We start from the raw sequence: 72,089 nt of genomic DNA, 5'->3' as shown, positions 1-72,089 counted from the left end.
TACTGTTCTCCACATACACCTTTGTAGGATCAAATATTTTACTATTATGTAAGTGCAAATTATTTATAATTAACTAATGTAATTAAAAATTAAAAGAGATGGTCTCTAAAGTGCAAGTTGGATATGGCAGTGAGACATATAAATTTCATTGTAAGCTCTTATATAACACTTAATTCTTTTAATCAGGTGTAAATGTTTTTATATACCAAATAAATTAACCTTAAGGAGACAGAGTTTATTGACCTTGAGATCACTAATCTCCAGAACTTCAGAGGTCAGTTAAACTCTCCCACTGTGTTCCAACTGAAACATGGAGGGTGGTTATCTAAGTTAAATCACTGGCAAAAGTTTCTTCCTTTGTCCACCATCATTAATTTATTCTTTTTTTCCCCTTATCTTTTTCCTTCAGTGACCTCAAACTGTGGATTTTATGGGCATGCTTTGATTTTGCTGTAAACAGTATAAATTCCTTAAGTGCTGGAATGCTATCAATTCTTGCTAGTGCCTGTCAAAGGTTGTAGTGGTTTACATATAATAGGAACACACATTATGTGAGAAAATGAGGGAAAAAAATCAGGAGAGGAAAAAAGACAATGCTAACTATGGTTTTGCCAAGGATATAATAAAATCTTCCAATTTCCTTCCCATATTCCAAACCAAGTACATATATGAAACACAATGTATTTCATGGTTAGGAAACCAAATCTATGATGTAAGTACAGGAGCATATGTTTTTAGGATTCTCTGGAGAGATAAATAAAACTGTAGAGTTGAATCCAAACACAGTCACTTAACAATAAAACTGATACAAATAAATTAACACGGAAGCATTAAAGTGGAGACTCCCGGATCAATGCTGGTAAAATGAAAAATATCATCAAAGGTAAACCCTGGGGTCTAGTTAGACCCTTAAACAAATCTGATGTATATTTGGCTCCTGCACAGATAATTCTAGGAGAGGAGGGAAGAGTCTATGAGTCCTGAGGAGGGGCATAGAGAGATCAAAGGTCCAAACCTCTCAGGCCTCTGGGAATTGCTGTGTTACATTTGAGGCCTTATTCATGTAGAAAATGTCAATTCCAGGTTGTTAGGCAAAGCTAAATGTGTATTTATTATATTCACATTCAAGGAATACTGAGACTATGGTTTTGGTTGGTGTGGGTATCAATTTCATTTTAATTCTAAATTTAGAGGAGTAAAAAAATGAATGAACCCTTTATAAAGTAAAGGCTTTATTTCAAATTTAAATATTTATAGTATTTGTCCTTTGAGTGGACATCTGAGACATTGATCTAACTTCAAAAGTATAGCACAGAAACTGAACTGACTGCTAAGACTATATCCATCTTTAATGCAACACAAAGAGTCATTTTATGCTGTTATTGTTTGGTCTGTGGCTACAAACTGCATTATATTATATGAGTTCATGTCAAAATAATTATGAGAGTTTCACATATCAAAGGTCATTTGTTTTATTTTATCAATTAATAGATTTTTATTTTGATCCATTCTAGGAGCTTTAATGAAAGAACTCCATGCCCTCAAAAAGCTCACCATCCACAGAAGCATACCTCACAAACATTTTTTAAATAAGTAACAATATCCAGACCACTGCAAGGTAATTTAGGATTATGTGCCAACCAACTGGTTATCTTGCCTCTCTCACCTTGCTCAGCTTTATTATCATTTAAGAAGAGTTCAGGAAAAATATACCAGAACTGATGTTTCAAAAAGGAAATTTTAATTTTTCCCTTCTAATATATATTCCAATGTTACTGTTCTAGATCAAGCTTAAAGTTGGTTCAAAACATGTTTTTTTCATAGTTCCAGAAGAAAATTATTTGTAGTTTCTCTTTCTTTCTGTGTATATGTGTGTATTCACATATGTTGCTAATTATCCACAAACTCAACTCAGTAAAAAAGAGAAAATGTGGTCAAACGAAGCTAACTAAAACAGCAGCAAAATCCCTTCGTGTCCTGAGTCCCACATGCTAAATACCAGTATTCTAAAACAGAATTTTTATCCTAAGAATTCATATCTCCCAATTTTCTAAAGCCCTCAGTGCTTATCTTTGTTTTCTAAGATTGCTGTAAAAAAGTACCATATCTACTTGGCTTAAACAATAGAAATTTATTATCTCATATTTGTGGAAGCTAGAAGTCCAAAATCAAGGTGTCAGCAGGGCCATGCTTCCATTCAGGTCTGTTTGATTCTGGTGGTCACTTGCTGGCAGAATGCGTTCCTTGCCTTGTAACACAACTCAATCTCTGCCTCCATCACATAATCATTTCTCTCTGTCTCCTATTGACTGTGTCAAAATTTCGTCCCCTTATAAAGTCACCATCATATTGAATTAAGACTCCCCCAAATCCAGTTTGATGTCATCTTAACTAATAATATCTTGACAGATCCTGATTCCAAATAGGATCACATTCATGGGATCAGGAGTTAAGACTTGAACATATCTGTATTAGTCAGCCAAAGGTGTGCTGATGCAACATACCAGAAATCAGTTGGATTTTATAAAAGGTACTTATTTGGGGTAGAAGCTTCATTCTCTGCAAGGTACTTTCTCTGTGAATCCCTGCCCACCAAGGGGGAGCAGGCTCAACGTCCTACTGATGTGGCCCAATCAAAGCCCTAATTATTATTTAATCAAGTTAAAGTTAAAGCTTTGAATCCAATATAATATAAGATGTCCAGAAGAACAGAGCAGTTTGCAAACATATTCCAGTATCTATTTTTGAAATTCATAAATAATACCAAACTGCTACTATAACTTTTGGCAAATGTAATTCAGTCCATAACAGTCTTCTCTCTAGCCCTCCAAAATTCATATTTTTCCTACACGTAAAACACATTCACCCTGTGCCAGCATCCTAAAAGCCTTAAGCCATCCAAAAACTCACTTAAATAAATTATGAGTATGGTCCATCCACACCCATTGAGAAAACTTCCTTTACATCTGTTAACCTCAGAAACCTAGAAATCAAGTTATCTGCTCCCAAATTATAATGATGACACAGGCATAGGACAGATATTTCCATTTCAACAAGAAAGGTTTGAAAGGGGGAAAAAGGGGGCCCCAGGTCCCAAGCAAGTTTGACGCCAACAGGGTAAACTTAGATTTCAATACTTCAGAGTAGTCCATGAATCAAAGCTTTGTCCTCCAGACCTACTAGAATCACAGTCTTAATCTCTCCAAACACTGGGGTGGCAGTCCCAACCTCTTGGTACAAGGAGATTCTTTTCACCCAGAGTTTTGCATCATAGCTCCATCCTTGCAGACCTTCTTCCTTCATTTGTCCTGTTCTGTTTCTTTCAAGTCTATGCTGGTAGTGTTCCTGCTAATACAAAATTCTCAAAAACCTTGTCAATCTTCCATTCAATTCACAGGGGTCCAAGCAATCAGACAAAAGGGTTTTCCACAAATCTTTCCTGGATAATTGCATCTCCTGACTTATTCTGAAAAGGTTGATCAGCTACATGGGTCACATACCTAATGTCTTTAGCAAACGGTTGCCCAACGAAACCCTTGGAACTGTTTCCAGAGTAAACTATTTGAATAGGCTGAGAATTTTCCATCAAATTCTGGTTTCTTTTCCCTATCAATTAATTACTCAATTTTTTGCTTTCATCTTCATTTTACTATAAACAGCAAGGAGAAACAAGCCTGCACCTTCCATACTTTGCTTGGAAATCTTCTCAGCCTTCAATCTGAGCCTTCCATCTGATGCAAGGACTTAATTCAGCCAAGTTTTCTGCCACTTTATACTTAGGATTTTTTTTCCTCCTGTGGTGTTTTGAAGCTGTATGTACTCCAAAAAAAAAACCATGTTCTTCAATTTGATCCATTCCTGTGGGTGTGAATCCATTGTACAGAGAACCCTTTGATGAAGTTACTTCAGTTAAAGTGTGACCCACCTCAATCAGAATGGGTCTTAGTCTTTTCTGGAGTCCTTTATAAGAAAATGAAATACAAATAAAGGGATAAAAAGCCACAGAAGAAAGAAATGGAAACCAATGAAATTCTGAAGAGGAGGGAGAGACAAGCAGATGTTGCCATTGCCTTTCCATGTGACAGAGAAAACAAGGATTGCCAGCAGGCAGCCCCAGAATGCCCAGTCTTTGGGGAGAAAGCATTGCCTTAATGATATGGTGATTTGGACATTTTCCCTGCCTCAAAAATCATGAGCAAATAAATTCCCACTGTTTAAGCTGAACCATTTTTATGGTATTTGCTTAAGCAGTCTAAGAAACTAAAACACCTCCAGTTTCCATTAATACATTCATCAGTTCCTTCTGAGACCTCATAAAATGCACGTTTAATACCCATATTTCTACCAACAGTCTGTTCAGGACAATTTAAACTTCTTATAAAGCATCTCAAAATTCTTTCAACCTCTACCCATTACCCGATTCCAAAGCCATTCCTCCATTTTTAGATATTTGTTACAGCACACCCCACTTCCCAGTACCAAAAACTTTTTAGTTTCCCAGGGCTTCTGTAACAAAAAGACCACAGACCTACTGGCTTATACAACAGATATGCATTATTTATGGTTCTTGAGGCTGGAAGTATGAAATCAAGGTTTCAGTAGGGTCATACTTCCTCTCAAAAGGGAGGATCCACTCTAAACCTCTTGCTTGGCTTCTGGTGGGTGGCTGGCAATCCATGGGTTTTCCTTGGCTTGTGGTAGCACAACTCCAATGTCTGTCTCATTCATCACATGGAATTCTACCCTGAGTGCTACTGACTATTTCTAAATTTCCTCTCATTTTAAGGACACCAGTCACATTGGATTAAGACTCTCCCTAATCTGATGGACTTCATTTTAACTAATAACATCTTCCAAGATCTTGTTTCCAAATAAGATCACATTAATGAGACTGGGGATTAAGATTTAAACATATCTTTTAGATGAACACAATTCAATCCATAACAGGAGTTAAGTAGTTCAAAATGTACAGGATCTTTACCTCCAAGCAGGCAGGTCCCTGAAATTCCTAAGAATTTACTACTGCAATTGCTTTCCGGCACCAGGAATTTGGGATGCTGAGGTTTCACTGTCCTGTAGATGATATTGACTAACCCAGAAGGCCCAGGCCAGGTCCCTCTGCAATGGAACCCCACTTGTTCTTGCATGGTTCAGGGTCTTTTAAAGCAGAACCTCATACTTCCTCATGGATATTAGGATTAGTTTATCAATTTATATGTTCATAGTCATGCGTTCAACCCTTCCATCCCACCAACACTATTCTCATTAATGTCACAATGTTAGAATCAGGACTAACTACTCAATCTTTTACTTAAGTGTCCTATCAGTAGAGTAACTTGGTTGTGTCTTGAAGACTACTGGTTTGTAATATTTTCCCCTGGTATAAGTCTAAGTTCATTATTGGAGCATCTTGATTTGGATGTTATATAATTATATAATCATCCCATCTGTTAACCACATTATACAACTAATGTATTCATCTTCCAAACACTTTCCTCATTTTGTAACCAAGGGTTAAGAACTAACAAATAATTATGATTATAAAATCATTTGTATTTATATTACCAAAAGCAAAGTTAATACCTGAAATTACTGAAGTTAGCTAGTTTGGTCTCATCCCTGTTTATATTTACTCTAGATTTAGTCTCAAGGTTGGGTATGCTTTCTTTTATGATAGTGATTCTAGATTGACCTTACCTTTGTTTATAGATTAGGCTCATCCTTTGTATGCTTACACTCCACCTCTTGTTTAATATTCATATGGAAAACCTTGTGACTGACCTCTACTCTGTACTCTCCCATCCCAGAATCTTGATCTCTGATAATTTTTTTTTTCAGTTTATCTTCAAAGAAGTTTTAGGTTACAGAAAAGTCACACAGAAAATATAAGAGATTCTCATATACCCAAGGCCCTCCCCTTTGTCCACTCTCCCCTATTAATAACATTTTACATATGGATGGTACATTTGTTACAATTGTTGTACAAATATTGAGGCATTGCTACTAACCACAATAAATGGTTTACATTTTGGTTTACATTTTGCACTGTACACTTTTATAGGTCTATTTCCACCCCCCCTCCCCACTCTAATCCATATTCTCCTGCTTGCAGTTGTAGACTCTATATGAGTTACAAGTTACAATTATTATCAGTCTGATCATTGTAACTATGTTACTCATCTTGGTTTGGTACCCACCCTTACCTTATTCATCCCCTTAATGTTATAAAATATCAAAATTAATGCAGTTCCAGGGGGCAGTTTTTGAACCATCTAAGGTGACTGACCTTTGCACAAACAAAGTCTTTCTCCCTTTGAAACCCCAGTGTCTTAGAAATTGGTCTTTAAGGTACATCCAGAAGGAAGAACCCACTTTGGCTCAGTATCAATTTGACTTCCATTCTTCTCCCTGCTTTCTAGAGGCCAGTATTTCTCAGTCTCATTTACTGGTCTTTCTTTTTCTTTCCAACCTCCTAGTTTTAGAGGACCCCTGTGCTTAGTACTTTCTATTTTTTCTTTATAAATAAGTATCCACAGTTGTAATATCAATTTATATGTAATATCAATTTATATTTCATTGCCTCTAGACAATGAAATCACATAAAGGAGTGATTTCTCTGATGATGCTTATAGTTATGTTTTTTCTTTATAAATGAAATAAAGCAAAGGCAGATTTTCAAAAAAAGTTTTACAAGTAGCAAGAATTTTTCTTTCTTTCTTTCCTATTTTCTCTCTTGATCCATCTTCCCATTACCACTCATAAAATAAAATAATTCCAGCAATTATTTTTGTAAAAAAGTAGACATTCAAAGTTGAATCAAGTGAAGATGTAAGATCACAACCCATATTTAACCAATCCCCAAGGGCAGAATTATTAATACTAAATTTTACTGCATATTTCTTCAGTGTAATAGTGGATAGGCAAAAAGCCTAAAAAAAAAAAAAGAAAAGAGATTATATAAGAAAAGAGATTATATATGTATATTTTAAAAGCAGATTGGTGCTTTGACTATTATATATAATCTGCAACATCATTCCCTCTACCCATTGCCTTTCATGTAATGAAAAGAAAACAGAGAGTTGATTGCTACAATTCTAAAGCAAGCATTTTCTTTTGTTTATTTTGCTAGTGAAAGGATAAGGAAGCCTTAAGAGAGAGGTTTGTTGGAAAGCAACCCTGGAATATAAATGTAAATTACAACATTCCCACAAATTGTAACATGTCATTATCTAGCCCTTTCTTTAACGAAAGAGAAACAAGGCTAATAATCATCCAGTTACATATTGCAATAGAATAGTCTCGGGTCCTTTATTAGACTATTTATGTTCACTTATTTATAAATCAAGATGTTTAGAGCCAGGGCGCCCATTTCTGACCTTTTGGATGCCCCAATGTGAAATTTGCTTATATTTTTGGACAACTCTATTGTCAGTAGGCTTATCATGTCTACATCTTTTGTATTACTCTTTCTCTGTTTTGGGGTAGTGAAAGTCTTGCTTCATTTCTTCAGTCTTGAGAAAGTCTTTTCTATTCCATTACCAAGAAAATTCATCTATTTCTAATTGAATGGCAAGTTGGAAGACAGACGTACAATAGTCATTCCTTCCATAAATGTCTCCAACACAGATCAGAACAACATATGGAGTAGGTGCTTCTTAATTCACAATTGTGATCCATTAGCATCAGGACTGAAATCTCCTTATATACATTAAATCTTTCTCCTTCAGTAGTACGTGATGTTTAGCTGATCTGTCAAAGTATTTCTTTTATCACATTCTCACTGTCTTTTTTTTTTTTTACAAATCTCAGTGTTGAGCTGCTTTTTATTGATGCAAGGAAATCTTATATGCAATTTCCATCCCATTAACTGTTCCAAAGTGATAATCCACATTCTAATGGTGCTGAACAGTAAACCGCAGCCAGTTCTGAGTCGCTGTCTGATCTTTTGTTCAGCTGTCTTTGACCCTCTCTGACATTTCAGCTGTCTTTCTCTTTAGAGCTTTAATAATTGCCTAAGGAGATATTGGACTAGTTGTAACTTATTTGAAAGGAAGGTAGCTGCTGTTTTTTGAAATTATTTGTTATAAAATGATGTACTTTCAAATCAGTGGATAATTCAAATGATGTGAATGTGAAATGCCTGTTCTTATTATCAAACTTGTTGGTAAGGCTATAGAAATCATTAAAAACATGGAAACTATGGTCTAATATTTAATATTTCATCTTTGAAATCAGGGAGATCTAAATATACAACTTAGCCCCTCTAAGTTATATGTGCATATGTGCATTGGGCAAACTATTTAACCACTCAGTATCTCAGATTCTTCCTATCAGCTTATACCAGAATATAAAGTTGTCATAAGGGAAAAATTAGTTAAAAATGTAAAACTTTAAGCCTGGCACACAGTAGGACCATGCAGTGACATTGAATTTATAATCAGTGACTAAAAATCTGGATCACAGCACTCTAATACAGCCTTTCACAAGTGCAGTATGAATAGCATTATAATTTATTATTCTTTGTCATCATCCTTCCTATACAACCAGATTTTGTAATGGTATTGATTTATCCTAGGATGAATAATATTGTTATCCTGAGAATCTGGGTCACCAGGCTGTGACTTTGCAATCAACTTTGCTCAAATGGAGACTTGTTGATTTAATCCACAATACTCTCCACATATATTTCTATTCATATTTCTGATGTAAGAACCCCTTGCATACATCTGCAGTCAATATTTCATATGGGTCAAAGTAAAGTTCCAATTATATTATTTTATACTTCTTAAATATATAATAATGCTTGATCACCCAAGTAATTTTTTCCTCTTAAAAGCAGAACTAAGAACCACAAATTGCATATATGGTAGATCTCATCCAGGCAGTGCAAAAATTCTGCTGAATTGAACTGCCATCATGAAATATCTAAAATCATATAAGCATAGCCTTTATTATTTTTAACAGAAAGTAAATTACAGGTTAAATGAGTCTATTCCTAAGTAAATACATTTTAAGGTTTTTAGATCTCAAATCACCTACCAAATATTAGTTTAGCAATTGCAAATACATTCAAGGTATATTTGAGAATTACTTCTTTCTTTGTACTGCTGCCAAATTTTCAGTTTGTAGTTCATGACATCACTAACGCCTAAAACTATGTGGAACATTTGGAGTCAGGATGTGGCTAGAAAGAACAGAAGCAAAATAAACCAATTACAAAGGCAGACCTGAACTCCATTTACATTTGAAAAATTAAATCCTTTGCAAGCAGACTTCTGAAATCAGGGAGTGACCTTGTAGAGTCAAAGCTTTCAAAAGAGAAAATGAATAAGAATAAGACAAGGAAACATAAAAGGAAAAGAATGAGAGACTTTCCAGAGAAGCAAGAGACACAGTAAAAGCTGGGAACAAAATATGCTTTTAAAAGCCATCTAGAGATTATGATTAAGAAGTTTTCTATAAACAGAAATGAGTTTTCAAAAGGTTGAATAATATTAAACATCTGATTTATTTCTTCATATTTCAAATACGCCTGGTGTTATAAAGATAACCAAAGCTTGTAATCAAAAGCAGAAATTTCAAAACTGAATAGGACCTGAATGACTAAGTAGATTATTTTGACAAAAGTTAAATTTAGTTATTAAAAATTGAAATTACATCCACACTCTTCAGAAGCTGTTTGTCAGTTCCACAGTATTCTCTTTCCATGGTTTCCCTTTTCCTAACTGCCAAACCTGTCCCCCATTCACAGCAATTCCACATTTCTTTGGACATACTAATTGTAACAAAGGGACTAATAGGGAGGCAGATTCCCGTTTTAGGGCTTAACTCTGAACACTGAGGGAAAGAAACTCTTTCCTTTTGGGCTGCAAACTGAAAAAAAAACATTACTTAGAGCTGTTGGCACCTCTAATTCCTTAATCACAGTAGGAAACCCACCTGCAATAGAAGAAACAAGACTAACTCATACTTTTTATGTATTTTGTGTATGTACTTTTTAAAAAAGATTTATTTATTATTTCTCTCCCCTTCCCCCGCCCCACCCCGGTTGTCTGTTCTCTGTGTCTATTTGCTGTGTGTTCTTTGTCTGCTTCTGTTGTTGTCAGCAGCACGTGAATCTGTGTTTCTTTTTGTTGCGTCATCTTGTGTCAGTTCTCCGTGTGTGCAGCCATTCCTGGGCAGGCTGCACTTTCTTTCACACTGGGCGGCTCTCCTTACAGGGCGCACTCCTTGTACATGAGGCTCCCCTACATGGGGGACATCCCTGCCTGGCAGGGCACTCCTTGCGTGCATCAGCACTGTGCATGGGCCAGCTACACACGGGTCAAGGAGGCCCGGGGTTTGAACCGCGGACCTCCCATGTGGTAGACGGATGCCCTAACCACTGGGCCAAGTCCGTCGCTTTGTGTATGTATTTTTGTCTTGTTTTGAGCCTTTGGCTCCTACTATGCTTGAGGTCAGATCAAACTCTGAACTTGCCATTGTGAAAGTAATTCTTTTCCTTCTTGGTTTGTGCTACTTTGGTTTGAGTTTCTGTCACTTACAATCAAAAGTGTCCTATGTAGTCTACATGTTATTGTTATGCCTGTCCTCCAGAAGTATAGACATTTTCAGAGCTTCAAATATTTCCTTGTTATCTATTTCTATGTGGCAATTTTTATGATAGTATGGAGCTAACCTGGAATGACCATGTGTTCCCCATATAAATGTGTCAAGAGCCAATCTGAACCTAAGTCTCCTAAGGCCACTACCCTTTCCTAGGCTGAGCACTTTTCATGCCTTACATTCAGGATATTGTTGAAAATTCCTTGCTACTAACTTCAAAGATGCATGAACAAAGAACCAAAGCCCTAGCTCTGTACTACATTTTTGGAGGTAGATGATTTATGTAGGTTTTCTTAGTTACCCAGCCAAGGGATTGTTGCCTGATGTGCACAGATATCAAAGCTGTGACACTAGAATTTTGAGGGAAAAAAAAAAAAAGTTTATTGCAGAATTGACTGGCAAGGAGTCAGGAGCCAGGGACTAGACTCAGATCTTTCTTCATGAGTTAAAAGGGTTTAGGGTTTTTATAGGATTTAGACAAAGAGAGGTGGGGATAGTGATTTCATTGGTGGTATATATACTTATATTCAGGGTTCAAATTAGCTTATACTGATAGGTTGTGTCTTTTAGTTATTGTCATTTGGGAACAAACATGGCCCTGGGAAGTCCTTGAGCTAACTGGCTTTAAAGGAAGGGCATGGGAGTAAGGTTATAAATCATTCATCTAATAGAAATAACAACTAGACATGAAGGAAATAATAATTAAAGGAATAAGGTAAAATTACAATTACAAATACAAGTAAAACCCCTGTAGTCAGTGGTTATAGCTATGTACAATATTTTTGGAAGTAGACAATAGATGTGGGTTTTCTTGGTTAATCATCCTAACAACTAACCTATATGGTAGGTAGATAATCTCAATTTTAAAATTAAGAAATGAGGTCTAAACAAGTGAAATTGTTAAAATTTAAACCCAGACCTGACTGATTTCCAAAAATCTTTTCCTTCCACTATAACATGTATAAGCCCATCATTTCTATTTTTTCAGTAACATCATATATAAATATGAATGTGATATTGTAAATGAATCTGGTTATAGGTGTTTATCATCTGGTTCATTGATTTTTATTTATTTATTTTTAAAGATGTTTTATATATTACTCTCCCCTTCCCTGTGCACTCCCCCCCCCCCCAACATCAGTTATCTGCTCTCTGTGTCCATTCACTGTGTGTTCTCCTGTGTCCACTTTTATTCTTGTCAGTGGCACTGGGAATCTGTGTCTCTTTTTCTTGTGTCATCATGCTGCGTCAGCTCTCTGTATGTACGGCCCCATTCCTGGGCAGGCTGTACTTTTGTCACACGGGCAGCTCTTCTTATGTGGCACACTCCTTGCATGTGGGGGCTCCCCTACATAGGGGACACCTCTGTATGGCAGGGCACTCCTTGCATGTATCAGCACTATGTGTGGGCCAGCTTTACCCAGGGGTCAGGAGGCCCTGGGTTTGAACCTTGGACCTCCCATGTGGGGGGCGAATGCTCTATCCATTGAGCCAAATCCACTTCCCTCACTGATTTTAATTACATCTGTATTTCCCTACCCTCCTTCCCATCCTCAAATGCCTTAAAAGATCTCCCACATTAGGTCTCTTTATTAAGTGAGATGTAACAATGTTATGTGTTTTAGAGTTCAACTGTAGCGCCTAAGAGTCTAAATTAAAACCTTGTTTCTTTCTGGAATTTGATTCTATTCTCTCAATAGCATGCACATAGGCTTAAACAGTATGTTAGTCCAGGAACCATTTTTAGACATCTGCTTTAATTCAAATTCATCCTTGTTAGGGAAGTCATGAACACACTCAGTGGTCACTCACCCCTCACCTGCTTCTTTCCTTTTCCCTTCTTACTTGTTTGCATGCAAGTGTTAGTATGTTTCCATTCTTCAATAGACTGCTGGCGATTCAGGGAGTCATTAGATCTCAGTCAACCCCAGCCACTTGCTGGGGCATAGAGATTGTTGATGAATTCTTTTTTTCTCATTGACAGTGCGCTTGAGCTTGGGCAGCACAAGTGTCCTTCATCTCTGACGTGAAGTGGGGCCCGTGGAGCTGCCACCCCTGACATGAGCAGCGGGCTTCCCTGGGAGACCTGCCATGATGGGATGTCATCCTCTACTCTTTTGGACACTTTTTGATGTGTCAGAATAAAACAGTCATTTGCTGAAAGTCTCTGTTGTGCCTGACCCTCTGTTTCATAATGCTCTGTGTAGCAACTCGCTTCAAAGTCTTCCAGAGAGATCAGCAAATTATTTTATTCTATTAAATTTGTATCCATCAAATAGTCAATATACACAAATATATATATACATATATATAACCTATTTTATAAAAGATATGGACATTAGAAAAACTTTAAAATGCAGATTTTTTTTTACATAAACAATAAGGTATGAAGAATTTTCTATAAGCATATATCACTTTTCAGTGGTTCAGCATCTAAAAATCAATTAAATAAATATTACTTAGCCAGAGGCTGTTGCCATTTTTTAACAACTTTTAGTTTTTAATAGCGAACAATTAATTATTGTATAACCAATAAGAATTATGGAATTTTACTAATTTGAGGAGAGTTTCTAAAATCAGTGTTTGGTCTGTGTTCAGACAATAATTCAGGTCTTATCACTGAATTAAATGATTCTAATTTCTAAATGAGAAAGCAAGTATAATTATTTTGAAATAATCTTGGTGTTAACTTTTTCCCTTAGACTAATACCACTGTTGCTATTTTACCAGAACAGACCTAAACTAAATCCTCTTTGAAAAACCAACATATTTCTGTCTATATGTTTGGCTTAAATGTTCATTCAGTTTGATTATTCTATTCAAATTCTAATGAAAGTTTGCTTCAATTTTTTCTTTTGTTTTTAATTTAACTCTTGCAATAACAGCAGATGGTTAAGTACAAAACTGTCCTAGATTTTTTAACTAGCAGTATTATTTAATCAGAATTAAGGAAAGTTAAGTGACAAGGATATTCTTCCAGTTTCAATAATATTGCAAATAAGATTCATATAAACACCTAGAAATGCTAAATAAAATGTTATAATTATCATTTCAAATAAAAAGTGATGCTTCCAAGAAAATTATTAGAATATCCCAGTGCTATAAATGAGGGAAATGTTAACAATCATGGAGTTCAATCTGGAGGGGTCGACTGAGGGTTAGTGTCAGTTTAGGTGATCTCAGCCCTATGCAAGGTAGAAATTTGGAACTAAGAGGATGCAAAGAACACAGGGAAGGAAAGAGGATATGAGGGAGAGAGGCAAGGGGGGAGGAAAGAAAATAGATGAACACATATGCAATGAAAATGACAGTCTTACCTAGGCTAATGGACAAAAAGATGCCTCAACTGGAGATGTCAAAAACAGAGACGTGTGTCATACAAAATTTAGGGTTAGATTTTTACAAAATCTAGATATTCCCCAAGACATGAAGCTAAAAAAAAAAAAAAATGTCTCCAGTCTGATAATATTCCAAGGTCACTTAGCAGGAAAAAAAAGAGAAAGAAAAGAAAGAGAGAAAAGAAAAGAAAAGAAGGGAAGGGAAGGGGAAGGGGAAGGGGAAGGGGAAGGGGAAGGGGAAGGGGAAGGGGAAGGGCTCTTTAAAGGAATATGCCTTCAACCAAAACTTCCAGAATTGGAATAGATGAAGCTGCACTTACAAAGGGTAAACATGCATTTAGTCCCAGACACTGTGCTTGGTATTTAGGACATGCAGTGAAAAAACAAACCAAAACAAAACAAAACAAAAAAGCAAACAGACCACAAATTAAGCATCATAGAATAAACAAATCTTTTACTTGAAAATAGTTACTCTGTTTTGTGTGAAAAAATAGATTGGAGAGGAAGCAAGGTAAAAGAAGAGAGATTAATTAGGGGTTGTTTTAGTTTCCTAAAGGCTGCCAATGCAAAAATACCAGAAATGGGTTGGCTTTTATAATAGGAATTTATTAGGGTAAAATCTTACATTTCTGAGGCTGTGAAAACATCCAAATCAAAGTTTCATTAGCAATGCTGTCTCACCAAAGGTTGGTGACTGGTGATCCTGGATTCCTGCTATGTGGCAAGATAAAAATGATGGTTGGTTCCTGCCTTCTCCTCCAGGCTTACTTTCTTTCCAAGGTGAGCAGTGGCCCATCAGGCATATAGCTTGTCTCTCCCCTAGCCTTTTCTCTTCAGCTGCCTATCTTGCTGCCTCACAGGGTTTTTCTGTCTTTCTGAAGTCTTCTCTCACATGGCAGGTTAAAGTTTACAATTCTCTTACAACACAGAAATTGGTTAACTTAAGAATATGATTTTCTGGGGTACACAAAAGACTCAAACCAGGACAGGGGTTATTGCCATATCACAAAAGAGAGAAGAGGGTGACCTGGACAGGTTGGTAACAGTGGAACTTTAGAAAATACTTTCAAGGTACAGTTAATAGGATATGGGACATGGGTTAGAGAAAATACCTAAAGATGAGATCAGAGTTTTGACCGGAACAAAGTCATAAAGAATTGTGTTCTCATTAATTTAAGGTAAGGAAACGAAAAGTAGAGGTAAATTTAGGGACCAGAACTCAATTTTGGAAATATTATATTTGAGATGCTGAATGTCATTCTAGTAGATATGTTGAATAAGTATTTTGATATACAAATTTAGAATTAAGGATAAAGGTCTTGGCTGGAGACACAAATTTGGGAGTCATCATTGTATACTTAGTGCTTAAAGGCATGAATCTAAATGAGACCATTTAGGGAGAAAATAAAGGCAGACAGATTAAAAAAAAAAACACAACTAAGCCCTGAGGAGTACCCAGAGAAGTAAGAAAAAAAAGCAGGAGAGTATGGAGACTTGGAAAAAAGAAGTGGTATACTATAGCTGACAGAGCAGGTAAAAATAGGTACTGAACAGTTCATTGGGTTTAGCATGGTAAAAATAATTGATGACCTTGATAAAATCTATTTCACTGGATTGATGGGGAAGAATTGATAAAGTAAATGTAGACAAATCTTTCATGAAGTTATACTCAAAAGAGAAACAAACATTGGACAGTTGGAAATAATTGCATCCGAAAGGCACTTTCATATGATAGAAATTATACAATGCTTCTTTGTTGATAAATACAATCCCAGACATAGAGAAAAATATGATTAATTAGGAAGAAGGGGTCATAGCCCTAAGTAGGCAAGAGGGGATGGGCTTTACTGACCAAATAGAAATGTTCTTCTTAGCTAGGAACATGCACAGTTCAACCATAAGATGTGGCAAGAGTGCAAAAGCATATGAGCACAAACACAGATAAGTTAGTATATGTGGTAATAGAACTTTGTGAGAAAACTTCTGGTTAATTGCATTTTCACAATGAAATAGGATGCAAGGTCAGTAGTTGGAGTGAGAATGGAGTTGGGATATGTTGAAGGCTTGAGAAAGAAAGAGAATAGATGAAATATTTTTCTAGGAGGGAAAATGAGTGGATCAGGGACATCTGTTAGGAATGTCTAAGGGCCAATTTGAGATGAATAGGTTAATTTTGTGTTTTTCATCAGCCATGTTTTGCTGTGTAATGTAGGTGTGGAGTATGTAGAGTAAGACCTAATCTAAGCAAGGATTTTTCTGAGCAAGTATATTAAACAGGAGTGATTGAAATAGTTGAGAGTATGCACAAAGGGGTAAGGAGTGATTATAAGAATATACCATAAATTAAAGCTGAGTAAACAGAGAAGTGAGGTTTTGAGGGTGATTTTTTTATAAAAGGTTATAGAGTATAATTATTTCTGTCCTGGTGATGTGGAATTAATTATAGAAGTCAGTGTAATAAGGCAATGATTGGAAATTCAGGAGGCAAAAGCTTTAGAATAATGTGATTGAATTGAGATTATGGAGTTCTTTCAGCTGTGTACAGGAACAGAAATAGGGGGAATAACTGAGGGACAAAAGTTAAATTATTTGATGAAAGAGGAATGACTCAGGTGTGGCAAATAACAGCAAAAATGAAAACATTTAGCGTAAGATTGCCAGATAAAATACAGGACACCAGTTAAATTTGAAATTCAAATAAGCATACATTTGTATGGGACACACACTAAATCGTTATTCATTTATCTAAAATTCAAATTTTAATGTACATTCACTGTATTCATCTGACAATTCTAATTGGGTAGTATAATCTAATGACTGATATAAAATTCTAAGATTGAGGTGTTTAGGGAAGAGAAACAATGAATGATGTGCAAGAATCTAAGACAACCAAAGAGGAAAATTTTCTTCCAGTTCTTGCCCAGTAACACAAGGGTTGTGGGAGAGAAAAAATATTAATCAGTTCTCAATTTGAGAAAGATGGTAAAGAGAAACAAAAGAAAGATTGATAATGTAGGGCACTTGGGGAATGACATACCATGAGTTCTAGAGATTAGAGTGGAGGAGTTTAAAGGGTTGAAAAGAAATATAAGATGAGTTTAGTAAAAAAGAGGATGTTCTGAGCAAAATTGAGATTATATGCAGGGAATGGATTTGTAGCCCTGTATTTCTTGCAGTGATGGATATAAGTTAAGTTACAGAGGACAAATTTATTGGTCCTGAGGATGCCAAAATGCTAGTGGTGGTAAGACTCCTAGTATTGCAGAAGGACAGAGATCATCTTTTCAAGATTATGCAGTGTACTAGAACTAACTCGTCATTTCTGTCAGTGAGGATGTGGAGAGTGGGGGAGAAGGGAGAGTTCTTAAGCTTTGACTATTGCCAGAAACGATATGGACTTAGAGGAAGGAAGAATACAAATGAACTCATGAAATGGAAAAGTGAGATGAACATTCTGGCCCCAGGAAACAGCCCACCAAGTAAAGACTTAGAATTAGTTCCTCAGTAATTTTGGATAATTCCATAGTGTGAATTGGCAATAGAGATATGCAAAATATCACCTGTGGTCACCCCTCGGGCTGAAGAGTGGTTTGCTGGCCTGGCGGGGGAGCAGCCGCGGCAGGCCAAGCCGCTGCCCCCATAATAGGGTGGTTGGTCGGGCCCACCGCCACCCCTGAAGGGAGCTCAGCATGGGCGCAGAGTGCCCTCGGGTCTCCCCTTCTCGGCAGCCATGCTTCCACGGCCGCCCCTTCTCCCGGATGGTGCCACACGATGCCTGTGGGGCGGCACCCTTCGTCTTCTTTCTCCCTGCGCAGGCGCAGGGTGGAAAATTCCAGTCTGCCCTTTTCCCCTCCCCCGACAGCAGCAACAGCCAGGCATGGGCGGAAAAATCCAGTCTGCCCTTTTCCCTCCCCCCGACAGCAGCAACAGCCAGGCGTGGGCGGGAAACTCAAGTCTGCCCTCTACCCCAGCAACAGCATCCACCAATCACTAAACCCTGCCACTTCCCCCAGCAACAGCAACAGCCAATCCCTAATCACCACCCCTCTCCCGTCCAGTACCGCCCACTGACCTTTCTCCGGCAACCAATCAGAACAGGGCATGGCTTCGACCAATCAGCCTTCCCCAGCCCCTATAAAACTGTTGCCTCTCCCTCAATAAAGAGGACTTGCATGTTTACCTTGTCTCCGCGGTAGTTTTTCTGCCGTGCGCCCTCCAGTCCTGAGAGCCCCCAACAAGAGCCTGGCCTCCCTTGTCCCCAGTTCGTTGCCTGCTTCTCCGCACGACCCCTTCGTCACTGGCTTTGCCGGGTGACCCCGTCAGCCGAACCGCACAACCCCTGTGAGACCGACCCCTCGTCTGCTGCCGGACCGACCCCTCGTCCCAAGTGGGACCGACCCCTCGTCCCAAGCGGGACCGACCCCTCGTCCCAAGCGGGACCGACCCCTCGTCCAAAGCGGGACCGACCCCTCATCCAAAGCTGGACCGACCCCTCGTCCGCAGCCAGACCCCACCTCTACCGACCGAGCAAGCCGCCGCAATCACCACTAGATATAGCTACTCAAATGCTTATAAGAAGCAAGGCCCTGGATGAGCATTACACCTTAACTGAGTTTTGAAGTGTTAAAAGGTAAAATGATGTTGACTCTTTGTTCCAAAGTAAGCTGTAAGATACAGTTGTAAAAGAAAGTGATGAGATGAAGCTTCAAATTTGCAACTTAAGAGCCAAATGAAAGATGTGGAAGTGTCTTTTGTGTGCCCTGAAAGAAACTCTTATTTCATGTAGGCACTGACTAGAGATTTTTGAAAACCAGACCTAGAGTCTCATTATGCAAGTGGCTGAATTATAAAGTAACAAATTCCCCTTGATAAGTATGCTCACTTTACTGCCAACGTTACCTTGAATTCATCTCAAGATATAAATGCTTTGAGTAAAGAAAAATTAACTTTTAAAATTTTAATGTTTTCTTACTATAAAATTAATATATGCCCATTCTAGAAAATTTGAAAAGAAGGAAATACTAAAGAAGCAGAAAACACAATTGACATGATTTCACAGCTCAATAGCAACTGTTCACATTTTGGCATATTTCCTTTTAGTCATATATTTTGTCTTTTCTTTTTCTGTATTCCTATGAAAGTTATTTGCCTTTATCTACCTGAAATGAACCTAATCTTAAACTCATGGTTAGGCATTTTGAAAATTGTAGACTATAAATATTATTTATCATAGAATTAGTTGAAACAAATATCAAAGAAGAACTGTGAGGAGGAATAAAAGAACAACAGGCAAGAGAGAGAAATTGGCTACCAGAGTAAATTCAACATATTCAGATGCCTAGACATCAGCAAAAAATTACAAGCTATACTAGGAAACAGGAAGGGATGATCCAGCCAAAGGAACAAACCAAATATCCTGAAGAGATACAGGGTTTAGAACAAGTAATCAAATGATAATCACACAACTCTATTAAATCAATTCAAAGAATTAAAAGAAATAAAGGCTATTAAGAAGACACTGAGGAAAACAAAAAAACAAAACAAAACAAAAAAACAAAAAAGAAGACACTGGATTAGCATAAAGAAAAATTTGAAAGCTGTAAAGAAAAGTAACAGACCTTATGGGAATGAAAGATACAAAGGGTGAGATTACAAATACATTAGGGGCATATAAGAGCAGATTTGAGTTGCTCAGAGACAGAATTAGGGATTTCAAAGGTAGAATATCTGAACCGGAGAAGACAGGAGAACAGCAAGAGAAGAGAATGGAAAAAATGGAACCCTGTCTTAGGGTTGAAGGGCAACACGAAATGCACAAAACATACGTATTATCAGGGTCCCAGAGGGACAATGGAATGGAAAAGGGGCAGAAAGAATATTTGAGGAAATAATGACCAAAAACTTCCCAGCCCTTATGAAAGACATAAATATCAATATTCAAGAAGGACAATGCACCCCAAACAAAACAAATTCCAATAGACCTATCCCAAGATACCTACAATTCAGAATGACAAATTTCAGAGATACAGAGAAGATTTTGAAAGCAGCAAGAGAAAAGCCATGTGACCCAGCAATACCATTACTAGGTGTATAACCAAAAGAATTGAGGGCAGTGACACAAATAGACGAATAATGCATACTGGCATTGTTCACGATTGCCAAAAGTTGGAAACAACTCAGGTGTCCATCAACTGATGAATGGATAAATAAATTGTGGTAATGGAATATTATTCAGCATTAAGAAATGAAGTTGTGAAGCATATGATAATATGGATGAACCTGGAGGACATTATATTGAGTGAAGCAAGCCAGACACAAAAGGACAAATTCTGTATAAATGCACTATTATGATCTAAATATATTTTGTAAATTCATGGAATTAATAATTAGAAATAGGCCACCAGAAAATAGAATGAGGATAGAGAATGGAGAGCTGAAGATTAGTCTGTGCAGAATTGGTAAAAAGGTTGTAATTATTTGGAAATGAATGGAAATGGTGACAGCACATCATGGTGTTTGCGACTAGCAGAGCTATTATAAGGGTATGACAGTGGTTGAAACCGAAAGCCAAAGGCCATATACATTACTAGAAAGAAAGTTAAAAATGTAACATGGGACAGTATAACATAGTGAAATCTTATGTAAAATATGAATATGGATGATAGTGCATATATAAGTCTGTTTTTACAAAACATAAATACAAATACACTAGAGAGAAGGAAACAGAAGAGTAGCTATGTACAGCAGGGGAAGCATATAGAGACTGAGAGTTAGTGAATTTTGTTTGTTTGGTTTTTGTTTATTATTATTATTATTGCTGGAATAAAGAAAATGCTCTAAAAATGATTGATGTGATGAATGCACATCCATGTGATTATACCAAATACCATTGATTGTACACTTTGGATGGATTTATGCTTTTCTAATATGTATCAATAAAATTGATTTGTTAAAAAAAGTACTCTGACATGCAGAGACCTACGGCATTGGCTAGTAGATCATGGGGTACCTTGAAGAAAAACCTAATAAATTCTAACTTGATCCATATAATCAGAAGAGTTCTTAGTCAAGCAAATGCAAGTTTAAATTGAATTACAAAAACAGAGAGTCATGGTTCCTTAATCAATTCCCAGACATAAGAGAGTTTATAGACCCAGAGGTCCTTGAATGAGGGGAAGGTTGGGTACCTTTGTGGAAGGACCCTGGACAATGCCTTACCAATAAGTCTAGAGTATTTGCTGCTCCTTGCTCACTAGGTCCAATAAACGTATCTTCAGTATAATGGATCAGTGTTATGCTTTATGGGAAGCAGATACAATCAAGGTGCCTGCAGTTGCAAACAGTATTATGACATTGGGCTGGAGAGTTGATGTACTCCTCAGGTAGGACAATACCAAAAATGCCAAAATTTATACTGTTACTTTTCATCCCAGCCTTCCTCAAAGTGACCTACAGCATTTTACTGGGATAAATGTGCATTGGCAAAAGGGGAATGATCAGATACTTTAGGGATTATTAGACACTGGCTCAGAAGTGACATTAATTTTAGGAGACCCAAAATGTCACTGTGGTCCACCAGGCAGAGTTGGGGCTTATGGAGGTAGAGTGATTGAAGGAGTTTTAGAGCTGGTCTGTCTCACAGTGAGTCCAGTGGTCCCCAGCTCCATTCTATTATTTCCCCAGTTCCAAAATCCAACAGTTCCCCAGTTGGAATAGACATACTCAGCAAGTGGCAGAATCACTACTTTGGTTCCCTGACTAGTGAAGTGAGGGTTATTATGGTAGGAAAGTCCAAGTCAAAGCCACAGAACCACCCATACCTAGAAAAATAGTAAATCAAAAGCAATACAGGATTTCTGGAGGGATTGCAGAGATCATTGTCACCATCAAGGAGTTGAAGGATGCAGGGATGGTGATTCCTACAACATCCCCATTCAACTCTCCTATTTGGCCTGTAGGAGGATGATAGTGGGTTACCATAAACCTATCCAGGTGAACTATAATTGCAGCTGCTGTTTTAGATGTGGTAACATTGCTTCAGCAAAGTCAACACATCCAATGATACCTGATTTACAGCTATTGATCCATCTGGAAAATGCTTTCTTCTCAATTGCTGTTAGTAAGGACTACCAGAAACAGCTTGCTTTCAGCTGGCAAAGGCCAGCAATATACCTTCATTGTCCTACCTCAGGAGTACATCAACTCTCCAGCCCAATGTCATAATACTGTTTGCAACTGCAGGCACCTTGATTGTGTCTGCTTCCCATAAAGCGTAACACTAGTCCATTATACTGAAGATACGTTTATTGGACCTAGTGAGCAAGGAGCAGCAAATACTCTAGACTTATTGGTAAGGCATTGTCCTGTCAGAAATGTGAGATGAATTCCACAAAAATACAGGGGACTTCCACCTCAGAGAAATTTCTAGGTGTCCAGTGGTGTGGGGCATATCAAGCTATCACTTCTAAAGTAAAGGATAAACTATTGCATCTGGCTCCTTCTATGACCGAAAAAGAGATGCAACATCTAGTTGGCCTCTTTGTATTTTGGAGCCATTTGGGGGTACTACTATGGCCCATTTACTGAGTGAACAGAAAAGCTGCTAGTTTAGAGTGGGGACCAGAACAATAAGACTCTCTGCAACAAGTCAAGCCTGCAGTGCAAGTTTCGCTGCCTCTTGGGTCATGTGATCCAGCTGATCCAATGGTAGTAAAGTGTCAATGGCAAATAAAGATGCTGTCTGGAGCCTTTGGTAGGCCCCTATGGGAAAATCAGCTCTTAAGAGTTTAGAGCAAAGCCTTGCCATTCTCTGCAAATAACTACTATCCTTTTGAGAAACAGCTTTTAGCCTACTCGTGGTCCTTAGTAGAGACCAAACACTTAACCATGGAATACATAGTTACTATGAGACCTGAGTTGCCTATCATGAGTTGGGTGTTGTCTGACCTGCCAAATCATAATGTTGGGCATGCACAGAACCACTCCATTATAAAATGGAAGCAGTATATACCAGATAGGGCTTAATAGGTAGAGAAGGCACTGGTAAGCTATATGAGGAAGAGGCCCAAATGTCCATGGCCCCCAGTCCTGCCACATTGTATTCTCTTTCCCAGTGCATACCTATGGCCCCTTGAGGAGTTCCATGCAATCAGTTCATGGAGGAAGAGAAAACTCAGAGCTGTTTTACAATTAATTCTAGCGCAATATTCAGGTAATACCCAAAAGTGGACAACAGTAGAGCTGCAGCCCATTCTGGGAAGTCCCAGAAGGGCAGTGGTCAGAGAAAGTCCTCCCAGTGGGTGGAAATTCAAGCGGTATACCTGGTTTTACATTTTGAATGGAAAGAGAAACAGCCAGAGGTGCCTTTTTATATTGATTCATGGGCTATCCCCAGTGATTTGACTTGATGGTCCAGGACTTGAAGGGAACATGATTGGAAAATTAGTGACAAAGAGGTCTGGGGAAGAGATATGAGGTTAAACATTTCTGAGTGAGCAAAAAACATGAAGATATTGGCACTCCATGTGACTGCTCACCAGTGTCTTCAGCAAAGGAAAATTTTAATAAGCAAGTAGATAAGATGACCTAATATGTGAATACCGGTCAGCCTCTTTCCCCTGTCACTCCTGTCATTCTTCAATGGGTTCATGATCAAAGTGGCCATGGAGGTAGGGATAGAGGTTTTCCAAGGGCTCAACAACATGGACTTCCATTCATCAAGGCAGATCTGGCTACAGACACTGCTGAGTGCCAAATCGTCCAGCAGCAGTGACCAACACTCAGTCTCTAATGCAGCACACTTCAGCAAGGTGATCAGCTTGCTACATGGTAACAAGTTTTTTACACTGGTTCACTTCTATCATAGATTACATTCCATCATGGAACGGCCATGATTTATTCTAATTAGAATAGACACATACTCCAAATATGGGTTTTCTTTCCTGTAAGCAATATTTCTACCAAAACTTACACTCATGGGCTTACAGAATGCCTTATCCACTGTCATGGTATTTCACACAGTTTCAATTTTGATCCTGGAATCCACATCAAATGAAGTGCATGTGTGGGCACATGCTCATGGAGTATGGAGTTCACTAATCTTATCATTGTCCACATCATCTTGAAGCAGTCAAATTGATAGAATGGTGGAATGCCTTCTGAAGATATAATTATGGTATCAACATGGTGACAATATCTTGAAAACCTGGGGCTATATTCTCTAGGAGACTATATATATTCTAAATCAGCACCCACTCTATGATCTGTTTCTCCCATTGCCAGAATTCATGGATCCAGAAATCAAGGGAATGGCACCACTCACTATCACCCCTAGTGATCTCCTAGAAACTTGTTTTCTTCCTGTCTCTGCATTCTATATTCTAATGGTCTACAAGTCTTAGTTACAAAAGTATGAGTGCTTCCATTAGGAGACACGATAGTGATCCCATTGAACTGAATATATTAAAACTGACACCTGGCTTCTTTGATCTCCTTATGCCTCTGAATCAATAGGCAAAGAAGAGAATTACTATACTGGTTGAGGGGATTGATTATGACTAGCAAGGGGAAATAGGACTACAACTATACAATGCAGGTAAAGAACAGTTTGCCTGGAATACAGGAGATCCCTTTGGGCATCTCTTTATCCTACCATGCCTTGTGATTGAAGTCGATAGAAAATTGCAACAACCCAACACAGGCAGAATTACCAATGGCCCAGAAACCTCAGGAATGGTGGTTTGGGTTACCCTGCAGGAAAAGGACCATGGCCAGCTGAGGTGTTTGCTGAGGCTAAAGGGAACATGGAATAGGCAGTGGAAGAAGGTAGTGATAAATATGAACTATATACCACATGACCAGTTACAGATATGAGGACTATAAGAGTTATGAATATTTCTTCCCTGTTTTGTTATGACTATGTCTATATATGTACATAAAGCAAATACCTTTGTTTTATTCCCTATCTTATCCCCTTATCATATGACATAAATTGTGTTAGTTTAATGTGATTTAAGTTATGGGATATCAGGCTTTTGGTGCAGTTTTTTGGTTTTTAAAGTTTTTATATTAATAGATTTTTTGTTAGAGAAGTAGGTTTACAGAAATATCAGGAACAAAATGTACAAAATACGAAGTTTCCATATACCACCTCGTTATTAACACTTTGCATTAGTGTGATGCATTAGCTGTAATTCACAAAAGAATGTTTTTATAATTGTACCATTATCCATAGGCCATCATTTGACATAGGATTCATTGTGTTGTACAATTCTATATATTTTCTTTTATTTTTATTCCAGTAACACATACAAACTCAAAATTACCCCTTTTAACCACATTAACATATATAATTCAGTGCTGCTAATTACATTCACAATGTTGTGCTACCATCCATTTCCAAAATTTTACAATGTACTCCAATAGAAATTCTGTGTATTTAAGCATTAACTTTCCATTCCCTACCTCCAACCCAGCCCCTGATAACCTATATTCTAAATTCTGACTCTATGAGTTTGCTTATTCAAATTATTTCCTATCAGTGAGATCATAAAATATTTGCCTTTTTGTGTCCGGCTTACTTCACTCAACATGAAGTCTTCAAGGTCCATTCACATTGTTGAATGAATCAGAACTTCATGCTTTTTTAATCCTGAATAATATTCCACTGTATATTTTGTTTATCCATTCATCAGCTGATGAACACTTGGGTTGCTTCCATTTTTGACAATTGTGAATAAGGCTGCTTTTAAGATCAGTGGGCAAATATCTGTTTAAGTTCCTGTTTTCAGTTAGTTTGTGTATATACTTAGTAGTCAGAATGCTGGGTCATATAGTAATTCTATCCTTAACCACCCCATGGGGCAGATGGATGGAACCAAACTGTTTTACACAGTGGCTGCCCCATTTTACATTCCTACCAGCAATGAATGAGTGTTCCTAATACTCCACATCCTCTTCAACACTTGTAATTTTCTATTTTATTTATTTTTATTTCTAAAGAAGTTTTATATTACATAAATGTAATATAATACAACAAAAATATAAGGGATGCCCATATATCCCACCCCCTCTCCCTCCCACCCTGTCCCACTTTAGCAACATCTTTCTTTAGTGTGGTACAATTGGTACAATTGATGAACATGTATTGAGTCATTGCTATGACCATGGATTATAGTTAACATTATAGTTTTCATTGTGCCCACACAATTTTATAGGTTTTGATGGTATCCATCATTACAATGTTGTGCGGGGCAATTCCAATGTCCCTAAAAATGCCCCATGTTATGCCTATTCTTCCCTTTATTTTACCTCCCATCAGAACCTCTGGTGGCCACTGCTTTTATATCAATGATACAAGTTCTTCCAATGCTAGAATAATAAGTCTATAATAGAATAATATTAAGACTACTTTAGTCCATTGTTTATTCCCTAATCTTGAGAATTTAGGTTGGTGATGTCTACTCTGTTTCTGAGTGGAGGATTAGATTTCATGGGGCAGACGGACAGAACTGTCTTGCCTGCAGTTGTAGACACTGTTTATTTCCTGGGATGGGCATTGTCCATCATCATCCCCTTGTATAGTTGTTCTGGGTGCGTCAAATGTAGGTATTGCAAGTCTGCTGAGATTCAGGGCACTGCCAAAGATTTAAGTCTCTGGGACATATACTTAATGGGTATAATCCAAATTATAGGTTCAAATAAAAGGGGCAGAAAAGTCATGTGTAGGGAAACTGTAAATGAGTCTAAATCTATTACAGTGCAGAGCATAAATTCCAAAGTAAGGCCCACTGGCAAGGTGCCAAATTCCTGAGATTGCCTGCCAAGATTATGGTGTTCTAGTGTCTAGATGTCTCTAGAGCCCTCAGGAGCCCTGCTGTTTGAGGCACTGTTTACTGTGGCAGTCAATGAGATCCTGCTGAGATGTGCATAAGTGTAACCTCTGGAATGACCTCCGAACTCACTTTGAAATTTCTTAGCCATAAAAACTCATTTATGTTTAATATTTTCCCCTTTTGGTCAAGGTCTTTTTCCAAATGCACCACTGGTCCGTGCTTGGTAATAATCCCTCAGGCTCATCCGCCGGAGTCAAGTCATGCCAAGGGGTGGGGGGTGGGGGTGGAAGGTGCATTTATATGTTGAGTTTGACTTAGAGAGAGGAGAGGCCACATTTGAGTGAGGATGCTTTCAGGTGATAACTTTCAGGCAATATAAAATACTAGGCTGAATTTCAATTTCACGAGAAAATGTTCATAAATACAATCATCAGTATAAGAGCCGGGTGTAATGGTCTGTCTTCCTTCACTAGGCACTACCCTTGTACTTGAGGGATTCTTGCTGTCCTATTAGACAATGTAACAGAAGCCCCCATGATGGGAATTCAATATTCTTTTGGTTATTGTGTGGGTCTCCACCCACTGAGACAATATCCCATATGCCCTAAGGGTACCTGAACATATTCATATGCCCTAAGGGTACCCCTCCCCCACATGCCCCCATACAGATACCCCACATCAGTGATCCTCCCCTTCCACAGCTGTGACCCTTCTGAGATCCCAAACCTCTCCAAAACCAAAGCCAAAAAAATAAGCAAATAAAATTAATAATAAAGTAAAATAATAACAAAAAATAATGAAATACAAAAATAAAAATCAAGAAAAAAATTTTAAAATAATTTTTTTACTTGGTGTTTTTCATCACTGTAAGATCTGTTATCTTTTAAGTACACTGACAATTTCTTCCATATGTTCCCCCAGTGTTTTATTTTATTTTTTTGTATTTTCTTCAAAGAAGCCTTAGGTTACAGAAAAGTCACATCAAAAATAGTGGGGGTTCCCATATACGTAATGCCCTCACCCTCTCCACCTCTCCCACATTTATAACATTTTACAAATGGGTGGTTCATTTGTTACAGTTGATGTAAAATATTGAAGCATGGCTACTAGCCATGGTTAATGATTCACATTATGGATTACATTTTGCACTGTATACTTTTATAGATTTTGATGAAATTTAATATAGCCTGTATCTATTATTATAAGATCATGAAGAACTATTCCAATGCCCTAAAAATGCCCTATGTTCCATCTATTCTTTTCTTCCCTCCTCCTCCCCTTGGAACCTATTTTATCCATTAAGTCTCAATTTTTGAAGAATAAGGTTCATTGTTACATGCAATTATATTGACGTTGACATATTGGTCTGTTTTCTTTTGTCAGGCATTGCCTATATTCTAGATAGATTCTTGTCCCTCTTATCGAGAACATAGTAAGACTCCCCAGGATGGGAGTTTCATATTTTCTTGTTTATTATGTGGGTCTCCACCCACTGAGAACACTACGACAAGATGAACAGTTTCATATTCCATTAAGGCATACCCCAGGTGCATTCTATCCCACATATCCCTGCCACTCCCAAAGCCCTACACCAATAACCCTCTCTTGCCATATTTGCCATAAGAACATTCCAACCATTGCAGTTTTAACCACAGACCTGCAAATTCCTAGAGTTCACCTACTCCTTCCTCCTACACTACCCCGAGTCCCATGGATAGTCTGATGCACCCTCTCACCTTACTACCTTACTCCCCCTCACATTTCTGCACCTTTGAACCCAATCATATCACTGCACCACTATCGCCCTCATCCACTGCCCAGCCATCCCCTTCCACCTTTTCGTAGGTTTTGCCAATATTGAGCATCGGCTCACCACCCTGTACTCCCTTTAGGCCTCCTGTTAACTTATCTTCCAGACTCTAACTCTGTGAGTTTGCTCAATTTGCTTAAGTCAAAAAGGATATCAAATGTAAGAACGAATATTACCTAAGTAGTTGCACCCTATTCTGGGGGAGATTTAGATATTTCCATTTGTACTCAGGACCCTTTAGTATTGTTAGGCCAAAAACATCTGTTATTGTATTTTATTTGGAATTTGTATTGTATAAGGTGATGTGTATGGTTGCAAACTGACAAGGGGTGGGCTATGATGTCTAGGTTCATGTGTCTACTTGGCCAGGTAATGGTACCAAGTTGTTTGGTCAAGCGTGCACTGCCTGTTTGCTAATATAAGGGAATTTCACAAACTTAAATCATCAGTAAGTTGATTGCATCCATGGTTGATTACATTGATTATCAACTGAGGAGATTACTTTAAAAAATGAGAGACATCCCATCCAATCTATTGAAGTCTTCAAAGGGACAAGTGATGATTTCAACCTTCAGAAGAGACAATTTCCATCTCTACTTCAGTCAGCCAGCTGTTCCTGGGGAATTCAATGAAAACCTTCATCAGAGTTCCCAGCTTGGAGCCTGCCCGACGGAATTTGCACTTGTGCATCCTCACAGTCATTTGAGACAATTTTTTAAAATTTCGTATATACAGATACCTCCTTTTGGTTCTGTTTCCCCACAGAGCCCTAAAACAATATGCAATGAAATTGTATAGAGCATTAAGTTGCATTAACTAGAGTTACATTTACCAAATTTCAAAAATTCAAAAAAAATGTGTATATATGTCTATATATGTGCTGTATTAGGTCATTAATTTAAGGTATTAAACATGCAAAACAGATTATGTATATTTTTTTAATTCATATAAGATATGCAATAGTCCAAATAGTAACAGTTTAGTAATAGTATAATAGCAAATCTATCTCCTTTAAATGTGTGGGCAAAATCATTTCCTCTCCCCTTTCTCTAACATTTAGCAGGGTATTTATTCCTCTCAAACCACCAAAAACTTCATTGCAATAAATATTCAATACACAAATAAATTGCTCAATAAATGTTGATCAATGTGATTGGATTCTATTTAATTTGTTAAATATTTATAGATTTAAGACACCAATACTATTGCCACGTACATTGCATAATTTTTCTTTAGGGCAACTTGCTCAGTGGAAACCAAAATGATTCCTAGTTAATATTATTTAATTCCATGAGCAAATTGTGTCTAGAATTACCTTTTTTCTTTTTGTTTAATTATGCCTTACAGATTATTGCTACCCATTTGAAAATTAAATTTGTATAATACAGATAATTACTTTTGGCCACTGATAGATAACTTTTGTTATTGTGAAAAGATAGATGAAATTATCTGCTATATGATTTATTAAGTGGATTTGGAAAGTCAATAAATGATTATTGAATTAATGAATGATTAAATTAATGGAATAAATGAAGTTTGCTTGCCTCTAAGACAGGGGTCAGCAAACTTTGTCTGTAAAAGGCCAGTTAATAAATATTTTTGGCTTTGTAGGCCATATAAGCCAATAACTTGATTCTGATATTATAGAGTGAAAGCACAGCTGAAAAATACTTAAAGTATGGAGGTATCCAGATTTGATCCAGTTCAGGGATATAGTTATAGAGCTCTTTTCTAAGGTATAGAATTTTTATTTATTAAGGTTTATTGTGGTTGCTGCAGTAGTTGTTTTAAAATATTGAAATGTCAATAGTATTAGGATGAAGCCAACAATTTCAGTACCTGAAATTCCATTGATTAAAGGTAATGAAAAAGTTTAAAAAATGGAACTTATACTCTGACTTTGCATTTAAGGCCATGGTCAGTTTCACTGTCCAGTACTGTTCTTCCTCATGGAAAAGCATGCTAAGTAACTGGGTTAGATTTTCTCATGGTGTCAACTCATCAGTTTTCCATTGCTTTTGATCTTTTATTGCCAGATTCAAGCAGCACCCCCAACTGGGTGAAAGCCAATCAGATATCTAAATACAACATAGTTGGACAGAAAAAAAAATGTAGCCTCCAATCCTCTGACTGTTTATCACCTCTAGGCCACCAAAATATTCCTAAGTAGCAAATCCAATAAGAAACACATTTAGGACAAGATGGTTTAGGCCCACTTTTCCATTCTCCTGCTCTCTAAATTCAGCTAATTACTATAAATAATTCAACCAACAATCATAAAATGTCTCTGAAAGATGCAAAGTAAAAGTCCCCCTTAGGACGTCAAGAATGACATAGTAGTGTGTTTTCTTTTCAGCTCTCATATAGAGAGGATTCCATAGAGATCTGCAACCCAGAATCACCAAAGGAAAAAAGAAAAATGGTCTACCTTGACCAAATGTCCAAATGTCTCATCAAATGTTCAAGAAAGGAAACACTAGCAAGCACAAAGCGGGATGACCCATAGCCAATAGCAACCACAGTCTGATGTACATGAAGCAGCACCAGGAGTATATCCCAACCTAGCTGTTCCATTCCATGCCCCACGGCTGCTGGCCAACAGTCTTAGTGTCCCTCAGCCCTCCACCCAGTGGTAGCATACCACCCAGACACCACTGTTCCTGGCCACCCAACAGTGGTAGAAGGCAGCCTAGGTAGACATTTCCCTCTCTTTGAAGCACTAGAGATAAGGAAAGCATATTGATACCAGGTAGCCAAAGAACAGGCCAGAAGAAACATTCTCCAACATGTTTGTCTTTTTTTTTTAAAAAGATTTATTTATTTATTTATTTATTTATTTCCCCTTCACGCCCACCCCGGTTTTCTGTTCTCTATGTCTATTTGCTGCATCTTCTTTGTCCGCCTCTGTTGTCAGAGGCACGGGAATCTGTGCTACTTTTTGTTGCATCATCTTGTTGTGGCAGCTCTCCGTGTGTGCGGCACCATTCCTGGGCAGGCTGCACTTTCTTTTGTGCTGGGCGGCTTTCCTTACGGGGCACACTTCTTGCTCGTGGGGCTCCCCCACACGGGGGACACCCCTGCATGGCAGGGCACTCCTTGCTCGCATCAGCACTGTGCATGGGCCAGCTCCACACGGGTCAAGGAGGCCCGGGGTTTGAACCGTGGACCTCCCATGTGGTAGACGGATGCCCTACCACTGGGCCAAAGTCCTGTACCCAACTTGTTTGTCTTGACATTCCACCTCCCACTTAACAATGCCAAGTGACCAAGGAAGCATCACTGGCATCACCAGCAGATACCCAGCAGGAGTTCAAACAGAACAAGAATAATGAAGCAGACCATAATTGCATTGCAAAGACCTAGAATCCTAAATTGTCATTAGAGAAAGGCTTACAAAAATAACCAAGATCCTACATAATAAACCTTAACAAAGTGACTGTCTACTGAAATAGAAGATCTAATAGGATCAAGAGCATAATAGACAAAATATCCAGAATGCCATTGAAAATCAGTAGTGATACCAAAAGCCTGTAGGATCAAAACTTGTCTGATAAAAACCAATCAACTGACACCAATGCTGAGATTAATTAGCTGTTGGAGCCATCTGGAAGTTTTAAAGCAGTTACCATAAAACTGCTTCAACAAATAGCCACAAATTCCCTTGAAACAGATGAAAAAAATTAGAAAAGTCCAGCAAAGAAATAGAAGCTACAAAAATGAAATGTGAATTACAGAATTGAAAAATACAATAACAGGAATATTTTAAATTGCTGGATAAACACAATAGTAGAGCAGAGATGATAGATTAATACAATTTGAACAATTTGAACAACAAAAAATAGACTAAAAATGTGAACAGAACATCAGTACTTGTGGGCTAAAGACAAAAAAAAACTAAAATTGATATCATTAGAGTCTCAAAAGTAAAGAAGAAAGAATGGGGAACTGAAAAATTTAAAGTAATGGCTAAAAACTTCCCAAATTAACTAAAAAATATAAGCATACAGTTTCAAGACAATGAATGAAACCCAAGTAGCATAAACCTCAAAAATCCATGTCAAGACATCATAATTAAACTTATGAAAATCAAAGATGAAGAAAAAATGTTTTAAAAGCAAGGAAGAAAAAAAATTATGCATCACTTCTACAGGAATACCAATTTGAATAACAGTGGATTTCTCCTATTAAATCATGGAGACCAGAAGAAAACAGTAAACATTTTTTTTAAGTGCTGGAAGAAAACAATTGTCAATCACAAAGTCTACATCTGCAAAACTATCCTTAAAGAATAAAGGAGAAATAAAGACATCTACCAGCAAAGGAAAACTAAGAGAATTTGTTGCCAGCAGGCCTATCTTTAAAAATATAGCTAGAAGAATCTCTCTAAACAGAAAATAAATTATAACAGAAAAAGATTTTGAAATTCAAAAAGGAAAGAAGGATAGAATAAGTGAAAATGGGAGTGATATCTTAGACTATCCTTAGGAGTTTAAAAAAAACATATTTGATTGTTGAAGCAAAATTTAAAATGATATCTATTATGATGCTCAGTGTATGTAATGACAGAAACTTTTGAAAAAATTGTATTTTATAATTTTAAAGGCTAAAGGGACCTAAATGGAAGATTCCAAAACTTCACATGAAGTGCTAAAATGTTGATTACAGTAGGCTGTGATAAATTAGGAATCGATTTGTAATATACAGAGCAACCAGTAAGAAAATTATAAAGGCAATATGCCTTAAAGATTGATATATATATATATATATATATATATATATATAAAAGATGAAATCACACAGATCTGGTAACTGTTAAAGAGATAAGGGAGTACTACAAACAACCTTAGACTCCTAAGTTAAACTTAGAAGAAATGAACTAATTGCTCAAAAATCACAAACTTCCAATAATCAACCAAGATAAATTTGAGAGCCTTAATTGTACTATAATCATTAAAGGAATTTAGTTTATAATTAAAACCAACCCCAAAAAGAATTCTCTAGGTCTAGAAGACTTCATGGGAGAATTTTACCAAACATTTAAGGAAGAATTAATACCAATTGTAAGCAATCTATTCAAGGAAACAGAAGAGTGAAAATTACAGAACAATATCTCTCATGAACTTAGATGCAAAAATGTCAATAAAATATTGTTAACTGATTTCAGCAACATATAAAAATGGTTATACACAATTACTAAGTGGGAAAGACTGAATTCCTTTCTCCTAAAATAAGGAATGAGAAAGGATGTTTGCTCTTACCACTTTTATTCAACAAGGTACTGAAAGTTCTAGCCATTAAATAAGGCAAGAAAAAGAAATAAAGGGCAACCTGATTAAAAAAGGAGAAATGAAATTGTCCATATTTGCAGATGACATGATTGTCTACATTGAAAATCCCAGAAAAAACTTCTAGAACTAATAACCAGCTTCGTGTGGTCCTTGATACAAGAACAACGTACAAATATCAATTTATTTCTATATACTAACAATAAACATGTGAGAAAAAATTAAAAGCAAAATGTCATTTATAATCACTCCAAGTAAATTATGAATTTAAAACATGTACAGAATTCATTTGCTGAAAATTACAAAATTCTACCAAAGAAATCAAAGAAAGCGTAAATAAATGTAGAGATATACTATGTTCATAGATTGACAGACCCAATATTGTAAACATGCCAATTCCCCCAAATTGATCAATAGCATAAATGAAATTCCTATCAAAATCCAGCAGATTTTTTTAGAAATAAACAAGTTTATTTAAGATTTATGTGGAAAAGCACAAATTCTAGAATAGTTAAAACTATCTCAATAAGAATAAAATAAGAGAAATCATTCTATGCCATATTCAACCTTACTATAAGCTACAGTAATCAAGACAGTGTGTTATTAGCTTAGGAAGAGATATATGGATCAATGGAAGAGAACAGAGAACCCATCTATAGATTAATACAAATATGCCCAACAGATTTTTGACAAATGCACAAAAACAATTCAGTGGGGGAAAAAGAGTGTTTTAACAAAAGATGCTAGTTCAGCTTGATCTCCATAAGCAAAAAAATGAAGATTGACCTAAACCTCACACTATATAAAAATTAACTCAAAATCAATCACAGGTTTAAATTTAAAACTATCAAACTTTTCATGAAATAGAATATAAAGGAAATCTTAGGTATTTGGGGCTAGGAAGTGAGTTTAGGATTGACACTGAAAAAAAAAAGACAAATTGGATTTCCTCAAAATGAAAAACTTTTGTTCCACAAAAACCCTGACAAAAAATGAAAAGACAAGTTACAAATGGGGAGAAAATATTTGCAAACCATACATCCAACAAAGGATTAGTATCTAAAATATATTTTAAAAACTCTTAAAGCTCAATAATAAAAAGCAATCCAAGTAGAAAATAGAGAAAAGACATGAATAAACATTTCAGCAAGAAAGACATACATATGGCAAATAAACACATGAAAACCGTTCAACATCATGAGCCATTAGGGAAATGCAAATTAAAATTGCAATAAGATACCACTATGTACTTATAAGAGTGGTTAAAATTAGCAATAGTGATAACACAAAATGCTGGCAAAGATCCAGAGAAACTCTATCACTCATATATATTTTTTCTTTTATTTTTAAAGAAGTCTTAGATTACATAAATGATACATCAAAAATATAGGGGAATTCCCATATACTCCTCCCTTTCCACCTCCCCCACTCCTCTCAACCAACATCTTTCATCAGTGTGGCACACTTGCTACAATTGACAAACACATACCAAAGCATTTCTACTAATCATGGTTAAAGTTTACATTATAGTTTACACTGTGCATAACATAAGTCTATAGTTTTTAACAAAATGTATAATGACCTGTATCTATCACTGCGATGTTGTGGAGAATAATTTCAATGTTCCCCAAATGTCCCAGGTTGCACCTATTCTTCCCTCTCCCTTCCCTCAGAACCTCTGGTGACCATTGCCTTTTATATCAGTGTTACAATCTCTTCCATTGCTAGAATAATAATAAGTCTACTTTAGTCCATAGTTGATTTCCCCCTTATGTTTGTCCATTCCTCAATCCTGAGGATTTTAGGATGGTAATGCCCACTATGTTTCTGACTGAGAGGGACCTTAGATCCACAGGACAGAGGGATGGAACTGTCTTACTTGCAGTCGAATATACAGTGTTTTTTTGAGATGGGTGTCATCTATCATCATCATTTTGTTAGTTGTCCTGGGTGAGTTTGATGAACTAGAGAGTATGTGTTGCAACACTATTGAACTTGGAGCTCAACCAGCAAATGAACAGACTGAAGATTTAAGTCTCTGGTACATATATTTAATGAATATAGTCCTACTTATAGGCCCAAATAAAAGGGACAGAAGAGCCATGTATAGGGAAATTAAAAATAAGTCTAATTCTATTACATTTGGGGAAATGGGTTATATATATTCCAAAGTAAGGCTCACTGACAGGGTGCCAAATTCCTGAGCTTTTCTGCCCTGCCTATAGTGTCTAGGTGTCTTTAGAGCCCTCAGGAGCATCCCTGTTTGAGGGAATGTTTAATGAGGCAGTAAGATCCTGCTGAGACACGCATAAGTGTAACATCTGGAATGACCTGCTGACTCACTTTGTAATTTCTTAGCCATGAAACAAATTTGTATTAATATTTTCCCCTTTTGGTCAAGGTCTTTATCCAAATCATTGCTAGTTGGTGCTTGGTAATATTCCCTTGGTGACAGGGCTCATGCCTGGCAGTCATGTCCCACACTGGGGGCAAGGTAGTAAGTTTGTGTGCTGAGTTTGACTTAGAGGCTACATTTGAGCAGCAAGAAGGATTTCAGGAGGTAACTTTTAGGCAATATATAATACTAAGTTTCAGTTTCACATGAACAATTTCATAAGTACAATCATCAATGTCAAGGGCCTGACATATTGGTCTGTTCTCCTGCACTAGGCACCACCCATCTACTTTAGAGATTCTTGCCATTCAATTAGAAAATGTAACAGGACTTCCCAGGATGGAAATTCCATACTCTTTTGGTTATGTGTGGGTCTCCACCCACCAAGACAACACCCCATGACCACATGAACATATTCATATTCCATAAAGGCGTTGCCCAGTTGCATCAATCCCCATACATCCCCCCATCACCAACATCCCACACCAGTGATCCTCCCCTGCTACAGCTGCAACCCATCTGCAATCCAAGCCTCCTCCCAAACAAAGCCAAAATATAAATGTATAAAAATAATTAAAAAGCAAATAAAATACAAAAATAAAAAATAAATAAAATTCTTTCATCACCATAAGATATGTTATCTTTTATGTACAGTGACAGCTTCTTTTGTATGCTCCCACAATGTTTTCTTTTTTGCTTTTTTTTAAAAGAAACTTTAGGTTACAGAAAAGTTACATAGAAAATATAGGGAATTCCCCTATATCTCACCCCCACCCCATTCTCACATTTTTCTCTATTGATAACATATTACATGAGTATGGTACATTTGTTGCAATTGATGAACAAATATTTAAGAATTGCTATTAACCATGGTCAGTTGTTTATATTATGGATTACATTTTACACCATATACTTTTATACACTTTGACAAAACTTACAGGGTCCTGTATCTATCATTGCAAAATCATGAAGGACAATTCCAATGCCCTAAAAATGCCTTATGTCCCATCTCTTCTATTTTCCCCTCCTCCCTCCCCCAGGACCTGTGGTAACCACTAGGTTTCAGTTTTGAAGAATAAGATTCATTGTCAGATATGTTAGTATTGAGGGATTGGCATATTGGCTTGTTTTCCTTATTAGGCACTGCCTACATTCTAGAGAGATTCTTGCCCCTCTAATTGAGAACATAGGAGGACTCACAGGATGGGAGTTTAATATTTTCTTGTTTATTATGGGGGTCTCCACCCACTGAGATAACATACTATGACAAGATGAACACTGTCATATTCCATAGAGGCATGCCCAGGTGCGTCCTAACCCACATATCCTCCCATCCCTGACATCCTGCACCAATAACACTCCCCTGTCGTATTTTGCTAAAAGAATATGCCCACCGTTGTAGTTTTTAACTCAAACCTGCAAATCCCCAGAGTTCACCTGTTCCTTCCTCCAGCCTTCTACCCAGTTCCATGGATAGCCCAAACCAAACCCCCACCTTACTCCCCCTCAAATACCATCACCATCAATGCCCACTCACATCCTGAACCAACATCACCCCATCCACTAAGCAATCACTCCCTTCCACCTTATCTTGGGTTTTGCCCATATTGAGCATCAGCTCACACCCTCTACTCCCTTTCTGTCTTCTGTTAACCTAGCTTCCAGACTCTAGCTCTGTGAGTCTGCTTAATTTGCTTAAGTCTTATCAGTGGGGTCATGCTAGCTTCCAGACTCTAGCTCTGTGAGTCTGCTTAATTTGCTTAAGTCTTATCAGTGGGGTCATGTAATATTTGTTCTTTAGAGACTGGCTTACTTCACTCAACATGAGGTCTTCAAGATTTATCCGTGTTGTCCCATATGTTAATACTCCATTCCTTCTTACAGCTGAGTACTATTTCATTTTACGTATTTAATACCACAATTTGCTTATCCATTCATCTGTTGATGGACACTTTGGTTGCTTCCACCTTTTAGCAATAGTGCATAATGTCTCTATGACAACTGATGTGCATATATTTGTCCATGTCCCTGCCTTCAAATCTTCTGGGTATATACCCAGCAGTAGGATTGCTGGATTATATGGCAGTTTCATAGTTAGCTTCCCGAGGAACAGCTGAACAGTCCTTCACAAAGCCTACACCATTTTACAGTCCCACCAGCAGTGGATGTGTGTTCCCGCTCCTCCACATCCTCTCCAATGCTTGTAGTTCTGTTTGTTTTTTTTAAATAGCTGCCAGTCTAACAGATTTAAGATGAATCTCATTGTAGCTTTGATTTGCATTTCCCTAATAGTGATGTTGAGCATGTTTTCATGTGCTTTTTAGCCATTTGCATTTCTTTTTCGAAAAAGTATCTATTCAAATCTCTTGCCCATTTGTCTTTATATTTTCAAGATGCAGGATTTCTTTATATATGCTAGCTATTAGGACCTAATAGATAAATGGTTACCAAAACTTTCTCCCATTGAGTAAGCTGCCTTTTCACTTTCTTGAAACACTCCTCTGAAGCAAAAACGTTTTTAATTTTGAGGATGTTCCATTTAACTAATTTTTCTTTCATTGCTCACACTTTGGGTATCTTCCACATATTTTTGCTGTGGATGTAAAATTTTACAGCCACCCTGAAAAACAGTAAATATGCAAATACCATATGACCCAGCAATTGAATTCTTTTGCCTTTATCCCAGAGAAATGGAAATTTATGTTGACACAAAACATGTGCTATGTGCAACAGCCCCAAACTGAAAACATTCTGGAAGTCCTTCACTGGGTGACTTGTTAAGCAAACCATGGTACAAGCACACCATGGAATATGATTCAGCAATAAAAAGAAGCAAACTATTGGTATGTGCAACCACTTGGATAAATTTCCAGGGAAGTTTGCTGAGTGATAAAATGCCAATCCCAAAAGATTACACACTGTATAATTTCATTTCTATTATAGTTTTGAAATGACAAAGTATTATAAATGGAGAACAGATTAGAGGTTGCCAAGGAAAAGAACAGGGGTGAGGATGGGTGGGGGAGGGGAGAACTCTTTTAAAGGACAACAGGAGGAATTTTTGTGGTGATGTTTGTTCTGTTTCTTGTCTCTGGTGGTAGATGCGTGAAGTTGCATATGTGACAAAAATGCATAGAGCTAAATATACATGCATACAATACATAAGAACACAAATAAGTACAAGTAAAAGTGAAAGAAATCTGAACAACATTGGTGGATGTGTCAGTGTTAATATTCTGGTTGTGATATTGGGCTACATTTTTACAAGTTGTTACTTTTGAGGTAAACTGTAAAAGATTTGCAATCTCTATGTTTTATTGCTTACAACTACATGTAAATTTACAATTATGTAAAAATAAGAAATTACAAAAAACCCATAAATGCCATAGTTATTACGAGATCATTTTTCTCTCAAAACCAAAACTTGCCCACTCTGGGGACACATTAGGGTGACAAGTTGAGATGGTTCAGAATATTTCTTTATGTCACTCACTTCTATGGGATCAAGTGGGGTAACAGTGGAACCATTGTGAATACACTTAATGAAAGGGAGCCAGGATTTCACTGTGCTGACAAGACTGAAATAAACTTGAGGCAGAATAAACTTAAGGCAGTTCCTTTGAGGAAAATCTATGCAAACCCACACAATAAAGTATTCCCAATCACGTATAGTAACAGGAACTTTTGATAGTAAAAGAGAGTTAATAGAAGAGAATTTAGAATTGATGAAAGTTGTTAAAGGTTATCCAAAAATAAAAACTAGTTTATTAGTTATAAATAAGCCACTGGGACCTCTTCTTCCCCCACTCCTAATTCATAAAGGAATTAAAGCAGATCCAAAAACAAAGTTACTGTTATGATTGGCAGCACAATTACAGCTATTACTCCAAATCTATCTGTCCTCAGAATGAACAGATGTCTTTCAAGGGAAGCCAAGAATTACATATTTGTGGTTACAGTCAACTTTCATGTAAAAGGATCCAAAAACCATTGCCCAAATAGATTCTGATACCAAATGTGAGACTGACAAAGGCAGTGAAAAGAAAAGCAGCCACTTTCAAATACTAGAGGGATGTAATCACTGTAGTCAAAGGCAGGTAAAAATTCCTACTTTAGAGCGATGTCTGGCTTCGATTAATTGGTTAATGAAAAGACATTAATATGCAAGTGCATATGTAATTTCAGGTATGTGTCTATAGACCATATACTGTGGATGTGAGAAGAAATTTATAGTGAGCTTGGCCTTACTCTTGTAACTATTTCAAGATAGAAGCTGAAATTCATTTCTAATTGTTCCTTACTTTTAAAATAGAATTGCTCTTTGTTCTGACTGTAATTTTTTTTAGATATGAAATGTTTTAGAGGTCTATCTTTTAACAAAGAAAGTATCATTACTTTTTTTCCTTATGAAATCCTTAAGTAATCTTCCATCCTACAAGTCAGTGATCCTTTATTGGAAAAACTATTATTTCTACTTTTAACATGCACATTTACAAATAATCAATTTCTTACTTGAATTTAATTGAATGAGAACTAAATAAGTGGGCTCTTTATTTGAAAATATCTTCACTATGTTCTGGGTATGTCACATGAACTATTTTTTTTTTTAATCTGAAATTATACAAATGCCTTTCTTTGAAACACCAGAGATTTTACTCTCCCATAAAATTTGCATTGTTAGGAATATATAGCATAAAAAGAACCCAAATGCTATTAAGGTTTTTAAGCTGTCAACTGAATTCTGCACACCACAGTTATTCTGTTCCCATTTGCTACCAAGGAAAAGTGCAAAGTCAAATATGTTCTTACAAAAAGCACTATAAGCTGCATGTAAATGAGGCCACATTTCCTCAGGGTCTGTCTTCAATTTGATAGCGCATTTAAGTGCTTGCTTTCACTTAGAAAAGACTGAAATATACAAATAGAAATTGAGAGCAGTGAAAATGTCATTAATCCAAGAATTTCTCCAGGAATAAAAGAAAATAGATTATGCTATCTCTTTTAAAGCAGATACTTGATTAATTTAAAAAATTATTTTCTATCAAGAAATATAAGCATTAAATAGAAACACATGCTGAAGGCAGTAAATAACCAAAAATAAATATTCAACTGGCAATTTTATTGAATAATATTCCACTTAAGTGATTATATATATTTGTCCTTATTTTATGTTCAAATACCATATTCATAAGCGCAGAAGGGTTGAAATTGTAACTTTGTCTACTTACCATAAATTTGCCATTTTCCAAAAGAAACTCTATAGATACAGAATTCAGACCAAAAATTTCCACTTCTTCATTACATGATTTGTAGACACATACTAAAATAATAATGATATTGGTTGTTGTGTCCTACTACAGCAACATTACCCATATCATAATTTTCTCTACAATGGTTTCGCAACTGCAGCCCATTTTGGATGTCAGTGACTTTGACAGGCATTGCTACATAATGGGTAAAAGCATGAGTTCTGCCTTCAGTAACACCTAGGCTTAAATCCTGAGTCTTCCTCTTACTAGCTATACCACAGGAGGTAGTCACTAAAATCCTCTCACCTTATTACCTTTTCTGTACAATAGGCATAATAACACCTAACTCCTTAGTAAAATAAAGTATGTCGGTTTCTTAGAATAATCTTAGAATTTAGAAAGCATAAACATTAGTTCTTATTATTTTAACTTGTCTCAACTGCATGTGATATTGAAAAAGCTCTGGAAAAGCAACTCTGCCCACAATGAATATTATTTTTAAAGATTATTAAACAGGACAGTTCAATTAAATTTGTCCAGATTGTGTATTTCTTGCAAAAGTTCAGTTCCTTCTCTTTGTGGGAGAATACCTCGCCTGCTCATTGAATTTGGATTTTGTCATGTGACATTCTTCGGCCAATGGACATGAACACTTTACAGCAGAAGCCTGAAAAGACCTCAGAGTTACTACTTGATCTTTCCCTCCTACATCAGAACTGGCACGTCCTACATATAGTGTCTTTTTCTTCCTGGGTTCTAGAACAGAGTTTAGCAGAGCTAAAAAGAAACCAAAGTTCGGCTATCACCACCTAATGTATATGAATGAGAAATGTTTGTGCTGTAAGCCACTCACAGTTTTGGATTGTTTGCTGTCTTAGGAAATTTGACTAATACAAAAGGTGGTGCCTAAAAGCAGGGCACTACCATAACAAAACTCTAACTTTGAGTCCAGGTGTTTATTATTGACAATACTGTATTGGAGTGTGAGAAAATGGCAGTTCATAGTATGTAATGGTGAAACAACTTGGAGGCAAATGGTATAGTTAATTAATTTTTGGCAAGAGCTTTGCAAAATTCAATATTACTAATAAATCTTGGTTGCCATTCGTTGAATTTGACAAAGCATGGCAAGAAAGAAGTATTCTCAGGAAAGAAGCCATTGTTTTAGCTTGGCCATTGGCGCACAAAATAATACATCGACAGAAACAGAATGAAGAAAAACCTTGATTGCTTGAGATGTGTAATGGCCTAGGGTCTCCAAATTTCCTCAGGCAAAATGTAGTCTTAGACACCCACTCAACTTCTAAGGAAAACATATTCTGCTATATTCTTTTATGATGTGGTAAAGGAAGATAGCATCAGGGACATCTATAGGGTGGAACCAAGGAACATGGAGATCAAAGGATCAGGGCTCTACTTCCAGTCATGAGAATCAGAGCTTAATCAAGGAATATTGTGTATTAATGAAGTAAGAGGTCCAAACAAATTTTCTCAGAGGTACTTAAATAACGATGGGCCAGTGACTGCTACACAATTTCCATTCTTCCTCTATGAATGGTAGTAAATTCATGTAGTTATCCCCTCTGTATTTTATTATTGAATATGGGTGTTGAAATGTGAGGAGGCAAAAAGACACAAGTCATTGGGTCATGGGATTGAATATCATAAAACCTGATGTGGAGGAGGTCATGAGTTCCCATGAAGAAAAAGCGATGTGATTGGATGAGCCTTTCGGAAATTCTTTTGGGGGGCTGGCAAGGTTGTGTTTTGAGTGCAGAAGGGAAGAAGCAATTATTGGTGACTAAGAAGACAGATTACAGTAGAATTCAAATATTCAGTCCCATCTTCCTGTGGGAGAATATTCTGGTTCCTCTGACATGTGATATGCTGCAGTTCATGAGTTCACATAAGCCCTTTTGCTCTTTCCATCTGCTGCAAGCATTGGCATATACCTTAGGAGGAATGCCCTGAGTTTTAAAGTGAATTAAAAATGTGGAGCAGAGTTACAGAATTCCTCTGACCTGGAACAGAGCCTCAGCTTACTACCTTCATGTAACATAAGTGAAGAAATAAAATTTGCTCTTAAAAATCTCTGGGATTTGGGACTTGTTTGCTGCTACAGTAGAGTAACTTGTCTTGAAGCTCTCATTGACAAAATGGAGTTTTGCTTTATCTTTACCAAACAAAGGAAATAGTAAGATGCTTCCCCCCCCTTCCTAAAAAAGTATAATTTTTCTCCCAAATTTGAATCTTTACATGCCCACCAATAGGGGCAAATGGAGAGAAACTGCTGGACACCTTTACAAAACTAAAACATTGATCTATGCTTTTATCCATGAAAGTTGCAGAAATGGTGGGACCTTGTTTCAGAACACACTGAGGAACTATTATGGGTCAGATACTGTATTGATGTATTAGGTGATTTACATATATTTACAAATTTAAATCTTTCCAACAATGTGATAAAGATTATTGTTCACATTTTGCATATGAAGTAACAAGTACTCAGAGAAGTAAGCAATTTCCCTAAAATCACTAAGTTAGTAAGAGGGAGAGTTAGTAAGCCTATCCTAGTTCTGTCTCATCCTACTAGAACCAATATTCTTTCTATTAGTTTAAAATAATTCACTGCTGGATTTTTACATATATCATTATATTCTGACAAACAGAAAAAATTACTTTGAAGGCCATGCTTTAGCTTATTTATATCTTGTACAAGTGCAAAAAAATTAAAGTTGGGCTATTTGCTGTGATGTTCTTGCCTCTCTTCATTACAGAGTGTCTTAGTTTCCAAACAGCTATGACAAATACCACACAATTGGTTGGCTTAAACAGTGGTACTTTATTGGCTCATGGTTTCAGAAACTGGAAGGCTTGCGTCTTTCCAAGGTCAGGAGCATTCTGATAAACCAGCAATTCTTGGGTTCCTTGGCTTTCCTGTCACTTCACAATGTCATCTCCTTTCTCTTATGGGTTCCTACTGACTTGATGCTTATAGCTCTTCCCATTGGCTTACGCTATGTCTGAATTTCTTCTGCTTATAAAGGACTTCATTAATCAGATTAAGGCCAATCCTGATTCATTTGGCTGCACGTCAACTAATAACAGTTACAAAAGATCCTATTTACAGTGGTTTCATACCCACAAGAAAGGCAATAAGATTAAGAACATTTATTTCCCCTAGGGTTACATAATTCAACCTACCACACTGGGTGATCCAATCAAAATTATTTTTAATGGGAGATGGAATATGGAAGTTGTAAAATGTGTCTTGATTGTAAGAACCTCCAAAAAAATCTCAGAGAAAATCCTTGACTTAAAAAAATACTCTTTAAATATCTCCAGTAGATGACTAATAAAGTCACAAAATTTACACTCCTCATAAAATTCCTTCAATAGTTTTCAGTGCCATTGATAATAAAATCCAAATGCCTCACCTAGCCTAGAGGGTCCTATATTATTTTGCCCTTTTCTCTCTTTGCAACTTCCAATATTTCCATTCTCTCACATTTTTCCTGGATTCTAGCCACAGTGTGCTGCTTTTCCCCCCTCAAACTCACCCCACTCATTCTCAACACAGAGCACTTGCACTTCCGCTTACAGAGCTTTTCCCCCAAATCGTTACATAACTCACTCTATGTTAACCCTAATCTTAACTCAAATTTCATCTCCTTAGAAAAGTCTTTCCCGAAGCCTCCCTACTCATGCTTTACTATGTTATCCTCTTCAGTCTTCTTCACAGGACGCAGGCAATTTTCTACTTGTTTATTGTTTTCCTCCTTCAACCCAAATGTAAGATTTATGAGGACAGAATATTTCTTTATTCACTGTCATGCCTAAAATAATGCCTTACATATGACATTCAAATATGTCTGAATAACAGACTGAAATCCCTCCATCACAAATGCATTTTGTGTTAAATTTCCAAATGCCCTAAATGCAAATAATGAAGGAAAAATCACGTATGCTCTAAATGTCTGATTTTATCATATCTCCTTACATAGTATTAGTAGCACCGTTGTCTATGAATATACCTGCTAGGAAATAGAATAGCAAAAAATAATTGAGGAGTTGCTGAATATATAAAGTTATATATTTAAGGACTACTGAGTCTATTAATTCTCAATTTCAATTACTATGCAATTAGTATTCTAAGAGATGAAAATATGGCAGGAAGTTTTCATTTAACTTAATCTATGAATATAGAACACAACGTACTATTTTAATTTCCTTTGATTATAAGATAAAGGCAGAAAAACTTTATACAATGTTAAATTTGTTGATATGTATTTTTAAATAAAAGCTATTAAAAACAAAGCATAATAAAAGGAAAAGATAACATCTAATGGGAGATAAAATACTGTGTAAAATCACATAATTTTTCTGAAACTAAAATTTTATATGTTAAAGAAATGATGGTGGGCGACGGACTTGGCCCAGTGGTTAGGGCATCCATCTCCACATAGGAGGTCCGTGGTTCAAACTCTGGTCCTCCTTGACCCATGTGCAGCTGGCCCATGCGCAGTGCTGATGTGTGCAAGGAGTGCCCTGCCATGCAGGAATGTCCCCCACGTAGGGGAGCCCCAGGCGCAAGAAGTGCGCCCTGTAAGGAGAGCCGTCCAGCGTGAAAGAAAGCGCAGCCTGCCCAGGAATGGTGCCGCACATACGGAGAGCTGACACAACAAGATGACGCAACAAAAAGAAACACAGATTCCCATGCCGCTGACAACAGAAGTGGACAAAGAAGACACAGCAAATAGACACAGAGAACAGACAACTGGGCCGGGGGGGAGGAAGCGGGGGAGAGAAATAAATAAATAATAAATAAATAAATCTTTAAAAAAAAAAAGAAATGATGGTAAAGATAATTTCCGTAATATAAGATTTTATACAAAGATATTTAAAGCACCATTATACCATAATTCCCTTAGTGTTAACTCATTAATCTCTATGTTTAGATAAAAAGTGATTTTTAAGTGTTTCTTGCATTTCATATCTGAACAAAGCCTAGGTTCATTCATTAATTTAGAGGAAAAATATATGAATGAAGTCCACCTTGACTTTCCCACTACACATAGTAACCGCTCAGTAAATATTTATTGAATAAAGTTAAATTAATGGTTAGTATGTGATCTAGATTTCAGTCATTTGTTTTATCTTCTTTGTCTATGAAATCTTGCCCTAGATTATTAACAAGTAGCAGATAGAGTTATTTTCCTCTCCCATCAATGCTACAAAGTAGTAAAAATTCCAAAATGTGGTAATATCATTTAGAGAATCAAGTCCATAATCTCTCATAAGAATTTAATCTGGAACTAATTAGATCTTTATCTTATCATTCTACCCTACTTTCCCATGACTCTTGGGTGTAAGTATTTTTTTTCTGACTACTTTATTCAACTCACTATACACAAAACATTTCTTTGAGTTTAGGGCATTCATACTCCTCATTCTTGCCATTCAACTGGCTTCTATTATCTCCTTTTCATTCATTGAAGACTTTGGGCCAGTTCAAAGTTTATCAGAGTCTTATACTCTATCTACTACAGATTTATATTTTCACATCTATACAATCTGATGAAATCACCTTGATCTATATGGACCTTCTTAAATTTAGTGCCCTCACCTGCCTTTCCATCAATCACCCATCCCCTGAGTGACTGTCATTTTGGAAGCTGTTCTAACAAAACTTGGAACTCCAGTAGCCCACTCACTGAGCACTACCTATTTGTCTTCCCTGCTCTACCAAACTCCACTATACCTACACTTAACCTTTGATCTTTGAAGGACCTTTAGTACTCTGGCTCCTCTATTTTATCCTCCTTTATGAGTCTCCCGTGAATTCTATGATCCTTATTATAGCTTCTATTCCCTCCCTACCCAACCTGTGCCACAAAGATGATTATATGAACAATAAGCCAGTTTATAAACATGCATACACTTATTTTTTAAGTCTTCATGTCTTTTTTTTCTCTCATCCTCCCAGCAAAACTTCAACCTGCAATGAAGAAGGCTAAGTACTGTTGGGGGAGAAAGCGCACTTCTTTGACAAGAGGTACCTCTATAAGATCTTGGTCTCAAGGTTCAATGGGTCCATAACAGAATTTCCTATAGTCTATTATACAAATATTGTACCAGTCTTACCTTATTGGCTCTCTTTGCTTCCTTTGACTATTGAGTACCCTTACTTTCTTCAACTTTTCTGTTCTGTGGTCTTTTGGTATTGGATTCTTTTTGGATCATTCTTGTGTACTCCAACTCTACGTTTTTTTTCCTCTCCCTTACAGACTTCTACTGTTTTATTCATCCTTTTAATGGCAGTATCTTTCTCTTCTTCAGTCCTCTGTATTATACATACATTAGTTTTCTTTGAGTGCCCTCACTCCTTTTTTTTATATACTGGTAAATCACAGATCTATATTTCCAACTCAGATTTTCCCCCTGAGTTTTTCCAGGCCTGGTAGAGTTTCAGATCCATACATCCAAGGGTATTCTGAATATCTATTTTTATTTAGAAAGGGATTTCTTAACGGTTTTTGTTCTATGAACCCTTTCACCAGTCAGGGGAAAACTATGTACCCCTTACTAAATCCACACTATAGCATTATTTAATAAATATATCACACTGTACCACCATGTCCCCACAAGAAAAATGTTTTTTTGAATTTCAATTTATTCACTGAAATTTGGTTAAGAACCCCTGATCCAGAAGGTCTGAAAGTACATCAAACTCCTCACTCTACCAGATTCCTTCTCTAATATCCACCCAGTATTCCTAGCTGGTAAGATAGAAGACATCCTTGACTCTTCAATAAACCCTATCAAATTATTCCCATACATTTTTCTCTAATATTTGTCTTCTCCATTTCTACTGCCTCAGAACAGGTTCACTACTTCTCCTCTGACTTGGCACACTGCAACTATTATCTAATTGATGTTTCTTCTGTTTTCTCCCTGTTCTGAATTCTCAAAGAATTACCCGTGTAAAGGATAGTCTGGCTCTGTAACTCCTCTGCCTAGCACACTTCTCTCCCTGAACCTTAACTTCAGTGGCCAAACCTACCTCCTCACCAATCACCCATTGCCTGGGTGACCTTCAATTTTCCCTAACTACATCTCCAGCCTCTTTCTACTCTTACTCTCATCTTGTACACTATACAAATGATCTTCACCAAGAGTATCATTATATGTAAACTCACACCTCTCCTATCTTCAACCATTGTTCTTGCAAATTCTGATTGAGTCTATCCTAACTCACATTGAAAATCACTTCCTCCAAGAAGTCTTACCTGACTTCTCTATGGCTTTGCCTCTGCTACCACATGGACTGGGTGCCCACGTCAGTATCCTTCTTGTCCTGAGTGCGTTTATCACTGTACTGGTCACAAAGTACTATAAATATATGTTTATGTCTCTACCTGTAAATAGAAAATGAGTTACTTGAGGATAGGTACAGTTTTTTCTTTATTGTTGTAACCTTTGCACACAGCATGAAATAAAGCAGAAGTAGTGGGTTCTAAAAATATTTATTGAACTATTTAATACTTTGAACATACAAATACCCTATTTGGAAATTCTAAGCAACTCTTCACCCTCTATATATACCCTACACATTTTAGTGGGTTGTTTTGCCTTTTGTTTTGGGCTACCTGACATGCTTTATTCCCCATCCCAAATCTTTTGTTTACAAGGTTGAGTATGACTCAGACCTTGTACTCCATTGGTCTGGATAAAGCACATTTGACTTAAGCAGGGCCTATATGAATTTTTCCCTAGGCTTCATATTTTGAAGTAAATGTGGGGCATTCTTTCTCAATTGTGTGGATAAATTGGAGGAATGTGAAATTGTGGCCAATGGCAGCCATCTCTACTAGTCTTGTGGAGCAAACATGTGCAGAAGAAAAGATGAAACTGACAAGAAGAGGTAATCTGAGGTGAGAAATGCAATGCTGTTGGTCTTGAACAAGCCCTAAAAACAGCTATGTCTGAAACAACTTTCTTCTGGTACTTCCCTGTTAAATACACCAATAAAATCACATAACCAAGTTTTAATTATTGATACTTTACAGTAAGAGTGACCTCCAGTGCATCATTTGAAGTTTGTCCAGCTCTTCTCTAAACATACTAATTTACAATATACAACCCATTCTTGGTTCCATGAATCTATAATATTTGCCTTTGGCATCTTATATAATACATAATAACTAAAATTCTCAGCGCTCTCTCTCTTTACCTCCCTCCCTTTTTCCTTCCATACACACACTCATAGTACATATTGCCCATATATATATACATGTTTATACCTCTTCTATATTAGATTATAATCATTTTAGAAACATTATATTTTGTACTTTTTGCATGCTCTAAAATACTAGTATATGTGAATATCAAAATTCTGTTTACTTATTTTATTCCAAATAGGTAGCAACATTTACTGAAAATCTGCGATATTTAGGCTACTGCTGTAGATGCTAAGGATTTGAGGTAAATTTTTTGTATTTGATTTTGTCTGTCCGGCATCTCTTCCATTGGAGAAGCAAACTTCCATTTTCCATTCCATTTTCCAGAGTTGATCTGCTCAGAACACATGGCTCAAGTAGAAGTGATCCTGGCCTAAGGGAGAATCAAGGGATAACTTAGGCCACAGTCAATAGTATGAAACTTCCTCCCAAGTTATCAAGGGATAACTTGCTCCCAAGTGTATTGCTAGGTGTATGCTTGCCATGTGTGAAATAAAGCCAGAGTCAAAAAGAGATGGTGATAGAGAATCCTATCATATCATCTTTTATATTAGGCCAAAGGGGTGCTGATATGAAATACCAGAAATCTGTTGGCTTTTATAAAAAGGGCGTTTTTATTTGGGGTAGAACTCTTACAGGCCCAAAGCCATGGAAAGTCCAACATAAGGTGCCATAAGAGGTACTTTCTCACCAAAGTCAGTTGCCATGTGTTGAAACAAGATGGTCGCTGATCTCTGTGAGGATTCAGCCTTCCCCTCTGGGCTTCCTTTCTCTCAGGTACAGGCTGGCATAAACCTTGTCTCTCGGGGCTTCTTCTATTCCTGGCATAGGGCTTGTTTCTTTCCAGGGCTTCTGTATTAGTCTTGGCTCTCTTCCCAAGGTCAGCTGCAAACTATCAGGTGAATGACTGATCTCTACCTGGGGCCTCAATAAAAAATGACAGAGCCCTCTTTCTTTCCATGTGTCTATCTCGAATGAATTTCCATTTTATTTTAGCCTACTAAAGGGGCAGGGACTCAACCTAAGTCACGCCTTACTGATTTGGTTGAATCTATGCCCTACTCTTAACAAGTGATTTAATCAAGGACCCCTCAAATGAATCCAATATAATCAAAGGGTAACACACCCAGAAGAATAGATTAGTTAACAAACATAATCTTTCTCTTTTTGGAATTCATAAATCCCAAACTGTCACATCTCTCAAACCCTTAAGTCCAACCATGCCAGAAACCAGTTTATATGCCTTAGACTTCATTTTATGTGAGGCAAAACTTACTTTCTACTTCTTCTTTCTTCACAAAATATTTAGTTGTATCTCTGCTTTTCACTTAAAATTGAGAGTCCTCATGACACAAAAATGAGGCAGTCAGAGTCCCTGCCTCAAAGAAAGATTTAGTTAGTAGAGAAAGACCTGCACAATGTACTACAGGGCTCTTTGGGTCAGCAGCACATAAAATGAATTGTGAGCCAAGAAGAATTGATTACCTAGAATTGGATAATTGTGGATGGATGGATGGATGGATGAAAGTTAGTTTGAACATGAAGAAACACACTAAATACATAATAAGTATTTATTGAATTAAAATATAAAACCCAGATACTTGATTTAAGAGCAAACTATCTAGTTTTCTTCAACTCATTAACTGTTTTCCTGAAAGTAAAGAATATGGAGAAAGTAACTTTTTTTACACAAGTGTTATTCATTTCAAGAGAGTTTATAGGTCAATGTTACAAGAGCCAAGGGGATGCACTATATAGACATCAAAATCAAGTAAATATATCACCATGAGTTACAGCTTTAGGATAGATCAGTCTTGTCCTACATAAATTTCTTTGGGGAAAAGAGAAGGCACAATGAATAATTTATCTTTGGATAACCTTGATGTATTTCTAAGTTCAAGGAACAGATAGCTTCATAAAATACACATAATCAAAATTACCTCAAGGAGCAAAACTCTGGGCATAGACTGGGTCAAGGATAGTCCTTCCAAGTAAGTTTCTTTTGCACCTCTCTCTCTCTCTCTCTTTCTCTCTCTCTCTCTCTCTCTCTCTCTCTCTATATATATATATATATATATATATATGTGTGTGTGTGTGTGTGTGTGTGTGTGTGTGTATAAATAACTGTGTCCCTGCAGAAAATATATCATGCTTAGAATATCCAGTGACAGGAACACTCACAGCCAGTGGAGAGGATATATAAGCCTGTCTGTTCTCATAGGTCAAACCTAAACTAATTATCTTTCCTCTCCCCCTCCCAAGCCTGCTCTTCCTTCTGTACTTCCAATGTCATAAAATTGTACCACAATGCATTAGGTGCTAGAGCTAGAATCCTTGAAGTCATTTTATATCCTTCAATTTCCCTTCTTCTACATACATGTTTGGTAACTGGTTTGTCCATTTCTGCACATCATCTCAATTGCAGCATCTTCTTCACCATCCCCCTTTTCCATCCCTGATCCTATTGAAAATTCCAACATCATCACCTCTTTTCTTTGAATCAGTCTCCAGAGAGAGAGTCTTTGAGGAGCAGACAGAGATGGACTCTGCTCCTCATGAGCTGGACCAGTGGGTAAGGAACAAAACAAAACAAAAATTGTCCTGAAAGGAAAAACACCTAGGTCAAATTCTCCACCCACGGAGAAAAATGTGACGTGGCCTGGATATTAATTCTAAGGCTGGGGAGCATTGCCTGTGAAGACTTTTATGTGGTCCATTTGCTCATGCATAATTGAGACACAGTCATTAGAGTGGCCAGGATAAGACGGACCTACAGGACCTTTGCAATAATCTCCTGCTCCCACTGAATTTTCCACACTGCTGAAAGTATTTTCCATCGGTTATCTGTTCATATTTCTCTTCTGCTTAAAACCATTCGATGGCTTTCTAATGGCCATGCTCAGCATGAAAGTCATGCTAATGGCTGTCAAGGAGTGATCTTGATCCTCAGGTGCCAGTGGAATAGAAAATGAGGCATTAGCAATGTCCAGGATAGTGTACCAAGCACCATTAGTTTGTGCAATAGATTCAGTTACAATCTCGATGTCTAAAACAGCCAGGGTTATTTTAGCAAGTGAACTCAACTGGCATCATAATCTCCCAGCTCCCATATTGCTGGCCATGCAGGGCTGCTGTATTGACATACTGCATCTCTTATTAATACTGCTACATTTACATCTTTAATCAAGGTTCTGATTTCCCTTTCTTCTCTTGGGGTTTGTAGCAGTTTGATATTATTGATGAATTCCAAAAAGAAATATTGGATTTTGTTTGTAAACTGGTCTTTTCCTCTGGGCATATGAGATTATATTGGATTCAGATGTCAGTAGGGCATTGAGTCCCCACTGTTGGTGGATGCAGACTCACAGATAAAACGCATGGCAAAGGACAGAGTTGGAGGGCTTTTGATGTTGGAGTTTGATGCTGGAGTTTGATGTTGGAGCCCCAGGGAGAGACAGAGACATTTGCCTGATAGTCTACAGCTGACCTTGTGGAGAAACCAGAGGCCCTGAGTCCAGGAACCCAGGAGGCCTGAACCCTCGCAGATGTTGGCAGTCATCTTGCTCCAACACATGGAAATAGACTTTGGTGAGGGAAGTAACTTAAGCTTTATGGCTTGTTATCTGTAAGCTCCTACTCCAAATAAATACCCTTTATAAAAGTCAGCCAATTTCTGGTATTTTGCATCAGCACCCCTTTGGCTAATATAGCGTTCTATATTGTTACTTTTAGGCCACCCAGTAAAATGCCAGGAGATAGGTTGGCAAGTGATATACAAGTCTCACTATCACTTCCCTGCAAGTGGCTCTTCCTGATTGAGAGAATCATTCCTGGACTGTCTGAGCATTCAGAGTGCAAGCATGCAAAGCACCAATGCCCATTTACATCCAGCAGCGGAAGTCACAATTTTAGTGCACTGAAGAAGTCCAAACTGCCCCACCCACAGGTTCCAGAAGCTTCTCTTCTTTATCAGTTAAAATCAGGTACTACCCCAATGGTGTCAAGTAAGATGGTGATTTGAGCACCTGGTTCCAGCAGAGTCATAAATGTTCAAGTTCCTCTGCTGCTGGATGTTTCCCCAGCATATTTAGATGCCTGCTTATGGCCTTTGGTTCCCTTTGAGGATAGGGAGACCTTGTCATCTCCCCAGTGATCTTTCTTCTTAAAATAGCTAAGATTGAATTAGAGAAGGAGGGGAGAGAAAGCAGCTCCACACCAGGAGATAAGGAATATTTACTTGTGGTTTCAAGCTGCACTGGGGCCACTCATGGCTCTATCAAACAAACTTCTGATATTGTCAGTCCATCTAAAGCCCTCTTTTGGGATGAAAGGTCATCGTTATTGCCACCATCTACATCAGCTTTGGGGACTCCTTGACACAGCAGCCACAGTCATTTTGCTTTTTGCTGGGGCTGCAGTATTTGTCCCTTTTGGCTGACTCAGGCTTGACTTAGACTTTTTGTTAATAAATCCACCTAATCCAGGAAACTTGCTGCTATATTGTTGTGATAACATCTCTTAAATCTCGCCTGTTTTTGCTGCATTATCCCTTTCCCTTGATGTGTACCCCCTGCCCCTGTACATAGTTCTAAGGAGCCAAGAGGAACTTCACTTGACTCTGTTCACCTGCCTCATGCATCTTAGGTTGTCCAATTGCCACCACTAGTCCCAGCTTCTTACATTAGCCATATCACCACCTGGTTCTTTAGAATACAATTAGAGGTGGGAGCAGGAAGGGGGGGTCACATCTAGGTGGATATGCTTCCCAGTTTTTGGTTTCAAACCATTTTCCATCCAAGGTGCCTGGTGGTGGGAAGTCACCCTGCTTTAGATCAATTACTCGAGTCCCAGCCTTAGGGGATCCCCACCTTAGATCAATCCCTCAGACACTAAGGCATATTTCAGCATCTTTGTCTTAACATGTATTGTGTTTTCTGCATTGGATGTAATCCTCAAATAACGCACACTAACTGCTGAATCCATGAAGCAATTCATTACAAGTGGGTCTGAAAGCGCAGATGAGGTTCAAAAATCAAATAAATCTATAACAAAGTAAAAAAAAAAAGCTTGTCTATTTTAACGTAAAAACTAGCAGAGTTTTCCAGAGCAGCAGGGACTGACCAAAAGAATTTACCTAGACCTCGTTGGATAAGTTTTTCTTTCTCCAGTGGGTCACCTTCATCGGCTGGACCCAACCTCGAGCAGCAAGAACCAGACTACTAGTCAGGCCTTCATCTCAGAGCCTAAGGTGCCAATTAGAGGGAAAACAAAGAAGCCAGGGTGACTGGAATGGTAGGAAAGGAAGAGCTGTGTGTTAGGAAACTGTTATTTCCAACACAGTGTTTAAAGGAAGAACTATTAAAATATGATAACCAAAGAACTCATGATAACACTTCAATATTCACCCATCAAAACATCTTATTGCTGTTTTCCCACATTTTTTTACACTGTATCCTCTCACATTTACATAGTTTACCCTCAGCTCTTTCCCCCCCTCCCTTTTATAACTTAACTCTTATCTGTCTTCTAAATTACATTGGTTGGGAATTGTGCTTTATTATGTTTAATATTTATGGGGCATTTGGCATCATATTTACTAACAAAGTACTGAATACACATCATTCTAGTATCAGAACCATAAGGAAAATGCTTGCTTACTTTTGAGATAACGTGCAAGAAGAGGTGAGGTGATGCAAGAGTTAACAGTGTATGCGAAATAGAGGATGATTATATTGGCCGCTGAGTAAACAAAGAAAAGGAGACAGCTCTGCTTTCTTATTGTAATTGCAAATTTATTTTTTATAGTTTCTAGAGTTTCTATTTTCCTTTAAACTGCCTTAATCTGTCTTCCTGCTGTGACCTATTTCCAGTAATGCATATTCAGTATGAAAATAGTAGATCAAATCATATCAGAACTCAAGTTATTCCTTGTCGAGCAGAAACATGTACTTTTATAAAACTGAAATCAATTCCCCTCACACTAATTATTTAATTTCCATAATATACTGACAGTATTCTGCCATTAAGTGTTCACATTTAAAACTTGTTTTGTAATATTTTAATAGTTCTTCCTTTAAACAACACTGAGGGAATACAGTTACTATTTTATAGATCAAACAATTGAGCTGTCAAAAAGTTAAAATATCCATCCAAGACCATACAGTGAGGTTGTGTTTTTGCTTATAAGCAGAGTGTCGTTTGATTTAACTGATCTTTCAGTTCAAGTGATTTGATTGATGAAAAATTAATCAAACTGACATGAACAATTTGATCAACTGTTAGGATTGATCATTACATGCTGGTGTTTCTCAAACTGTGGCTCAAAAACCATCTACATTGGAATCTCTGCAATGCTGATTAAAACTAGCAACCCTGCTTCTTACCCCAAATCTACCAAATAAGAATTTCCTGAGTTAGAGCCCAGGGTTCTGCATTTTAAACTAGTATCCCAGTTGATTCCTAGGCATACTAAAATCTGAAAACCTTAGTTGTTGGCGATTAGTGTTAGCAACTGAGGTGTTTCGCAGGCTTCACATTTAGTGGAAGCAACATTATAGTAAGACCTGTGGTTTAGCACCCCGACAGGTGGACATCCCTAATGTTATCTGAACCAGGGAAGAGGAGAGTGGAGCTTGTTAAAGATTTCATAATTCTATGTGCTCTTTCAGACATTAAATGGAGCCCTTCTGTCTAACTCTTCAAAGATCTGAAATTTTTCTCTTTTTGGATTTTACTTATCTAAGAAATCATCCAAGAGTGGCAGAACCATGGCATGTGTATATAAACAGATAAGGAAGAGCAAAAATATGTGACTCATTCAATTGATTGTGATTCAACCATTATTAACACCACAAAATGTAAAATGAGATGAACCCTAAGGAACATCCAATTCAATGTCCCCAGTAATTCTTGAATACTTTTTTTTAAAGATTTATTTATTTGTCCTCCTCTCCCCACTTTTGTCTACTCTCTGTGTACATTCACTGTGTGTTCTTCTGTGTCTGCTTGTATTCTCATTAGGTGGCTCCAGGAACTGAGACTGGGACCTTCCGGAGTGGGAGAGAGGCAATCATTCACCTGGGCCACTTCAGCTCCCTGTTCTGCCACGTATTATTATTATTGTCTCTCCTCTGTGTTTCTTATTGTGTCATCTTGCTACACCAGCTTTCCACATAGGCCAGCACTCCTGTTCATGGAGGCATTCCTCTGCAGGGTGGTACTCTTGCGTGGGACGGCATTCCCACGCAAGGCGGCACTCCCGCAGTGGGCCGGCACTCCACATGGACCAGCTCGCCATGCGGTCCAGCTTGCCTTCACCAGGAGGCCCTGGGCATTGAACCCTGGGCCTCCTATATGGTAGACAGGAGCCCAACTGCTGGAGCCACATCTGTTTCCCAATTCCTGAATACTTTTGACATCTTAAAATTAGTAAGTGATGATAAGAACAGCAAAAGTAACACTAGTATGTACCTGCTTCCATTGGAAAAGTCCGTACCATACCTAAAAATGCAGCCCATTGCATTGCTTTACACCTCAGATTGTTAGAAAGTTCCTTGTTTCATTAATCTAATGTCTGATTATGATTTTCATGGCATTCCAGTGGTAAACTGAGTCATAATTTCCCCATCACTTCTCATCTAGAGAAATTTTACCACATGCTCACTGTCACCAAATATTCAGAGAATCCTGAAAAAAATGGCAGGAATTACATTATTAGACATAGTACCCACCAGAGGGTCTTATATTAGTCTTAGTCATAGCTATGATGTTCAGTAGGTCTGAGATGAGTCCTAGCTATCTTATATCCTTTTTTTAAACTCCGGTACAGCTTCTTGCAGTCTTTCTCTAGGATTTCTTTTGCCTTGACATATCTCTCTCTCTCTCCATCTCTCCCCCTCCCTCTCTCACTCTTTCACCCTCCGTTTTTCTTGCTCCTGAGTTCACTCCTGTGTTTGTACAGACTGGGTCAAAATCCTTGATTCCATACCTTGAATCAATGTAACAATTTTCCTTTTAACCTAGGTAAGTAATTGATGCCAATTTAAAATTCTTGTGCTTCATACAAAGATTGCTCCAATTTCCATTCACCATAATAATTCCTGTGGCCATTCATTTGTTCAATAAATATTTAGTGAGTACTTGTGAGTGCAAACAATGTGCTTGATTCATACTCTATATATTCTCATATCTTCTTGCCCAATGCTTTCATTCTCGGCAGATGAGTTAGAATTCCTTACAAAGATTATTGATGATAAAATGAAATTCTGCCTATTTCAACCGTCCTCCAACCCCCCACCATAAATTTAAATACAGTTACTTCTGCTTTTAAAAATGTAAATTTGTTACAATGTAATTTATATATTAAGGAGCAATGGGAGAATAACAAGATTTTCATGTTAGCATATGCGTGGTTTTGTCCATTAGAAACACTAGATGAACATAACAAACTGCACCAAGTTGAATTGAGCCGTGTAGGAATACACAAAATGCACTAATGAATATAGATCAAACATCTACCAGCTACCTCAATTCTCAACATGTTTTATGAGAAACAATCATCCATACCTGGCATTACAAAATTCTAGTCAATTTCAGCTAACTCTCTTAGTTTCCCAATCTGTTATGAAAAACACCACACAATCGGTTGACTTAAACAAGAATTTGATGGATCATGGTTTTGAGGATAGGTGGAGTCTAAACTTGAAGTATCTGCAAGGCAATGATGCTTCTTAAAGTCTGTAATATTCTGGTGTTGGCTGCCAGTGATCCTTGGGGTTCTTGCCTTGAGTCTCTGCCTAGTATCAAATGGTGATGCCCTATTCTTTCTCTTCTGGGTTCTGTTGACTTGTGGCTTCCAACTCATCCCTGTGCCTTTTCTGAATTTCTTCTGCTTATAAATGACGCCTACAATCCATATTAAGGCCCACCCTCATTCAGTTGGGCCACACATTAACTAAAATGACATCTACAAGAAATCCTATTCCAATGGGTTCACAGAAATACTGATTAGGATTAAGAACATGTCTAAATTGGGATACATAATTCTATCTACTATGCCCTCCTACCACTTCACAATAACTCTCAGAGTGCATCCCCTCCAGTGCCCACCTCTACAAACAACTTCAGGGTTTTCAATGTAAAACTTCATTTTAGTCATATGTCACAGAATTGACAATATCTTGGAACTCATTGTTTCTCAGGCCATTTCAGAGAACAGTGTGCTTCTCCTACATCAGGCAAATGTGTTCATCTCTGTCCTCTATTTCATCTCTTACTCTTCCCTAGCCTAATTTCCTTAGTAAGGTTTAGTAATAAAGCTTGGTACTTCACTTTTCTTTCTTTCCTATCATTTCTCCTTCTCCTTCCTTATTGGTTCCTTTCCTTTATTATATAAATAAAGCTCATAAAAGAAAGAAGCAAGAAATGAATAGCTAACTATGAGGATGCTTTATTTTAATTCAGAGGAGAAAATAATAATGTCTTTTAAAAGATCTTAGCAATAAGACTATGAAAAACCAGGGAAATATGTTCATAGTAGAATTGACAGAATTTGACCACCAATAGATTTCCAATTGGAGGTGAGGGCATAAATGAGACTCACTTTTTTGCCCTGACCACGTGAATTGATAGTAGTGAGCATTTTACACAAAATGAGGGCAGTTCATTTTGGACATAATTTCAATGTTTCTGAATGAATTTATTCCCATTTACTTTTCTAGCCTCATTTCCTTTCACTCCCTTAAACTACTTTTAATATTCCTCTAATGAGTCAAGCTTGTTTCCTCCTGCAGTCTAGAATGCCATTCCTCCATCCTACTATGAGTCTAACTTCTGTATGGGTTAATTCCTACTTTCTACTTAGGTTTCAAATTAAGTGTCACTTCTCCAATGAAACATTTCTTGATACTCTGATATGATTTTACTATGGCAAGTGTATTTTAAACGTTAACCTGTGTCTCCTTGAGACTATAATCTCCTTGAGGAGATGAACCATGTCTCAATCTCATTTATCTTTGAATCGCTTGCAACTGACACAGTTCTTGGCACATATGAGTTATTGAATAAATGTTAATTAAACTACATTTTTAACACAGATAATATGATTGTGTTCTGCCTTCACATTCACACTAGATCTGAATTTCCCCACTGTTCTAGTCTCCTAGACTGCTTAAAGCAAATGCCATGAAATGTTTTGGCTTGAACGATGGGAATTTACTAGATAACAATTTTGAGGTCAAGAAAATGTCCAAATCAAGGCATCAACAAGATGATGCTTCTTCCCAAAGACCAGCTGCCAGTGATCCTGTCTCCTCTGTCTTATGACAAAGCACATGGTGGGGTCTGTTGGTCTCTCCTTTCTTTTTCTGGTTTTCATTGATTTCAGCTTCTTGCTTCCATGGCTTTCTCTCCTTGTCTTTATTTCATTCTCTTATAAATGACTCCAGCAATTGGATTAAGATCCACCCTGTGTGAGATGAGTCACACCTGAACTGAAGTAACCTCATAAAAAGGTCTTGCCTACAATGTGTTCATAGTCACATGAATGGATTAGATTTAAGAACATCTTTTTTCTCCAGTTTGGCTGGTAGGTTCCTGATGACTTCATTTTTTAAAAATTCTTTAGCTCTATCTTAATGATCTTTTCTCTGAACACACAAAACATCTGTAGAACAAAAGACCATAGAGTCAAATGTATTTCAAACATGATGGAAATTTTCAGATTCTTACTATGTTCATAACTCCACTTCTGCAACAAGTTCTTGATTGTTGATAAGGATGCCATCTAGTCATGATGTGCACCACAGCAGATCCTGATAATGCCAATGAATTCTAACAATTAACATAATCGATTGGGTTTATGTGGAATAAGCAAATTAGGAATTTACTAAAACATTGACTTGTATTAATTCACTAGGGGCTGATTGAATGGCACACATAGCAAGATGAAATTTCCATGTGTCACAATCAACTGAATAAACCAGATGCCATATAATTTACTCTTGATCTTAAAACCCCTTACATTTGTTACTCTTTTCCTCAGTGATACTACTTTCCTATAATCTAAAAAAATAAATACTGCTTAGCTACCAAATCTGTAAAAGAATTACTTTAATTCTAGTTGAGTGAAATTTCTTAAAGAAGAGGAAGATATAATGCTATAAACAACAAGAACTGATTTGAATCCTTTCTTACTATTTACTAACTGTGTGACCTTGGACAAGTTACTTAGATGCTCTGAATCTCTATTCCTTTACCTATAAAATGGGCATAGAATACATATGTATAGGGGGACTCGCAATTATGTGTTCTAAGTACCTAATACAGATACTGTATTTATTATATACACTATAAAATAGCACTGCCTTTTTAATTTCCTCATAGTTTGCAAAGATTCAGTTAGGATGCCCTACAATCTAATTCATTAACAAGGTACATACCAAAATTCAAAATATAAGTATACACTATATTTGTACAGTCAAATTCATCTGGAAAAAAATATATATGCATTCTGACTTTTTTCCGATGAAAACACTATTATTTTTCCATTATAAAATTAACATATGCATATTGTGAAAATTTCACACAATTCAGAAGTATGATGTACAAGAAAGGTCCTTCATATCATTCTCAAATAATAAACACTATTAACTATTTACTGTAGGTACTGCAGGTAATATTTAAATATTTATCAGTATACTTTTTTTTACAAAAAATGGAGTCTCTATATGTGTATATACCCCCCACACATATATATATTTCAATAGTGGTTTTACATCTAATTTGCCAGAAAATTTTCCCATGTCACTTACTCATCCTTTCTAATAACAATATGGTACTGTTTTATGTTTATAATCTAATTCATGGGAAATATTTTATTGTTTTCATAGCCAAGCCAAGAATTCCCTTGAAGGGAGAGAAAGATGGCCTTTGTTTTTAAAAATGCTAGCATCTCCATTCAAAGGTAGAGGGCAGCCTCTACAACTTGGGTGGTAGACTAGAAACTGGAAGTCCTGAGAAAAGAGGACATCTCTGAATGACAAGGAAAGAAAGTATGGCTGCTTGGGAGACAGTAAGATAGAAGAGATCAGAAGCAAAGAGGAAAGAGCTAAGCTGTGTGTGTGTGTGTGTGTTGTGTTGTTTTATAGCAGGGAGTGAGCAAAGATTAAGCCTCCAATTGAGAAATATGGCAGAAATGCAAAAAGAAGCATGTCTAACAGGATTTTTGGTAAATCATAAAGTAAATGTAAAAATAGCATGATATGCTTTATATGATTAATTTGTAATGGGAGTTTGTAAAGGGTGCTGGTGAGGGTCAGAAACATAGATAGCCTATCACATGTGGGGGAAGCTGCCATTTGGGTAATAAGTTGAGCCTGTATAATTTACTTGTGTGATGTAAAATAGTGACAATCCAGTCCAAAAAAAACCCCCCAAACTGTAAGAATACTCATAAATATATTTCCTTGCATTTAATTTCCCATTATTTTATTAAGATTGACAATTTAATTTAGATATCTTACCCAATTTATACTCTATTGTCTAGTATGTCAAATTATATTTCATTCATAGCATCTGTAGCAGTTTGACATAGTTATGAATTCCAAAATTAGATATTGGATTATGTTTGTAAACTGATCTGAACCTGGCATGATTAAGTTATGATTAGCGCTTTGATTGGGTCACATTATTAGGGCATTGAATCCCCACCCACCAAGGGGTGGGGACTCAAAAATAAGAGGCATGGCAAAGGACAGAGTTGAGGAATTTTTGATGTTGGGGTTTGATGCTGAAGCCTTAAGCTGGAGCCCCAGGAAGTAAGCTCACAGAGGAAATAAAAGCAAGCCCCAGGAAGAGAGGAACCCTGAGCCCAGAGAGAAGCAAGACCCTGAAAGAGAGGAACCCAAGAAGCCTGAACCCTCGCAGAAGTCAGCAGCCATCTTGTTCCAACATATGAAAATAGACTTTGATGAGGGAAGTAACTTAATGCTTTATGGCCTGGTATCTGTAAGCTCCTACCCCAAATGAATACCCTTTATGAAAATCAGCCAATTTCTGGTATTTTGCATCAGCACCCCTTTGGCTGACTAATACAGCATCCAAAATTTCAATTTTTCTTATTATTTTCTAAATAATATGTTTATTCTTAGTTTCCCAAATCTGTCATGAAAGTCTCGTCTTTGAACTTCTTACTCATATTTAAACACACTCCTTTTATATATATATATTTTTAAACTCATTATAAGCTTTTATTTTAAGAGAAATTTTAAATTATAGAAAAGTTACATGAAACATATAAAAATTCCCATTTATATCCCCCCACCTGCACAAACATATTCCCCTATTATTCACATGTATATCAGTGAAATTTATTTGTTATAACTGATAAACCAAATTGAAGCATTGCTATTAATCAAGGTCTATAGTTTACAGGTTATAATTTGTGCTGTACAGTTTTATAGGCTTTGGTAAATGTATAATGTCATCATTGCAGTTTCATGCAGAACAAATCCAATGTCCTAAAAATGTCCTTATAAATATATCCTTGCCTCTCTGAACTTCTGTTTACCACTATCTTTTTATCAATGTTACAAGTTCTTCCATTACCACATGGTAATACCTACAATAATAATAAATCTACATTGGGCCATGGTTATCCTCCCCCCTTATGTTTGTTTATTGTTCAATCTTGAGAATTTGGGATGATGTCTCTGACTATGTCAAGTTAAGAGGGGACTTAGATAATATAGGGCAGATGGGAGAAACTCTTTTGTTTGCAGTTGTAGATCCTCCCTCTTTTGGGTGATGGGACTTGTCTATCAACATCATTCTGTTAGTTGTCCTGGGCAAGTCTGAAGAACTAGAGAGTAGGTTTTGGCTAGTACTCTGCTAGGATTCAGGGCTCAACTAGTTTATGAATAGACCAAAGATTTAAGTGTCTAAGACACATATTTAATGGATATAGTGAAAATTATGGGTTCAGAAAATTAAGGGGTTCAGAAAATTATGGGTTCAGAAAATTAAGGGGTAGAAAAATCATGAGTAGGAAATTTATAAGGGTGAATCTTACCTGTTGTGTTGGGGGAATAGATTATCATATATTCCCAAAATAGGGCCTGGGAAGAGGTGTTGGTTTCATGCAACTGTGTGTTCTCCCCATAGTGTCCAGATGTCCCTAGACACCTCAGGAGGACTTTTGTTTGAGGTTTTAAACACTCCTTTCTTACAAACTAAGTTAAGGTTCACCATCTCCATGAATCTTTAATGATTTCCTTCCTCTAAAATCTTTTGTCACTTATCACCTGCTACCCATTGTTTTGTTATGATTGTCACATTCTATACATGCTAGGAAATCTAATACATTGGACTTCCCATGGACCTCACTCAGTGAAATTTTACCGTAGGTATTTAATGTAAATGTTTATGTTTTTAATATTTTAAATATTGTCATAAGGAAATCACATTCCTCAACTTGAAAAAACATTATGATTTCCCTTAGAGAAAAATTCAAGAATTGAGTAATAGTTTATATTATACTCTACACAATTCTGATTTTGAATTACAGTTCTGAAAACAACTGAAATAGTTCATATTAGCTATATACTGGTTGACTATTTGCCAGAGACTGTTTCAAAACCTTGTGGCAGTTTGAAATTATTTTATGAATCCCCAAAAGAGAAAGACTATGTCTGTAAACTAATCCATTCCTATGGAAATGAAACCCTTTCAATTGGACTACATCAGTGAGGCATAATTCAGATTGAGCCTCCACCCTTTTGCTGGGTCTGCTAAAAATGGAGACATATTGAAAAGGAAGCTGCCATATTTGATCTTTCCATGTGAGATAAAGGACTCCAGTTCAGGTCATATCTGAGCTGCAAGGAAAGAAGTCCCAAGAGGCTCAAATAACTGAGGCCCAGGGAGAGATGAGCCATACGCCTGCTATCTTGCAGTTGTAATCAGGAAGAAAGTGGAGCAGCTCAGACTGATTGAGAAGGTCCAGATTTGGACAAGTGCTATCCTGCTTGCTTACAGCTGAGCGCCAGGAGACAGGAGATTCTGGAGGGGAAGACAGAGACTTCTGGCAGAGATCAGAGGCCATCTTGCTTCACCACATGGCCAGACAACAGGATCAGCAGTATCTGACTTTGGAGAGAAAGCACCTCTGATGGTGTCTTGATTTGGATATTTTATGGCCTCAGAACTGTAAGATTTTACCCCAAATAAATCTCCTTTATAAAAGTCAAATGGACAACATATTTCCATTCCTGGTATTTTGCATTAGCAGCCCTCTCGCAAACTAAAACATACCTTTATAGAATCATTATGTTTAATTTTTACAGCCATCATTGAATAGGTATTAACATTTACTGGAATTTATTCTTCAGTATACTAGGGCTAAAAAGTGTGAATAAAACCATAGTAGAGTAGGGAATTAAATTCAGGACTGTCTGAATCTGGCTTTTAACAACTACTCCAGACCCCCCTCAATGCTCTAAATTGAACTATACTTCTTGAAGGACTTTTGTTGATTTATTCTTCAAATAATTTTTTTATTAATTCACCCTAATAAAATAAAAGGCTGAATTTAGCTTTGCTTTGTGAGTTAGTTTAATGAAGGAACAGCCTCTTGAAAATCCTCTGGGATTTGAAATAAACTCTAGGTCAAAAGCAGACAAATTAGCATCACGTTCATATTAATGCCTCTCAAAGTGATTTACAGAAGAAGTCAGTATTTCAGAATATCGGCAATATCAGCTATATGATTTTCAAAGTTGGTTTGGGTACTCATTATGGTGATAGATGACACTGATGCAAATATCAACATATGTCCAACATTTCCTTTCAATGTTTCTCCCATAAGTACAACCTCGTAAGCATAGAATGAAGATTGCTTCAAGAGACTGGCAATAAGATTATTTGCAATGAATACAAACTAATTTGATTTTCAGATCCTACAGTATGAATATTCTTCACAGTATTATCATGTGACCTTGACATTTTTAGAGTTAAGAAACTTCTTAACAGACTTGAGTTCAATAGTTTTGAATAAATCAACAGTACCACATTATAAGATACATGTTTACTTCTGAGGAACATAATTTTTTAAGAGAGGCACATTACTAATGGGTTAGATATAGCAGCCCCCAATTTTTTGCCAAGAGGTAATAGAATTTGTAAAATTCAGTTATTCAAACGGTATTTAAATATTTAATACAAAGATACTTTAAATAGGAGAAAATGAGTATAGTGAGATCCAACTAATTTAAGGATATGATAAAAAAGTGTTTTAGATATAATTTTTCAACTGTGCTTTGGTGTAAGAAAAATTCGGTTATTATTCACTATGTTGGAAGAGTATGACAAGGAAAATTCAATCATTTGTTTAAATGAATATGGTAAATTTTTTGTTAGGGAATACAAAGTTAATGAAAATAGAATTTATAAAGAAACTTAGTAAAATCTAAATGATAGTGATCTGTGCTGAAAGGAGAAAAAGAAACACTAATCAAGAGAGGACTAGAACAATAATTCATTGACCTGTTGATTAAGATGTGGGAGGAGTTTGTGATGGCAAGCTCTCTTTATCAAGGTGATTTGTTTGACCTGCCTGCCTAAGGGAATATCTTGTTTATTTTCCTCGCTATGTATCATACCTCACTCTTTCAAGGTCACTAAGTAGGAGAAAATAAGTATTCTGGATAACCTGTTGATTAAGGAATTGACTTTTTATTTTCCTCACTCTTTCAAGGGGACTTCATTGGAAAAAAAATTCTCCTAATATTGTGTAGTGAACGATGCTACTTCCTGCCTTATTAGGTTTTTTTTCAACCAATCGTGTTGTATTTCTTTCATTAAAAAAAAAAGTACACGTGACAAAATGTTACCATTTCCCAATTTTGGTTGATAATTACATGAATGCTAGTTAAAATACTCATCCTTTTCTTTTTAAAATATTTTATGGAAGAATAATACACATACAGAAAGGTTCATGTATCATTGAAAGGCTAAATGATTTTTCACTAATTGACACGTATGTATCTATGGGGACTGTTTCTCCATGTATAGAGAAATGGAATTCTAGGTTCCAGGTTGTGTACATTTTAAGAGCTATCCCAAATTGTACTTCAAAGAGGCTTTTAGTTTATTCCTCCATGAACATTGTAACACTGTATGAGAATATATGTCTTTCTACAGACCTGACCAAACTTGATAATCAACTATTTTTTGCTAACCTAATGGATGAAATGTTAGTATCACATTGTACTTCTCTTATTAGGGGTATTTTTATTCAGTTAATGACTATTTGGATTCCATCCCTTGTGAATTGCATGTTCATTATCTTTCCCTGTATGTCTATTGAATTGTCACTCTTTTACTTTTGTTTCCTATTTTTTTAAATGTCTTATAGTTTCATTCTAATATTGGTTGTTTTTTTTTTTTAAGATGTATTTATTTATTTATTTCTCTCCCCTTCCCTCCCCCCCACCCCTGCCCCGGTTATCTGTTCTCTGTGTCTATTTGCTGCATCTTCTTCTTTGTCTGCTTCTGTTGTTGTCAGCGGCATGAGAATCTGTGTTTCTTTTTGTTGCATCATCTTGTTGTGTCAGCTCTCCGTGTGTGTGGTGCCATTCTTGGGCAGGCTGCACTTTCTTTCACGCTGGACGGCTCTCCTTACGGGACACATTCCTTGCACATGGGGCTCCCCTACACGGGGTACACCCCTGTGTGGCAGGTCATTCCTTGCGCGCATCAGCACTGCTCATGGGCCAGCTCCACACTGCTCAAGGAGGCCCAGGGTTTGAACTGCAGACCTCCCATGTGATAGACGGATGCCCTAACCACTGGGCCAAGTTGCTTCCCTATTTTAATATTGTTAACTTAATATTTTGATGTTTGTTGTGGATAAGGCTGTAACTTCAAACAGAAAGCACTTGTTCCAGCATCATTTGTTTATAATTTATTTATGTAAAATTACTCTCATCCTGTTTTCCTATTATAAATGTAATTACATGTTTATTCAAGAAATTAGAAAATCAGATACTCAAGAAGAAGAAAATAAAAACCATTCCTAATTTCATCACACTGATACAATGCAGTTTATATTTTAGTGTATATTTTTCTAATCTTTTCTTTTTTGGCTCCTCACAATATTTATTGTGATATTTCCATTTTCCCATGGGTTTGGAACTTTACTGTTATCATGTACTAAATTTTAAAAACATAGCATTTGTTTATGTGCTCTCTACAAATAAACTGTAAAATCTTTAAGGTCAATTATTATTTTAAACAAATCAATTTTGCTGATACATATTAGTGTAGCATAAATCCACCCAAAGTGTACCGTCAATAGTATTTGGTATAATCACACAGTTGTGCATTCATCACTTCAGTTATTATTAGAGCATTTTCATCATTCCAGTAATAATAATAAACAAAAAACAGACAAACAAAAATACTCATCAACTCTCAATCTCTATGCTTCCCCTGTTGTACATAACTGCTATTCTGTTTCTGTCTCTCTAGTTTATTTGTAAAAACAGTCTTACATATGCAATATTACATATATTCTTATTTCACATGTGGTTTCACTAAGTTATACAGTCTCATGTTACATTTTTTTGCTTTCCTTCCAGTAATATATATGTCCTTAGACTTTTGCCTTCAACCACTGTCACACCCATATAATAGCTCTGCTAGTTACAAACACTATGATGAACCTTTACCATCTCTATTAATTTCCAGAGGTTTATATAAACAACCGTTCTTACCAGTTCAGCATAGATTCACCCTCAGATTTCAATTCTCTGCCCTAATTCTATTTTCTGATATTATTAGTTTTATATTGGTGCTTTAACAAATTGTCCCAATTTAGTAGTATAAAAAAATTTTTTTTTACAGTTTTGTAGGCCAAAAGTTTTGGATATATCTCATGGGAGTAAAATCAAGGTGTTGACCACTGCATGCCTTTCTGGATTATCTCTGGGAATCGATTTCCTGCTTATTCTTGTTATTGGCAGACATCAATTCCTTATTGCTGTAGGTTTGAGGTTCTGCTGGCTATAACTGAAGGCTATTTCTAGCTTTTAGGACCTGCCCACTTTCCTTGACTCTTGGTCTCCTTTCTCCATATTTAAAGGCAATTACAGCAGGTGGAGTCCTTCTCACTTTAAGTCTCTATCCTACTCTTCTGCCTTCCTCTTCCACATTTAAGGATTTATGTGACTAGACTGGATCCAACAGGATAATCTCCCCTCTCAGGATCTGCAATCTTAATCACATCTGCAAAGTCCTTCTCTGATGGAAAGTGACATATTCACAGGTTGTGAGACTTAGAGAATGGACATCTTTGGGGGAGCATTTTTCTGCCTAACACATTTGCCTAGAAACTCCTATTTAGGAGTTTAGGAAATACGTTTTCTCTCACCCATCTGTCAGCACAGAGGATTCCTTTGTGTCTACAACCTTACTCCACAGCCTGATCGTAATTTTCCATGGTGGGAACATGACCCAAAATTAGTCTGTTGTCAATCTAAGTGACTGGAAGTTTAACATAGAAAACTTGGTCATTATTTGTGGTCAGGTTTTCTGACATGAGTTTAAGAATCATAAAATGCAAATCTCCATATAGTAAGAGAGAAGAAAGAGAAAGAAACAGATCTAAAGAGATGGGCTCACCTGAGAGATAAAGAGAGAATCCTGGTAGCATTCAGATCTTTCAATGTAATTCGTTTCTGAAACACAGCTCTCCCAGTAGACTTCTATTACACTTCCCTTATTTCCTCAGAAAGCTAGAAAGATTTACTATTCATTCAACTAAGAGAGTCTTAATAAATAAAGAGTGATAGTTCTCTAGTTAAATTGCATTCTCCTTGTGACGGAAACTTTATCATTTATGTATTATGTTAAGTCAGGCTTTAAAGCCATAAGATTCAGATCAAATTCCAGGGATTCCCACTTACTAGTTGTAGTCTAGGTATGATAACCAAGTTTTTTATTCCTATTTATTAACTATATGGACAGTTGGGATAAAAAATAATTATTACCTAAGGAAGTTGAGATAATATATGTAAAAGACCAAGAAGAGTGTCAGGAGCTTACTGAATATTATATAATGCTTACCATTAATTGTTACTCAAACTCCCATTAGGGATCCTTCACAAGTACTATGAATGGATCTAGATCTGTGGGGCTCTATGATAAACATCCAAGATATGCCCTTTTGTATTCCCATTTTACACAATGTTTGCAATGAGTATATCTTTATTATTGTAATAGTCACAAACCACAGGTAATTCACTCTCCATAGCTCTATGCACATTAAAATTCTTTATTAAAGCTGTAGTTCCTGAAATTACATCACTGCCCATGTGAGCACTGCTGAATTCTGATCAGCTGAATTCAACTGTGGTCCAAATGGCCTAAACTCCTAGCCCAAATGATTTGGTTGACCTGGCAGGTGCCTAAAAGGGTGGTTCAAGCTATTAATTCTTGTACTTAGTAAATTGTGTACATTTTGTATTTTACTTTTTTTGAAGCAATGTGTAACAGTGTTCAGTTTAACAGATTCTGCAATGAAATGGTTTTCCTCTGAGTGATGGATAGGGAAAAGCATGTATATCCTTTATTTCTATTTTTAATCAAACTTCATCTGATTGAGTGAAGGAAAAACATGTGCTACATCTCCATGTTAGGGGATTTACTATTGTCAGTAATAGGGCCTATAATCTAGCCTGAGCATTTGACAATTTTGTACATATATACACCTAGGTAGTTTCCTGATTCTCATGATTTTTGAAATATCTGCAATTTGCAAACATGCTTTTCAGAAAGGCTCTTTATTCCCTGCCTTAAATAGATCAGGGATGATAATCGATCCAGGATTATCAATACTTGATTATTAAATTAGTTTTACTTCAAAGATAAACAGATTACAATATACCATTCAAATCTAAATCACATAGGACTTTAGGATACCAAAACTTTAGCTTGACATTGATGTGTCCTTTATGCTAAGATTTTATTATCTAGGTTTTTTTTTAGCCAATACAATCAATATCTTTTAGTTAAAATTTTGCAAAAATTTATAAAGCAGCCAAATTATATGATTATAGTTTCAGCTGTTTCTTTTCTAGTTAAAGTACAATTTATAATTACAAATGAGCAACAGAAAAAAAGAATAAAATTTCCCCGATTAATTTATCCACTGTATTATGATCATATGAATAATTACCACTCTATGGCAAAAAAGTCTAGATAAAACTGAAGAAATCTGCTAATTTTTAGAAAATGCTATATATCTATATACTTGTGAAAGGAAATCTATGATTATTTTTAAATTAGATTGATTATTTTTAAACATCCAACAGCAAGATATTGTTGATATCCAAAAATATTAACAATTTTTCTTTCTTTCTGTGTAAAATATTGTTTATGATGTTATCAAAAAACATCAAAACATTAATATTGGCACAGTTATTGTTGAAATACAGGATAGGTAATTGAGTAATTGTGGATCGCCAGGAACTATTTTAAACTTTAAAGAAATTTTAATGGACTTCATATTTTAGAACAGTTTCAGGTTTACAAAAGAACAAATTGCGTAGAAAGTACAGAGTTCCTATAAACTCCTCAGCACATAGTTTCTTCCATTATTACCATCTTGTATCAGTGTGATTCATTTGTTACAACTGAGGAACCAATACATTATTAACTAAAGTCCATAGTTAACATTAGCATTCGCTCTTTGTACTGTACAGTTCTATGGGTATTGACAAATGCATAATGTCATGTATCCACCGATTATAGTTACGTACAGAAGTTTCAGTGTCCTAAAAATGCCTCTGCTCCATTCATTGTTTCTCAATCTGAAACCTGGCAATCACTAATCTTCTTTATTGTCTCTAGAGTTTTGCATTTTCCAAAATATCCTCTAGTTGGAATCATACAGTATGTAGCTCTTTCATTTACCAATGTACATTTAAGGGTCCTTCTTGTCTTTTTTTTTTTTTTTTTTTTTTTTGAGGGACCAAGGACTGAACCAGGGAACAGAGAATTCAGATGTGGGAAGCCGGTGTCCAGCCAAGGATCCACATTGGCCTCCCTGAGTTGGCTTCTTCATTTGTTTTCCTTGTCATTTTGGTTTTGTTCCTTCAGAAAGCACTGGATCGGAACCCGGGAACTTCCGTATGGGAGGTAGGCCTTCAACTGCTCTAGCCACATCTGCTTCCCTTCCCGTCTTTTATTTACTGATAGTTCATTCTTTTAATCAGTAAACAATACTCCATTCTGTAGATTATCACACTTTATTTATCTACTGAAATTTAGGGGAGGCT

Source organism: Dasypus novemcinctus, chromosome 4 (assembly GCF_030445035.2).
Source record: "Dasypus novemcinctus isolate mDasNov1 chromosome 4, mDasNov1.1.hap2, whole genome shotgun sequence".
Classification (NCBI taxonomy): domain Eukaryota; kingdom Metazoa; phylum Chordata; class Mammalia; order Cingulata; family Dasypodidae; genus Dasypus; species Dasypus novemcinctus.
This window is presented reverse-complemented; position numbering follows the sequence as displayed.